Here is a 71,293-nt window from a genome sequence, read left to right as displayed (position 1 = left end):
TTGACGCTCCGGCTCCTGGGTCCAACGATGATGCCACTCAGCCTTCCCCTTCAAGAAAGTCCCGGAAGTCCAAGAGGGTCGATCCTGCCCCTGATGGGAAGTCTAGAGCCGAGGCTTCCTCGCCTCAAAAGTTGAAGAAGAAAAAGAAGAAAACCAAAGGGTCCAAGGCTGGTGAGGCCTCTGCCTCTCGCCAAGATCTGGGGGGTGAGAAAGAGACAGCTTCTGCAGGCGATGCGGAGCCCTCGCCCAGTCCTGGAGGAATTTCCGCTGGTCAACAAACTCCTGGAGGAATTCCCCTAGTGATTCTCTCTCCTGACCACTCAAGTCCTCAAGTCGAGGTGAACCCACCTGAGGTCCCCTTCGTTCATCCGGTGAGCCCTCACGGTGGAAGTTCACCTCCCAGCGCCTCACCTATTCCTCGCCATTCTTCCCCTGATGCTGGCCATCCCATTGCTGATGGTCAAATGGGTCGCACTCCAAGCCCGAAACTTTCTCTTATCGACTTCCTGCTGACTGATTCTTTTTTCGGAAGTATTAGGGGGTTTGAGAACCCCGACCTCGACGGCGTTGCGCAGGAAGCCGTCCTCAACCTTTTGCGCGCGGGGTGTCTCTTTGCCCAGCTATCCCAGGATTCCGCCTCTTCTGCGGAAGTGGAAAAGCTTCGCCATGAAGCCGAGGGCTACCGCGTGGCTACGCAAAAAGCGCACGACGAACGTGACAAGTTGCTGACCCAAGTGGTGACTCAAACGGCGAGGTTGAATAACTTGGGTGTTGATATGAGCCAGCATGAGGAAGACCTCTCTGCGTGCAAAGGAAGAATGGAAGAACTGGAGATAGAGCGTGTCGAGCTGCAACAGGAGGTGGAGGCGAAGACAGAGGCGATTAACGCGTACAGGGCTGCTTGCATTGTTAAGGACAGAGAAATCGCGTCCCTTCGCAGCGAGCTGGGGGCGAAGAACGAGTCTCTCGCCGACGTGAGGTCCCAACTTGCGTCAAAAGACCAGGCCCTAGCGGATATGGACTCTAGAATCAAGACCTCTCAGGCTAGGTTGGTGGCTGGAGTTGCGGCCGAGGTTGTGGAAGAACGTGGCCGCGGTTTCTTCCTCGCCAAGGCTCAGGTCCAACATCTCTATAAGGGTATTACCTTGACGGAATGGGAGCTTTCAAGAAAGTTACTTCGCAGGGGCTTGTTGGTCTTGATGATCCCCCAGGCTTTACTGCTGAGCGTTTTGCTGCTGCTGAAATTGAAAGAGAGAAAATGGCAATGTAACATAATTATCTTGTACTGATTTTCCTTCCCGTTTTGTAATTGAATATTGTTCCTATTTTGCTTAGTTTAATTTATGCATGGTTTCGTCGTGAATTTTCGCCTCGTGGTCGCTGTAAGATCAAGTTTTGATCTAGTAGTACAACTCTATGTTTTGATGATTACAAGTTAACCTTTTGATATGAACAATTGTGGTACTCTAACGTGTTTTTCTGAGTGTGCTATTTACAAGCTCTGACCTCAACTCAATCTCACACAAATCAGAAGCACTGTGTATAAAGAGTGACCCAAGCAACGCTTTCGCATTCACCATGTTCAGTATGAATAGTGGAAAAGCTTCAGAAGTTCTGAAGCTATACAAACTCTGATGTGGACTTAGTCGCTAGAAGCTCTGAAGATCCAGAAGTTCTGATAACCAAGAAACACTGAAGGTTCAGATGTTCTAATGGTGTAGAAGACTCTGAAGATCCAGAAGCTGAATAGTGGAAACTCTGAAGTCCAGAAGCAAGAAACTCTGAAGGCCATGTTCTTCCCTCTGAGTTCAGAATCAGAAGATACAATGGTCAGAGGATCTGTGCTTTCCCTCTGACTCTGATCAACCGGCTTCACAAGTTCCAATATGAAGTATTCCCCTGATCAGAAGTCTCCTAGGTTAAAAGGTCAAGTCGCTATCCAAGTACAAAAGCAAGTGTACCTTCCTGACGACCTACCTAACGTTCTCAGCCACAGCAGAAGCTGGATTTTCCAGAACTGCCCTCCAACGGTAGCATTTCCCATGCAACGCTCAACCCTAATCCTTGGAGTATATATAAAGGCTGAAGATTGAAAGAAGCGGCTAAGAAACTAAGAAGAAGCAATACACACGCGCAAGACATATTCAAAATATTCTAAGCTTTCTTTCATCTTGAAATTCATTGTGTTTACTATAAGCTTTTTAGAAGCACTTTCTTTGTAAACAAGAACTTCATATACAGTTGTATAGTTTGCCTTTAGGAGATCAAGGTTGATCGGATCCTAGAGAAGACTAAGAGAGTGAATCTTAGTGTGAGCTAAGTCAGTGTAATTGTTAGTCACTTGTAGGTTTCAAGTGCAGTTGTAACTCTTACCTGATTAGTGGATTGCCTTCATTCTAAGAAGGAAGAAATCACCTTAACGGGTGGACTGGAGTAGCTTGAGTGATTTATCAAGTGAACCAGGATAAAATCCTTGTGTGCTTTTCTATCTCTTATCTTTAGCACTTAAGTTCTCAAAAGATTTGTCAAAAATCTTTAAGGTGGAAGTTTTGTTCTGAAAACGTTATTCAAACCCCCCCCTTTCTACCGTTTTTCATACCTTCAATTGGTATCAGAGCGCAAGTTCTGATTACCACACCTAACAGTGTTCAGTGATCCGGGCCGGTGTGAAAAACAATGGCTGCCACCACCAGTGAAACTCAAAGAGATGGTTACAACGCAAAGCCTCCTATGTTCGATGGTCAAAGGTTCGAATATTGGAAAGATAGACTGGAAAGTTTCTTTCTGGGTTTCGATGCAGATCTCTGGGATATTATTGTGGATGGCTATGAGCGTCCAGTTGATGCAGATGGCAAGAAGATCCCAAGGTCAGAGATGACTGCAGATCAAAAGAAGCTGTACTCACAACATCACAAAGCAAGAGCAATTCTTCTAAGTGCTATTTCCTATGAGGAGTACCAGAAGATTACAGATCGTGAGTTTGCTAAAGGCATTTTTGATTCTCTGAAGATGTCTCATGAAGGAAACAAGAAAGTCAAAGAATCAAAGGCATTGTCTTTGATCCAAAAGTATGAATCCTTCATCATGGAGCCAAATGAGTCCATTGAAGAAATGTTCTCCAGATTTCAATTGCTTGTAGCTGGCATACGACCTCTCAACAAGAGCTACACAACAAAAGATCATGTCATAAGGGTCATCAGGTGTCTTCCTGAAAGTTGGATGCCTTTGGTGACTTCAATAGAGCTCACGAGAGACGTTGAGAATATGAGTTTAGAAGAACTCATCAGCATTTTGAAATGCCATGAGCTGAAACGCTCAGAGATGCAAGATCTAAGGAAAAAGTCCATAGCCTTGAAATCCAAATCTGAAAAGGCTAAGGTTGAGAAGTCAAAGGCTCTTCAAGCTGAAGAAGAAGAATCTGAAGAAGCATCAGAAGATTCTGATGAAGATGAGCTGACTCTGATCTCCAAGAGACTCAACCGCATCTGGAAGCACAGGCAGAGCAAGTTCAAAGGCTCTGGAAAGGCAAAAGGAAAGTATGAGTCCTCAGGCCAGAAGAAGTCTTCAATCAAGGAAGTCACATGTTTTGAGTGCAAAGAATCTGGGCACTACAAAAGTGATTGTCCAAAGTTGAAGAAAGACAAGAAGCCAAAGAAGCACTTCAAGACGAAGAAGAGTCTGATGGTGACATTTGATGAATCAGAGTCAGAGGATGTTGACTCTGATGGTGAAGTCCAAGGACTCATGGCCATTGTCAAAGACAAAGGATCAGAGTCAAAGGAAGCTGTTGACTCTGACTCAGAATCAGAAGGAGATCCTAACTCAGACGATGAAAATGAGGTATTTGCTTCTTTCTCTACCTCTGAACTGAAACATGCTTTGTCTGATATCATGGATAAGTATAACTCTTTATTGTCTAAGCATAAAAAGTTGAAAAAGAACTTATCTGCTGTCTCCAAGACTCCTTCTGAACATGAGAAAATTATTTCTGATTTGAAAAATGAAAATCATGCTTTGGTAAATTCTAACTCTGTGCTTAAGAACCAGATTGCTAAGTTAGAAGAAATTGTTGCCTGTGATGCCTCTGATTGTAGGAATGAATCTAAGTATGAAAAGTCTTTTCAAAGATTCCTAGCTAAAAGCGTGGATAGAAGCTTAATGGCTTCAATGATCTATGGCGTAAGCAGAAATGGAATGCATGGCATTGGCTATTCTAAACCAATTAGAAATGAGCCTTCTGTGTCTAAAGCTAAATCCTTGTATGAATGCTTTGTTCCCTCTGGTACCATATTGCCTGATCCTGTACCTGCTAAAATTGCTAAAAACCCTCTTAAAAAGGGATCTTTCTCTATGACTAAATATCATGCAAATATTCCTTTAAAATATTATGTTGAGACACCCAAGGTGATCAGAACCTCTGGGGTAACTAACAAAAGAGGACCCAGAAAGTGGGTACCTAAGGACAAGATTATCTATGTTGCAGATATCCTTGATAGCTCCACTGAAACACCAATCATGGTATCTGGACAGTGGATGCTCGCGTCACATGACGGGAGAAAAGCGTATGTTCCGAGAGCTGAAACTTAAGCCTGGAGGCGAAGTTGGCTTCGGAGGAAATGAAAAGGGTAAAATTGTTGGTACTGGTACTATTTGTGTAGATAGTAGTCCATGCATTGATAATGTTTTATTGGTAGACGGCTTAACACATAACTTATTGTCTATAAGTCAATTAGCTGACAAGGGTTATGATGTTATATTCAATCAAAAGTCCTGCCGGGCTGTAAGTCAGATCGATGGCTCTGTTCTGTTTAACAGCAAGAGGAAGAATAACATTTATAAGATCAGATTATCTGAGTTGGAGGCTCAGAATGTGAAGTGCCTTCTGTCTGTTAATGAAGAGCAGTGGGTATGGCATAGACGGTTAGGGCATGCCAGTATGAGAAAGATTTCTCAGCTGAGCAAGCTAAACCTTGTCAGGGGCTTACCCAATCTGAAGTTCGCTTCAGACGCTCTTTGTGAAGCATGTCAGAAAGGCAAATTCACAAAAGTCCCTTTCAAGGCAAAGAATGTTGTCTCAACCTCAAGGCCGTTAGAACTTCTGCATATCGACCTGTTTGGACCAGTGAAAACTGAGTCTATAGGTGGCAAGAGATATGGGATGGTTATCGTTGATGACTATAGCCGCTGGACATGGGTAAAGTTTCTAACCCGCAAGGATGAGTCTCATGCTGTGTTCTCTACCTTCATTGCTCAAGTGCAAAACGAGAAGGCTTGTAGGATTGTGCGTGTCAGAAGTGACCATGGTGGAGAGTTTGAGAATGACAAGTTTGAGAGTCTGTTTGATTCCTATGGAATTGCACATGATTTCTCTTGTCCCAGAACTCCTCAACAAAATGGTGTTGTTGAGAGGAAGAACAGAACTCTTCAGGAGATGGCTAGAACCATGCTCCAAGAAACTGGCATGGCTAAGCACTTTTGGGCAGAGGCAGTAAATATAGCATGTTACATTCAGAACAGAATCTCTGTGAGACCAATTCTGAATAAGACTCCTTATGAATTGTGGAAGAACATAAAACCCAACATTTCTTATTTTCATCCTTTTGGCTGTGTTTGTTATGTTCTCAATACTAAGGATAGATTGCATAAATTTGATGCTAAGTCTTCTAAGTGTCTATTACTTGGTTATTCTGATAGATCTAAAGGTTTTAGATTTTATAATACTGATGCTAAGACTATTGAAGAATCTATTCATGTTAGATTTGATGATAAGCTTGACTCTGACCAGTCAAAGCTAGTTGAAAAGTTTGCAGATTTAAGCATTAATGTTTCTGACAAAGGCAAAGCTCCAGAGGAAGTTGAGCCAGAGGAAGATGAACCAGAGGAAGAAGCTGGTCCCTCTAACTCACAAACTCTGAAGAAGAGCAGAATCACTGCAGCTCACCCTAAGGAATTGATTCTGGGTAACAAAGACGAACCAGTCAGAACCAGATCTGCCTTCAGACCCTCTGAAGAGACCTTGCTGAGTCTGAAAGGATTGGTGTCCTTAATTGAACCCAAGTCCATAGATGAAGCTCTTCAGGACAAGGATTGGATTCTGGCCATGGAAGAAGAATTGAATCAATTTTCCAAGAACGATGTTTGGAGCTTAGTGAAGAAGCCTGAGAATATTCATGTTATTGGAACGAAATGGGTATTCAGAAACAAGCTAAATGAGAAAGGAGAAGTAGTCAGAAACAAGGCAAGGCTAGTTGCTCAAGGCTACAGCCAGCAGGAAGGAATAGACTACACTGAAACATTTGCTCCGGTAGCAAGACTGGAGGCAATTAGACTGTTGATCTCCTTCTCAGTAAATCACAACATAGTTCTACATCAGATGGACGTAAAGAGTGCCTTCCTAAATGGTTATATCTCAGAGGAAGTCTATGTTCATCAACCCCCAGGTTTTGAAGATGAAAAGAAACCAGACCATGTGTTCAAATTGAAGAAAACACTCTACGGTCTGAAGCAAGCTCCCAGAGCATGGTATGAGAGACTTAGCTCATTCCTTCTGGAGAATGAGTTTGTAAGGGGTAAAGTAGATACAACTCTTTTTTGCAAGACTTATAAAGATGATATCTTAATTGTGCAAATTTATGTTGATGATATTATATTTGGTTCTGCTAATCAATCTCTATGCAAAGAATTTTCTGAGATGATGCAGGCTGAATTTGAGATGAGTATGATGGGAGAATTAAAGTACTTTCTGGGAATACAAGTTGATCAAACACCAGAAGGAACATATATCCATCAGAGCAAGTACACTAAAGAACTTCTGAAGAAGTTCAATATGCTGGAATCTACAGTGGCCAAGACTCCAATGCATCCTACATGCATTTTGGAGAAAGAAGATAAAAGTGGTAAAGTATGTCAGAAGCTCTATCGTGGAATGATAGGTTCACTTCTATACTTAACTGCATCTAGGCCAGACATATTATTTAGTGTTCACTTATGTGCTCGTTTCCAATCAGATCCAAGGGAAACCCACTTAACTGCTGTTAAGAGGATCCTAAGGTATCTGAAAGGCACCACTAACCTTGGCTTGATGTATAAGAAAACATCAGAGTATAAGCTTTCAGGTTATTGTGATGCTGATTATGCTGGAGATAGAACAGAGAGAAAAAGTACTTCTGGAAATTGTCAATTTCTGGGAAGCAATCTAGTCTCATGGGCAAGCAAGAGGCAATCAACCATTGCACTATCAACTGCAGAGGCAGAATATATCTCAGCAGCAATATGCAGCACTCAGATGCTCTGGATGAAACATCAGCTGGAGGATTATCAGATCCTTGAGAGCAATATCCCAATTTATTGTGATAACACTGCTGCAATCTCGTTGAGCAAGAATCCTATCTTGCATTCAAGGGCAAAGCACATTGAGGTAAAGTATCACTTCATTAGAGATTATGTGCAGAAGGGCGTACTTCTTCTGAAGTTTGTTGATACTGACCATCAATGGGCAGATATCTTTACAAAGCCCTTAGCAGAGGATAGATTTAATTTTATTCTGAAAAATCTAAACATGGACTTTTGTCCAGAGTGAAGATGGATCAGAACCTCTGACTATGATACTTCTTGATCAGAAGATGTCTAGTCCAGAAGGTAACTCAATCAGAGTGTGTGTGCCCACTGGTACTGACTCTGAAGCTGAGACAACAACACGTGTGTCAGAATTTCTGATGCATAATTCCTTGTGCCCGTGTGACAGTCTGTTATGATTGCGTGTAGATATGCTTATCTCCTGTGTGTGATTGTGTATTTTACTGTTACTATCTATCTTTAATTTTCAACCGTTGATCTTAAAGTGCTTTTTGAATCAACAACGGTTATTTGATAAAACCCACTATACACACACGTTCTCGTTCACTTCCGGTTTTCACTCTCGCACTCTCTGCTTTTCAAAACCGCTCTTCTCGATTTCTCTCTCGATCTCTCTTCATCTTTCAAACTTCATCTTCTACCTCAAACCTTCAACCTCTTCAAAATGGTGAGACAAACCAGAAGATCTACTGCAGATGCACCTCAGTTCCCTCACATGGAAGTTGGTTTGGCAACGGGTCAAAGGGGCTCTGAGAACCCGGCACAAGAACAAGTTCAAGTTCAAGAGCAGATTGTTCCAATTGCAGAACGGGGCTGTGCCGTTCACTGCGTATTTGCTCCTGAGGAACTCCAAGTCCTGGCAGAATGGAGATTCAACCTCGATAACTTGGCTGCAAATGGGTATGATCTTCGTCCTGAAGTCCAAGCTCAAGGTTGGGGAAACTATTTCAATCGACTTCGAGGACCGGTGTATGAGAAACTGGTAAAGGAATTCTGGAAGCACGCAGACTGCGATGATACTCAGGTGGTCTCTCACATTCTTGGCAGGAAGATCATCATCACTGAGAAGTCATTCGTGAATCTGCTAGGAGCAGAAACTGCTTATGGGTATCGGTTCCAACTGACGGAATCGAAGCTGAAACCCAGCACCAAAGACAAAGTCAACCAGGCCCTGTACACCACTTTCAAACCGGGCAAGACGAGTTACAAAGTGATGGATCTTCACCCCAAACTCAGAATCTGGCACAAGATCCTGCTCAACTGCATCAATCAGAGACCGAAGGGCAGTTCCCCAGATTACATCAACTTCAACCAGAAGGCGATGCTGTTCTTCATTCAAGACAAGGAGAAGATCTGCCTTCCCTACTTCCTGTTCTCCTACTTAAAGGAATGCATCCGGAAGTCTCGCACCACCGCCTCCATCAAGTCTGCAATCAAATATATCCCTTTTGGGAGGCTGCTCTCAGACTTTCTCATTGAAAGCAACTTGGTGCAAGATTTGATCAATGCTGGTTGCACAGAGGATTTGAGCACAATTGTCAGTGATGTCTTCACTGCAAACTCCTTGAAGAAGATGGGCTTAATCCAGAAGAAGATTGCTCCTGCTCATGAAGACACATCTTCTGAGATCAGAGGAAAAAGAATGCCTCTGAATGACTACCCTCTGTGGACTCAAGCAGACAATCCTGACGCCATCAGATGCTATGTTGAAGATCTAAGGGCTCAAGGATTCGAAATTGACCTTGATGATTTCGTCAGCAGACTACCACCAGCTCCAGAGTTTCCTTCTCCTCCCAAGAAGAAAGCTCAGAGGAAGATGGTTCTGGACGAATCTTCTGAGGAATCTGATGTCCCTCTGGTCAAGAAGACAAAGAGAAAGCCTGATGATGGTGATGATAGTGATAGTGAGGATGGTCCTCCAAAGAAGAAGCAGAAGAAGGTCAGAATCATGGTGAAGCCTACTCGGGTGGAACCAGCTGTTGCAGTGGTCAGAAGGACTGAACCTCCTGCCAGAGTGACTCGATCATCAGCACATTCAAGTAAGCCCGCACTTGCTTCTGATGATGATTTGAATTTATTTGATGCACTTCCTATTTCTGCCTTGCTTCAACACTCCTCAAATCCCCTCACTCCTATTCCTGAATCCCAGCCAGCCGAACAAACCACCTCTCCACCACATTCCCCAAGATCTTCCTTCTTTCAACCTTCTCCTACTGAAGCACCACTCTGGAATTTGCTTCAGAACCCAACCTCTAGGTCAGAAGATCCAACCTCTCTCCTTACCATTCCATACGACCCATTATCCTCTGAACCAATCATCTAAGAACAACCCGAGCCCAACCAAACAGAACCACAACCCAGAACGTCTGATCACTCTGCTCCCAGAGCATCAGCACGTCCTGCTGCCAGAACCACGGATACAGACTCTTCAACAGCCTTCACACCTGTATCCTTCCCAATCAATGTTATTGACTCTCCTCCCTCCAATACCTCTGAATCAATTAGAAAATTCATGGAGGTTAGAAAAGAAAAGGTATCTGCCTTGGAAGAGTATTACCTTACCTGTCCAAGCCCTAGGAGATATCCTGGCCCTAGACCTGAACGTCTAGTTGACCCAGATGAACCTATCTTGGCCAATCCTATCCAAGAGGCAGACCCCTTAGTTCAACAAGCTCACCCTGTCCCTGACCAACAACAGCTCATTCAACCAGACCCTGAACCTGAACAATCAGTGTCTAACCAATCCTCGGTTAGATCACCTCACCCTCTGGTTGACACTTCAGACCCTCACCTTGGAACCTCTGAACCCAATGCTCCCATGATTAACATTGGTTCTCCACAAGGTGCCTCTGAAGCTCATAGCAGCAATCACCCAGCCTCTCCTGAACCCAACCTCTCCATAATTCCCTATACTCACCTTCAACCCACATCTCTCTCTGAGTGCATCAATATCTTCTATCATGAAGCCTCTTTGAGGCTCCGCAATGTGCACGGTCAGACTGATCTCAGTGAGAATGCTGAAAATGTGGCTGATGAGTGGAACAATCTGAGCACTTGGCTAGTGGCTCAAGTTCCAATTATGATACAGCTCCTGCATGCAGAGGGCAGTCAGAGCATTGAGGCTGCAAAGCAAAGGCTTGCTAGGAGGGTGGCTCTTCATGAACTAGAACAGAGAAATAAGCTTCTTGAAGCTATTGAAGAAGCCAAGAGAGAGAAAGAACAAGCAGAAGAAGCTGCACGTCAAGCAGCAGCTCAGGCTGAACAAGCCAGACTTGAGGCAGAGCGTCTTGAAGCTGAGGCTGAGGCAGAGCGACTTGCACCAGTTGTGTTTACTCCTGCTGCTTCTGCTTCCATTCCAGAACCTCAAGCTGCTCAGAATGTTCCTTCCAGTTCTACTCAGACAAGCTCATCCAGACTCGACATCATGGAACAACGTCTTGACACTCATGAATCCATGCTGATTGAGATGAAGCAAATGATGATGGAACTTTTGAGACGCACTGACAAACCTTAGTTTTTAGGATCTCTTCTTCTTCTTCTTTTTCGTTAACTTTGTTTTCCTTTTGTTAAACTCTGTTTCTTTATTTATTCTCTTTTGTTCGTTTGTGATTATATATGCATATATATCTATATACTTATGTCACATATGTTTGCAAAAGTCTTTTTTATTCATAATTCTATGTTTACATCATATTTCTTTACATCATATAATCTAGAATGGAGGATCCCTCCTCATTCTTCTGCACTCCTGGCGCTGCTCTGACCTATCCTTTTCCAGACGATCCAGTACATGCTGGATGTTGTTGAGTCTGACCTTTAGCTCATCTTTCTCCAGAATCTCTTCTGAAGTCCTGAGCTTCTCTTCCAAGATTTCTTTTTCTTCCAGCAGCTTGAGTTCAAGCCGGCTGAGTTCTTGCATCTCCTCCACGAAGGCAAGAAATTCCTTTAGGTCTCTCTCCAACTCTGGACGCAGGTCCTCTTCCAGCAGTGTCCGTGTCAGCTCCGCGATGGTAGTTTCACCCTCTGGATGCCTGATGTTCAGGAACAAGTCCTCTTCAAAGGCCTTCTTCCTCAGCTCTTCTAGTGCTACGTTGTATGATGCCATTTTTTCTTACTGAAAATTATTCGAGGTGTGAAGCTTACCTTTCTCTCCAACGCTTTATATAGGCTTCACTTTCTCTCTGAAAGTTAATGCTCTTACGGTTTCTCGAGGTTAAGTTCTTGGTAACTGACCCTTCTATTTACTCACTTGACCGGTGGTAAACGTTCATCCCTTGCATTAACTCTTCTATTTATTTTCGCCTAACTCTGATTCTTACATCATTTTCATTTTCTTTAAACTTAGACCTTCTCTAAGGGGGAGTACCTTGTACTTCAAGCTAAGTTTTTCACACCCCAAGCTTTTTGCTTATGACAAAAAGGGGGAGTAAACCCAGTTTTTGATGTGTAAGATGTGTTAGTGTGATTTATTTTTCTTTTGGAGAATTTAAGAGTTCCACCTTCATGACCATAGATGTGTCACTGGGCAAATACAAGGAATACATTTCACTTCTTCTGAAGTGATTCTAAGTTGACTCTGATACCCAAGACTCTGATACCTTGTCCCTGACTCTGATCACTTATGCGCTCTGATTATTCGTTTTTCATCTATGTCATAAGCTTTTCACTCTGAACTCTTATATTTTTTAGCTCAGAATCTAGACTTTACTAACGTTTTCATCAAGTATTAGATTCAGGGGGAGCTAAGCTCAGAATCAAGCAGTGACTTGAATTCAGAATGAGCAAGATAAACTATTCACATCAGGATAAGTCTTAATCTATATCTCTAAACTCTGAGTGAATTCAGTTTAATGTTTAAGAATTGTTCATCAAAAATCTTAGTTTTGTCATCATCAAAAAGGGGGAGATTGTAAGATCAAGTTTTGATCTAGTAGTACAACTCTATGTTTTGATGATTACAAGTTAACCTTTTGATATGAACAATTGTGGTACTCTAACGTGTTTTTCTGAGTGTGCTATTTACAAGCTCTGACCTCAACTCAATCTCACACAAATCAGAAGCACTGTGTATAAAGAGTGACCCAAGCAACGCTTTCGCATTCACCATGTTCAGTATGAACAGTGGAAAAGCTTCAGAAGTTCTGAAGCTATACAAACTCTGATGTGGACTTAGTCGCTAGAAGCTCTGAAGATCCAGAAGTTCTGATAACCAAGAAACACTGAAGGTTCAGATGTTCTGATGGTGTAGAAGACTCTGAAGATCCAGAAGCTGAATAGTGGAAACTCTGAAGTCCAGAAGCAAGAAACTCTGAAGGCCATGTTCTTCCCTCTGAGTTCAGAATCAGAAGATACAATGGTCAGAGGATCTGTGCTTTCCCTCTGACTCTGATCAACCGGCTTCACAAGTTCCAATATGAAGTATTCCCCTGATCAGAAGTCTCCTAGGTTAAAAGGTCAAGTCGCTATCCAAGTACAAAAGCAAGTGTACCTTCCTGACGACCTACCTAACGTTCTCAGCCACAGCAGAAGCTGGATTTTCCAGAACTGCCCTCCAACGGTAGCATTTCCCATGCAACGCTCAACCCTAATCCTTGGAGTATATATAAAGGCTGAAGATTGAAAGAAGCGGCTAAGAAACTAAGAAGAAGCAATACACACGCGCAAGACATATTCAAAATATTCTAAGCTTTCTTTCATCTTGAAATTCATTGTGTTTACTATAAGCTTTTTAGAAGCACTTTCTTTGTAAACAAGAACTTCATATACAGTTGTATAGTTTGCCTTTAGGAGATCAAGGTTGATCGGATCCTAGAGAAGACTAAGAGAGTGAATCTTAGTGTGAGCTAAGTCAGTGTAATTGTTAGTCACTTGTAGGTTTCAAGTGCAGTTGTAACTCTTACCTGATTAGTGGATTGCCTTCATTCTAAGAAGGAAGAAATCACCTTAACGGGTGGACTGGAGTAGCTTGAGTGATTTATCAAGTGAACCAGGATAAAATCCTTGTGTGCTTTTCTATCTCTTATCTTTAGCACTTAAGTTCTCAAAAGATTTGTCAAAAATCTTTAAGGTGGAAGTTTTGTTCTGAAAACGTTATTCAAACCCCCCCCTTTCTACCGTTTTTCATACCTTCAGTCGCCTCGTCACCTTTTAGGCCTCGTTTAAATTTTCCTCCGCCGTTTAGGCTTTGTTTTCTCCTTTAGCGCTCGTGTAGCGATTTTGAAGGTGTGCCAAAGAAACTAGGACTAGTGCTCAGTTTCGAACTGAGGCTTTCCTTCACACCAATATTTCCCGTAAGAGCAGGTGTGGCCTTGGCGGTTTTATCCCGCCAAGAACTTACATTGCTGGGGGCCCAATGGTCACATGGGTTTACCCAGACTTACGCCTAGTTTGTATTCTAGCCCAAATTTCGGGGAGGCCTCGTATTCCCAGATTTCGGGGAGACTAAGGGAATAAGGGACCCACCCCATTTTGGGGATAAGTCGCTTTCCCGCACACATCGCCAACGAGAGGTCAGCGCTTCGCGCCGGACTTTCCCGGAGCATTTCGCAGACATCAAGGTCGTGTTGGGATTGCCACCTTCGGGGAATTTTTCCCACCGGGCGAACGTGACATGTTAGTTGAGTTGTTATTTGGATAGCACCGGTTCGCGCCGGACTTTCCCGGAGCAATCCCCAGACATCAAGGTCGTGTTGGGATTGCCACCTTCGGGGAATTTTTCCCACCGGGCGACCGCATCTTTTGAGTTAGGAGTATTGCTGGTGAATATCCTCTTTGTATTTCATTTGTAAAAGATTTTTGTACATTGAGGGATGCCTCATTAAAAAACTCCCGAGATGGAGAAAAAGAGTGCATCTTTATTTTTGTCCTATTCCTCCCAATGTTGTTCCTTAGCTGTATCCTCGCCCCGGTTGCCAGACTGCATCCTCGCCCCGGTTGCCAAACTCCCGAATCAAAATATTATGCCTAGCACCTAGCCCTTAGTGCCTGACGTACTTGCCACCCACTCCTTGTTTCCGCGGAGTTGCCTTTCCTGCCAGCTTGCTTCCAGCTCACTTTCTCGTTCATTCCACTTTACTTTTTTGTCCTCGAAGGTCATTGTCCTGGCCGACTTCCCTTGCTTCGCTTTGGCCTTTCCCTTGTTCTTGTTGCGGTATGACGGGCCTCTCTTCACCGCCTTTTGCTTTCCCTGAGTCCACCCGAACACTTCCTTTCCCTCTTGCTCGTAAACTTGGCGCTGAAAAACTTCTGAGTCCATTTTCTGGCTTATCGCCGCTTTCCCTTCCTGCTCGTTCGGTCCCTTGATCAAAAGAGCTGGTGTCCTGAACTGCGGAAGTTCCCATAGTGTCGCATCTTTCGGACTCCAGCTGAAGAGGTCGAAATTATCCTCTACCAATTTCTCCAATCGCCGCTACTGACCTGGCGTAAGCCTAGGCTCGATTGCCAGCACCCCCTACTAAACCTATATCTTTCCAAGCCATCAATAATCCCGGCCCAGCGTTCCTCTGCCCGAATATCTGTGAATTGCTCATTTTGCCCCGCCTTACCTTCTTTCTTATCACGGCTCTGATTGTCTCGCTGCCTCTTTACCTTCCTGTCAAAAGTCTGTTCTGTCTCCTGCTTCCGCCCGCTCAACTTGTCTTGTTTGCCTTCTAGAATCTCAATCTCGTGGCACCGGTGTCCCTCGCCAGCTCCTTTCTTTCCGTACATGCTGAGGCAGTTGTTGTAGCACTCTCTTGCCCTTCTTTGGTCTACTACAATCTTTCCCACTCTGCCGCACATCAAGGGGTATTTCACCGCCAAGTGTGCTGTTGAAATTACTGCGCAAAGGCAATTGAGTGTGTTTCTTCCAATGATAACGTTATATGAAGCCACAACCTGCAACACCAAGTATCTCACACGAAGAAGTTTGGCATTCTCATCGATACCAAAGATTGTGTCCAAATCAATATATCCTCGCACCCATACTTGCTCACCCGAGAAGCCTACCAATGTCCCTGTGTAAGGCAGAGATCACGATCGGGTCATCTAAATGTGGCTTTATTCCAAAGAAATCAGCAGATGAAAACGTAATGTTCGGGTGCGAGAAAACGAAAGGAACTTCCGTGACTGCGTTCACCGCCCTAGCGTAGCGCTTCCGTGCCGCACTAGTGACTCCTCCTCCACCGAACCCTCCGGTGATCGTACCTACTTCCTTAGGCGCTGAAGACACATTATCCCATGCTTTGGCAATTTTTCCTGTTGTTATCAACTTCCCCACCGCGCGTTGTAAAGCTTGGCATTGTTTGGTGGTGTGGCCGGAGGTCCGGTGATAAGCACACCATTCCGCCCTCAATCTTCTTTTTAATAAGGAAACTTTCGTTGTCGCAAAGATGCTCGGTAGCCCTTTCCATATGAATCATTAGGCATTGGTGTTGCATCTGCTGCTCGGTTCTCCATATCTTGTCGCTCCAAACAGTTAATGACATCGGAAATCAGCCCTTGCCAACCGTTACCAACATTTGGTGCCTGAGGCGGAGGTTGCGTGCCTCTTGAAACGCTTGCAAAGAAAACTGAAGACCTCACCTTCTTCTCATGCTTCCTCATGTTCGCGCGGTGCCGCAGCGGAGTTCCTGTACTCTTCACACTTCCTTCTTGTTATCGTCATGTTCCTCCATCGAGCTTTGCCAACGTATTGAAGAAACGCAATCGGAAAACCTTGAAAATTGAAGAAAAATCGCACAGAAAATTGAGTCTCATGTAACTGAATCACGATCCACGTAGTCCGGGAATCGAAATCTACCGTTCCCCACAGACGGCGCCAAATGTTCTATCTTGTGAACATTGAATGGGGTAGAGTACCCAAAGTGTGAGGAAAACGGTATGAATGCCTTAGAGAGAGAAACTCTAACCGCTTAGAGAGAGAGAGATAGACCCTTACAATTTGAATTTCAATCTTAATATTTCTCAAATGAGCTAAGAGTCCCTTACCATTGGTATTCCCCTCCTATTTATAGGGATAGAGTTGGGCTTTCGCGCCTTTAACCTGTATAAATGGGCCAGTTGGGCCTCGGGGAGAGAGGCCCAAAGTCCTGATACGCCCTGCGCCTAAGGCTGGGTCTCCTGGGCGAAGGACCCTGGGGTCTCGCCCAGTCTAGTTTTAGCTTGTGGTTTTTCTTTTAAACAACTTTAATTTCCTTCTTCAGAGGACTGGTATGTCGAAAATAGCTGTGCCTAGAGCCACCATGAAACGCTTTACATCTCCACCTGTTATAGTGTTGAGTTCTTCCAGTAGCTTGGATTCTGCGAATAGTCTGGACTCTAGCGAGATAGACTTCGAGTGGGACAAGTTAATGTCCCATTTGGATTCAAAACCAATTTCATGGCAACACCCTGGCCGAGAGCCTTATTTTACTAAGGAGGCTCGAGCTAATTTTACTGATTTCCTTCCACACGGTTCTCCAGATGCCACTTCGACTAATCCTGAAGGAGACTCACCTCGTGTCGAAGTCCATCCTGGTGGGGAGGAGGTGCCTCATGTGGTTCAACCTGACCAAGTTGTTATTCCCATGCCCCCTCCAAAGACAACAATTGCTGATGCAGATGCCCAAACTCCGACTCGAGCTAGCCCTCTTCCCAAAGACAAAATAGACTTTGTTGTTTCTGGGCCTTCATCTCATGTGTCCAGCGAGAAACTCGACCTCATTTTCGACGCAGACCCTCTCGCCATTCTTCAAGGCTTCCTCGATGATACCTTGGAAATAGACTCTCCTCCTCGTCAAACTGATGCTTCTGCTGAGTCTACTGGGGTAGCTAATGCTTAACATATCGAGGAAAGCCTAGGCCAGCTTAAGGCTTTGGTCTTTGATGATGGCTTCTTTTAGTCGGGTTCAGGCTGATCCTCAAGCTAGTCATGCTGTCAAGGAATTACTTACTTCCCTGCTTAACCAGCAACTTGCTCCTGCCCAGGCTGTTGCTCTTGCTGAATTGCAAGCACTTTTAGTGGATGCCTTGGCTGCATTTGATCAAGTTAAGAGCATTGGCCAAGTCATCAGGACTAAAGAGGCTCAGATCTCTTCTGGTAAGGCTCAGATTGCGATGGTGAAGGATGAGCTCACCAAGTTGAGTGCCAGGAAAACGTTTATAGCTGCTGATCTCGCTAGTGTTGATGCCAGGCTTGATGAGCTAAAAAGAGAGATGGTCAAGCTGGAGAAACAGAGGACTGCTCTGATCGAGGAGAGGCCTTCTGTGGACAATCGCTTGGCTGAGCTTAGTGGCCATTCCACCAAAGAATTTATTGTCTCGACAAAGAAGCTTGCCAGGGAAGTTGAGGCTGACAAATTGACTAAGAGTGGCATTGAAGCCATGATTGCCACTTTCGACAGTAAACTTGATTCCTTTAAGTCTAGAATCTAGGGTTTTTATCTTCTTTTTGGCCATGTGTTGGCTTTGTTTAATTGTAATGACTTTTGATGGCTTCATGTTGCCATTTTTGTATCTAACACTTTTTATGTTGGCAACGTCAATGTGGACATTATGGCTCATGGATTTCCATTTTCGACTTATTCTATCTCAACATGCATTGTCAAATAATTTATGTTGCCACATGCTTTTTACAATGCCTTTTGATTTCGACAATATTGGAACTTGCATCGTCCAAAGCGTTCCAACGTTTCTTCTTCTGAGTCGTTGCTTGACTCCTTGGAAATAGGGTAATTTATGGCACTCTTTTACACGTTCTTGTTAATGACGGAACAACTCCCTATCCTTGCGGCGGTGGCCTACGTGGCTCTTGGCAATAGGGCAGAATCTAATAACTGCTTGCCATGCATTTATTCCATCCTCTGTTACAGTTGCTATAAATGAAGTCATTTTTACTCTTCTTTATTAGTAACTTCTTCAAAGCTTTCTTCTTCCTTTGCACAGCAAATCCCTGTGTCTTCCATCCTGCGGCAATGGCCTCTACTCGCTTTCTTCTCAACAGAATTCGCTCCCTGGCTTTTGACCAGAACCTCTTCTTCTCTATGTCTTCTTCCCGAGTGGAAGAGAATAGAGAAGTAAACAGTAATTGGAAAACTTGATAATTGTTATTTGTTGTTGTCAGTTTAAATATACAAGATAGCAGACAAGATTGGGAGTGAATCAAGCTATCAAATTCCTATTGATTCTCCTCTAATCATGCGCTTGTCTTTTGCCTAAGAATAAGTCAATAGACTTTTGACTAAAGAATAGGTAAACAACAGATATACATAATCTGATTAATTAAAATAATTAAAACCTAATTATTATTATTGATATCCTCTCGCAAGTTGTATAATCTGGAAGAGAGATGCAACTTGGACAGTAAGGACTCGAACCGAGGGCGAAGCAGAGGCTTGGTTAGAATATCACCGGATTGGTGGTTGGTGTGTGACCAAGTTCTATGAACAAGGAAAGGACCCATAGGAGCTCACTAGCGGTGCCAGCCAAGGCTTTATACTCTGCCTCTGTTGATGATCGAGCAACTGAACGTTGTTTTCGAGAGCTCCAAGAGATGGGAGTGCTGCCAAGGGACAACAAGTAACCAGTGGTTAAAACATAATCATCCTTGTCACCCACCCAATCCGCATCCGAGTAGGCATGAAAGGTCAGCGAGGCAGTCGCTGAGATGAAGACTCCTTTTTCACAAGATCCGGCCAAATATCTGAGAACTCTTTTGAGGGCAGACCAATGCGCCGTTCTTGGGTTCTGCATGAACTGTGCAAGTTTGTTGGTGCTGAAGGCGATGTCTGGGCGTGTAAGGCTCAAGTATTGAAGACTTCCAACTAGTGCTCGGTACTCAGTTGGGGAAGGCAGAAGATCACCTGAATCCTTGAGTAATGGAACACTCGCAGACAAGGGAGTGGATGCTGGTTTCGTATCTGCCATGCCTGATTTATGTAGCAGATCAGTGATATATTTCCTTTGTGAAAGAAACATACCTGCAGCGGAAGGAATTACTTCGACAATTAAGAAAATGCTGAGACATCCAAGGTCTTTCAATGAAAAACGAGCAGCAAGTGTGGCAATGATTTTAGACAACTCTGCATAAGAACTCCTAGTGACAATTATATCATCTACATATACTAATAAGTACAGTGTAACGCCCGGTTTTTGGTATATGAATAGAGATGCATCTGCAGTGGAATTGACAAAGCCAAGGGAGAGTAAGAATACTCGAAGCTCCGTATACCAGGCGCGGGGTGCCTGTTTTAGTCCATAGAATGCCTTTTTGAGGCGACAGACATGATCGGGGAAGTTTTTGTTGACAAAACCAGGTGGTTGTATCATGAAGACTTCTTCCTTGAGTGTCCCTTGAAGGAACGCATTGTTGACATCAAGCTGACGTATGGACCATCCTCGGCGTACTGCAAGTGTTAGTACAATACGAATGGTCACCGGTTTAACAACTCGGTTGAATGTTTCCGTATAGTCCCAACCAGAGCGCTGGTGAAAACCTTTGGCGACTAACCGAGCCTTGTAGCGATCAATCGATCCATCCGGATTCCGTTTGATTCGGAAAACCCATTTACAGCCAACCAAATTTTGAGCAGAGGTCCGACTAACAAGATCCCAAGTGTTGTTGCGATCTAAGGCATCAAATTCGGCTTGCATGGCTGAGCGCCAATCAGGGTCACGAAGAGCCTGGGTGATGGTGCTGGGTTCAATGGGAGAGGAGGATTGGACATGAAGATTGAGCTTTTTGAGGGGTTTGACTATGTTGTTTTTAGATCGGGTGATGATCCCGCCGCCATTGGTGTTCTGTCTCGTGCTTGGGTTGACAGCGGGTGATGATGGTGGGGCAGGAAGTTGCGGGGATGGGTGTAAGGCTGGAGGGGGAGATTGATGGTGTTGGTAGATGGAGAGGAAGAGGCAGCGGAGAAATCTTCCAGTGGGTTTAGAGTGGTACTCACCGTGGGTTGGGTTATAGGCTGTAAAATGGAGAGTTGGAGTGGTCCTGTTTGTTGCTCTGCACCTGGACAAGATTTAGCCACTAGGGAGCTGAATGGAAATTCAGATTCGACGAACTTCACATGGCGAGAGGTGTAAATCCTTCCTGTTGTGGGATCAAGACACAAATACGCATGTTGATCGGCCGAGTAACCTACAAAAACACACATAGCAGACTTTGGCGCAAGTTTATCGTTAGCATATGGTTTAATCCAGGGAAAACATAAACATCCAAAACATTTTAACTTATGATAATCTGGGCTAATGTTGAGCAACTTGGAATAGGGTGATTTGTACTCAAGAATAGGAGTTGGGAGACGATTTATGAGGTAGGCTGCAGTGGTCATGGCGTGAGGCCAGTAGGTGAGGGGCAAGCCCGAGTGGTGGAGAAGAGAGAGACCGGTTTCAGCGATATGACGATTCCGGCGTTCTGAGATTCCGTTGTGTTCAGGTGTATGAGGTGGGGTGGTGTGATGACTTATACCATGAGTGGTTAAAAAAGGACGGAGGCCAATATATTCGCCACCATTATCTGTGTATAAGATTTTTATTTTGTGGTGGTAAAAATTTTCAATCAGCGATTTAAATTTGGGAAATATAGTTTGCACATCAGATTTGCGTTTCATTGGATAAAGCCAGATATAGCGAGTAAAATGATCAACAAACATGCAATAGTAACGAAGACCATCAATTGATAAAATAGGAGAAGTCCATACATCTGAAAAAATTATTTCCAATGGATAAGAAGATTTAAGAGTGGACTCATGAAAAGGAAGCTTGTGACTTTTGCTAATCTGGCAAGAATTACAATCTGATTGCTGGAATTTATTTGAACCCAAAGAAAAATGTTGTTGTAGAAATTTGAAAATAGAAGATGAAGGGTGGCCAAGCCTATGGTGCCATGATGCAGAGGATTCCGTGCGGACGGTGTGGGCAGATGGTAAGGTTGAGGGCCAGAGATAAAGTCCATCGCCACATGGTCCTTTATGGGTTGTTTGGTCCGTCTGCAGATCCTTCACATAAAAAGAGTTTGGAAGGAAAACCACAGCAGGGTTAGTTTGTTTGGTAAGTTTAGAGACAGAGATGATTTTTTGTTTCATGGAAGGAACGCACAAAACATTAGACATGGATAAATCATTAAGTAAAAGTGTTCCAGAATGAGAGATGTTTAAACCTGAACCGTTACCCATAAACAGCGAGTTAAGACCGGTGTACGGATGATGGAGTGCCAGATTTGCAAGATCATTGGTTACATGATGCGTTGCTCCACTGTCTACCAAAAAATCAGTCTGAGGTGGGCCAGCAACTGCAGCATTGACCTGAGCTTGTCCAAGGTACGTCAGAGAGTTCCGAGGAGGTGGCGGGACACCGGGATGTTGATGTTTGAAGGTATGGCACTGAGACAGAACATGGCCTTTGACATTGCACCACTGACAGCGGCCTAGAAACGGTTTGCGATTGCCAGTGCGTTGATTGGACGTGGCAGAGGATTGACCAGATCGATACTGGTTGTTGGAGTTGGGCCGGGCCTGAGCATTCAAGGCCGTAAGTGGAGCAGGAGTTTGTCTCTGAGCAGCAACAATGGAGAGTTCCTGGATAAGCAGCTTCTCGAGGAGGTCATCAAAGGTAATTGGGGTATCCCTTGCATTCACGCCATCAATGACTGCTCTGTAGCCGTCGTCGAGTCCGCGTAAGACATGATCAGTCATGTCTTCAACAGAGACATGAGATCCAAGTGATGCAAGAAGATCTGTTGTTTGCTTCAGAGAATGCATATAGGTTGTGATGGATTGGGTACCTTTGGAAGCCGTACGGAGACGCTCTTTTAGTTGCTTGAGATGACTGCGGGATGCTTTGGCGTAGGTGTTCTTGAGGAGGGTCCAAAGATCATGGGAGGGCTTTGTCTGAGACACCAAGGAGGCTACTTCATTGGAGAGAGTAGTGAGGAGAGCGCCATAGATGAGGCGGTCCTGTCGACGCCATGTCTGGTAAGCAGGATTTGGGGTTGTCACTGGAGGCGTTCCAGTAGTGGAGATCGATTCCAGCGGTGCGGTGAAGGATCCATCTAGATATTTGAGAAGATCATAGCCATCAAGGAGAGCTTCAACTTGGAGTTTCCAATTAATATAATTCGTGGGAAGAAGCTTGGTGACACTGATAAGAGTGATACAGGCAAAGGGTTTGGATGGCTCATAGGGGTTGGAGATGAAAGAGGTGTTGTTGCTGGCCATTGGAGACAAGGGTGAGGAGCAGCGTTCTGAATTAGAGAGAAGGGGCTGGATCGTTTCTGACTGATACCATATAGAGAAGTAAACAGTAATTGGAAAACTTGATAATTGTTATTTGTTGCTGTCAGTTTAAATATACAAGATAGCAGACAAGATTGGGAGTGAATCAAGCTATCAAATTCCTATTGATTCTCCTCTAATCATGCGCTTGTCTTTTTCCTAAGAATAAGTCAATAGACTTTTGACTAAAGAATAGGTCAACAACAGATATACATAATCTGATTAATTAAAATAATTAAAACCTAATTATTATTATTGATAGAGATCATGGAGCTTGTTCAGCAACTGCTACGAAGGGCGATCATTGCCCCTTTGAGGACACCGCTCCAACAATTCTTGGAGTTCTTGGCTGAGGTGAATACCTTGTTCCTACGCCGCCTGGAATGCGATTTTCAGGCCTATTTCGTTGAGTACCAGATTGAGGAGAAGTTGGAGGAACTTAACGAGCTGGAGGCTGCTTTGGACCAGCTGGGTCTAGAGGTGGAGGAAGAACGGAGAAGTCTGGGCCGGAAAATTGTAGCCATTTCCTCCGCCATACGCAACCTTCGACTTGAGAAATCTTCTTTCGAAGAGCAACGGGAAGGCGTCGAAAATCTCTTGGCGCCTTTAAGGATGCGTTATGATGCGATTCGGAGGGCACCCTCTTTTCAAATTTTGCCATGTTTGTAATGTCTCCCTCTATTAATAAAACATTCCAATTTGGCAATATTTGTTCTATTATTTGCTTATCCGATTTTAACTTCATGCAACATTGGCCTATACGCTTTTAAGTACTTTCTCGACTAAGCATTATGCTTGTCGATTTTAACTTCATGCAACATTGTTCTATTATTTGCTTATCTGATTTTAACTTCATGCAACATTGGCCTATCGTGGGTGAAGGCACACGCTCTCAACCGTTTCTGTTGCAACGTTGCAACGTGGGTACATGCACGTGCTAGTAACTGCCCGCTCTTCCCGTAACTTGCATTCTGCCATCAACTAAACTTGCATTTTTCTGGTTCCTCCTGAACCAAATTTCGACAAGCTTGTGTCGACAAACCTTAAGCCAAATTTTGGGTTACATATTGTAATAGGTATGTAATACGAGACGTGTTTTGCTTTTGGGGGGGGGGGGAGGGTGTTCGTGTCTGAATTGGTATAGGGATTTTGTGAACCTTCTTGAGGGAGTTATTCTCAATACTTCCACCTATTAATGTAATAGAGGGGTGTCAACAATATATTTTTGAATATGATGAAATAAGTTGGAAGATAATAAGAGTGGTTTACAAATAAAACTAAAGTGAAAGAGAAGTGATGGATGATACTTTGGTGTTTAAATTAAACCTGATGATTGATTTTTAATAACTTTTGATATTTAGTTATTTATACGAGCTTTCACTTTTATTCTATCTCCACCAATTTTTGTACCTACTTTTTTTTTCGTATGTCTTTCTTCTTTTATTAATTATCAGTATCACATTATATCTCTTAATATTTTCTCACTTATATTTACATCTCTCTTGTATATGAAAGGGATTAAGAATAGTGAATTAGATCCGCACCTGTTGGACTTTTGATGAGCCGCCCGAACCGGCCGGCACAGTGAAGCACATCACAGACTACCTCGTATGCATAGGGGCGGAGGCAAAGGGACTAGCCGGTGCCATGGTCACCCCTTTGTTTCTCAATTCCTTTCAAAACTGAAATATAAATGTTAAATGGCCATTGTAGCGAGTGATATTTAATTTCATGGCCTCCTACCCCTGATTTTACTGTGCAGCACCCTTTCCGCATTTGTCTTTCTTATGTGACCATATAATTTTTCAATCTTATGTCTTGACTTGTTTCTTCCTTATAGATTTATATTCTAGATGCTTTGCGTTCTCTCGTAATCATAGAGTGAACCATGCCATGATATTAAGTAAAATATATTACACACAGTTTGAACTCAATTATTAACGATAAAATATTTTCTCTCAAAAACTTGTGTTTAATTTTCGTTGTTGATGTGAGTATTGTGTTAAGTGATATGTAAGTACCTCAGTAAGTAACTTGTAATACCGAAAGCATGTTCTGTTCCGTGGTGGTGACAAAAAATCTTTGTAACAAAACAAGATATAAATTTAAAATACTATAACTTTCATAGATCTGTTTTATGTTGTGATTTTTTTTTCCAAAGAAGCTGCAAACCACTTTGAAGAGCCAACAACTCAGCTTTAAGAGGATCTCCACCTGCACATCCTGCATAAAACCCTCCAACCCAACCTCCTACAACATCACGAATGACACCCCCATGCCCATTCGTACGTAACCTCATCGGACTAAAAGCTCCATCCCTGTTGAGTTTAACGGTCCCTGAAGGCGGAGCTTTCCACCAGTTAGGATTAGGGCCACTGTCACCACCATCAAGCTGAGCACCCAGGAAAGTATCATACTCCCTCTGCTCACGAAGAATCCACCTGAAAGTCACCTCCACGTTCCAATCCTTGTCCCCTAGTACAGTGATATTCCTCCATCGCCACAAACCCCAAACTGCAGCACAAAACAACGTGGCGTGTGTTCCCTTCACCTGGCTCTTAACCCATTCCCAAGTTGCTGGAGCACAAAACCGGGGCCAAGACAAAGCACCAAGCCTCAGCCACACTTCACGCGAGTCTGGGCACTCCTGGAGACAATGAAGGCTATCTTCGACCGCATGGGAGCACCGGGGGCACGCCGGGGAAGATGCAAGATGACAACGAAACCGACGGTCATTGACTTGAATAACATTATGAACCAGAAGCCACAGGAACACCTTAACCTTCTCTGGAACTCGTGACCTCCAAATCCACGTCCAATTCTCATCAGAGAAGGGAGTTGAATTCAAAGCACACAACCACGCATAGCCCTCCGACGCTGAATATATACCCCTCTGATTACTCTACCAGACCCACTTATCATCTCCAGTCGCAGATAGAGTAGGGGAAATCTTACTGAGATGCTGATTAATAAATTCTGGGAGCATTGTAGCCAACCTCGACGCATCCCATTGGCCATTACAGATAACATCTACTAGCTGCAAATAAGTATCAGACATGTGGACAAAAGGGACTTGCAAAGCTAGTTTACCAAGCCCACTCCGGTCCTCAAACCAAGAAGATGTATTACCACTCCCCAGTCTATAGACGAAGCCATCTCGAAGCTGGTCCCTGGCACTGAGCAACCTCTTCCAAACAGACGACGAACTAGGAGCAGCCTTTATTTCCAAGATCGACTTCTCCCCCAAGTATTCATGAGCTAACACCTTAACCCACAACTTGTCTGTTTGATGCAAGAAGAACCAAACCATCTTTCTGAGCAGAGAAGTGTTCTGAAAGCTTACATCGCGAGTCCCAACTCCTCCATTCGTCTTAGGTAAAATCATCTTTTCCCATTTAAGCAAGTGCCACCCTCTGTTGCTGGAGGAACCAGACCAAATAAAAGATCGAGTTTGACGATTCAAACAAGCCACCGTATTCCTCGGAAGCCACACGACTTGCGATGCATAGGTAAGAATCGCTGCCAGCACAAAATTGGCAAGACAAATTCGACCAGCAGTGTTCAAGAGTCTACCATTCCAAGAGGCTAGGCGACGCAATACCTGATCAAGAAGGTAACAAAACCTCGCATGAGTTGGTCTTCCATGGGCCAACGGAAAACCCAGATACCTTCCTAAATCACGAACAAAACCAAAAGGGAAGATATCAGCAAAGCCACACCTGTCCTCTGAAGTCACCCCCTTTGAACAAAGGGCCTTGGACTTAGCCACATTAACACGCAACCATGAAGCATTTCCAAAATCCTCAAGCATATCAACCACCAACTGCATTTGGGGTCTCGTATCCTTACAAAATAACATGACATCGTCAACAAAGAAGATATGAGACAGGGGAGGCCACCTCGAGAAACTGAAATCGGAAGCCAAACCTGATCATGGACCGCATTCTGGATCCAAACTGACAACCTTTCCATGCACATCACAAACAAATAAGAGGACATTGGGTCACCCTGACGCAACCTTCGCCCAGGAGTGAACCAAGGTAACCGTGTGCCATTCCAGAGAAGCCCAAGTTTGGAAGAAGAAACACAGCTCATCACAAGGCGAACTATACAACTCGGAAAGCCAAAACCAATGAGAGTATCCTCCAAAAACCGCCAGGAGACCTTGTCATATGCCTTCTCAAGATCTATTTTGAAGGCTAAGTAGCCCTTCTTGGCAGACGAAGAATTAAGATGGTGAACCACCTCATGAGCTAAGATCGCATTGTCTGTTGTTCCTCTTCTGGACTGCAAGGGACTAATAATGTGATCCAAGTAGGGTCGCAGCCGAGCAACAAGAACCTTGGTAATAATTTTATAAACCACGTTGCAAAGGCTGATGGGCCTAAGATCCTTCATTTGAGTAGGAACATCTATTTTAGGTATCAGAACAATCAAAGTTTCAGCCAAAGCAGGATCAATACTACCAGAAGAGAAGGCATCCCTCACCACTCTCCAAATGTCCTCCCCCACAATGTCCCAATATTTTTTTGAAAAAGATTGGTTGAAACCCATCAGGGCCAGGGGCCTTAAAGGACTTCATAGACCAGAGGGCTCACCTTACCTCCTCAAAGGTAACTGGCTCCAAGAGATCCACCACACAATCATCAGGAAGATGAGGCAAATTATCTACGTGATAAGGAAATTGCACATCATCACGGCCTGGATAGAAAAGGTCTACAAAGTATGCCTGGGCCTCCGACTGGAGATCAACATCGTCTGTACTCCAAGAACCATCTTGCAACTTCAATTTATGGATTTTATTCCGTTTCCTCCAAAGCATGGTTTGAGTATGAAAAAAGGACATATTTCTATCTCCATGCGTTACCCATTGCTCACGGGATTTCTGAAACCAAAGCACCTCTTCCTGCCGGAGAATTTCTTTCGTCGGGGTTTGAACTCTGACTCTTCCCCCCTACATGTGATGAGCTTTTGATATTTCTCAACGCCAGCTATCACATGCAGACAATACATTAATTGATATTGATTAGTTGGCAAATTCATGGGTGTCGCCATTGAAGAGAAACTTAATTAAACCCTTATAGTTTTAAAAAAAAATTAAACCCTTATGAAAATAAGATTTTATTTTATAAGTCAATTTGAGAAACCTTTAAAAAAAAGATAAAAATAAGTTAGAAGTAAACCATAAACTTGTATTCAAAAGCTAATATGAATAGCTTATGCTCAAAATCGCTAATAGATATAGATAGACCACAAAATAGAGTAAACAGCCATTCTGGTCCTTGAATGTGTTCACTTGTGATGAAGTGGTCCTCAGCTTTTGAAAATGGGCTTTTTTCATCCCTGAATGTGTTGTCGTCGGTCAAGTTGGTCCTTGGCTCAGTTTTCCGTTAGTCCCTCAGACGGAAAACACCACATGTCACGGTTTTTTACACGTTGGCATCCTAGTTGGCTCCTTATTCATATTCCCTCCAAAACTTCACTGTCAAATAAGTCCCTGGACAGGTGTTGACCCTCTAATGGATGCCAAAGTCGGGCAAATAAGTCCCTGCCAGCTTCTTATGGAAACCAAGCGTTTCTTCACCTATTACCCATGAGATAAGAAACCAAAAACACAGAGAGAGGAGAGTGAAGAACGACTGAAGAACCCTAGGTTTCTCATCCATTGCAACAGCTCTGTGAATGGAAGTTAACCGGAGCTGTGATCGACGTTGGAAAGCTTGTGGCAAAGAGGTTTTGTTCCCTTGCTTTCAGGTATGTATCTGCATGTTTTGAAATTTACGGTTAGGTTTCATGATTTGAGCTTGTTGTTGGTTGATTGACGTAGTTGTGCCTACAGGATGGGTCCCCCCACCACCTGAGGAAAATGAGGGAAATCAAACTGAGATTGATTTATCACAGAATGCACCACCTGAGGAAAATTTGTCTCAGCCTATCCCTCAACCTGTCAGTGAAAATGCTGCAAATCCTGCTCCATCATCTGAGGTAAAATCCTGCTCCATCATCAGTTTAGTTTTGGTTTCAACCCCTTGATTAACATCCAACATGGTTCTTTACAGGTTACAACCAGAAGGAGGGCATCAAGACAAAGAAAGAATGCAAATGCAGGCTCATCAAATGAGGTATGGTGTTGTTTTAATTCATTGATAGAAAACCACTATGGTTTAAAATTAATTTCAATTTTATGACTACTTTACAGGCCACAACAACTAGGAGGGCACCAAGAGCTAGGGCACCAACAGCTCCTACTCAGCCAATGGCACCAACAACTCCAACTCAGCCAATGGCACCAACAGCTCCAACTCAGGCTAGGGCACCAAGAGCTAGGGCACCAAGAGCTAGGGCACCAACAACTCCAACTCAGCCAATGGCACCAACTACTCCAACTCTGCCTATGCCACCAAGACCTCCAACTCTGCCTATGCCACCAAGAGCTCCAGCTGTTGGATTTAGGCCTCCTCCTATCAGAGCTAGAGGCACATGAATTGTTTTCAGCCCCCCCCCCCCCCCCGTAACATAAATATGTCTTCCACTCCAACAACATCAGCTGGCCTTATGCAATTTCAAGTCAGAAGCTCACCACCACTAGGTCATGTCCCTGCTGTCTTCAATGGAGCACAAATGACTTTCATGCCTACCCCCAATTTCCCAAGGAATGGGCAGAACAACAACAACTAATGAACCAAGTCTTTTTGTTTTTTGATATCCCTATCCATAGTATGATGGGATTGTAATTTGCCAAGGAACCCCTTTATTGTCTAGGTTGCATTTGGACACCTTTTATGGTCTTGGTTACATTTGGAAGCCTTTTATGGTCTTCATATATTTTGGGAACAATGTTGTTTGTTTAATGTGCCATAACTTTGTGGTAACTGACTTATTTAATGAATCTATTTATGTTGAATGTCAATTTGCTGATTTGGTATATGTTTGTCATTGTGTGATTATGTAATTATCTTCAATGACAAGATCCTGACTTATGTTATGCAGAATGAATTTATCCTGATTTGGTATATCTTTGACAGGGATTGTAGTAGTCAGGGATAACAAGGATTGAACACAGTCATTTTCATTTTGCATTAAAATGGTAGCATGATTCATAACAAGGAGGATTGCATAATTCATAAACATTACATACATTCTCATTCTCCATAACATTCCATAACATACTCAACCTCTAACTGCCTAGAAAGTGAACAGAACCTGAATAAAGCAACAAAAAGAACACTATCACCAACATCAACACTAAACCTAAGACAGAAACTCTCAACATCCTCAGTTCTTGTGTGACCCTCTCATTCTTCACCATCATGGCTTGATTCAGCACCATTATACCTTCAATGACAGCTTCATTCTTAACCCTCAATTCTTCAATCATGGCTTGATTTTTCAGTAAAATTGCTTTCAGTTGCATGATCTCTTCCTCCCTTGAGCTAGTTACTTCTGTAATTCCATCTTCTTCATCTCTAACCCAGAGGAAATAATTGCAATTTTGAGGATGATTCTGGGAAAAAAACAACAACATTCATCACGAGTTCATGGGTTACAAATATAACATGCATCAACATTCAAGAAGAAGAAAGAGAAGAAACTCACCTTTGGTAGATGACAACCATACCAAGGTTTACCTGGGTTCAAATTTGTTCTAGAGATCCTCACTTTTGCTTCGACGCCACATTTGCAGCGCACAACTCTGCCATTCACAGAAGCACTTCCACCTTCACGATATGTCGGCCCTGACCTCTGACCACCACGAGAATTAGAGCCCACTGTCATGTTAATGGATGAGAATCGACAACGAGAGGTAGTGATTTCACGATTGAGAGAATTGAAGAAGCCAATTGTAGGTTTGAAGAACTAGGGTTTCTGATTTGGGGCTCCAGGGTTAAGAATTGGGGGTGATTATGTAGATTCAATGATGAGGACTAAATTGACGGGTTAGAAACTTTCATTCTGACCGTTGGAGAGCCAACTAGGATGCCAACGTGTAAAAAAACGTGACATGTGGTGTTTTCCGTCTGAGGGACTAACGGAAAACTGAGCCAAGGACCAACTTGACCGATGGCAACACATTCAGGGATGAAAAAAGCCCATTTTCAAAAGCTGAGGACCACTTCATTACAAGTGAACACATTCAAGGACCAGAATGGCTATTTACTCCACAAAATACTTACACAAGTTCTTGCAAACATTTGTATAAGCGTTTGTTATAAGATAAACTGTTTTGAGCGGGGGCCTAAGTATAGTCCACAAATATGTTTGGCAAAATCACAATGATATGCATTTGAATATGATGTTAAGTCTTAAACCAAGGTTTGAGTAAAAGCAAGAAAAAGTTGCTTTTCTATTAGATCAAACTATGGTTGCCCCTATGATATTCACTTACTCATACCAAGTTGTGCCCATCTATTCCTATGTATGATTGTGATGGAGTTCATCTTTGTGGCTAGAAGGAGCTTTAAAAGAAAGGCATGCCATGTATTCTTAAAATGCACTGTATTGATAGAATAGAAAGAAACTGATCTTATTCGTGAATGAGAAAGGACACTTCTTAGCTTTGATTATTTCGTTTTTTCCCAGCTTTTGAAATGAAATCTATGGCCAATAAGTCCAAGAGAATGAACTACCCGTGAGTGATTCCACCACAAAGGTCATGATGAGGGTCCACCAGCAGTGTCAGCTTCTGGAGGGTAAAGACACAAGTTCCTCTAACTTGATCTCTTTTGGGGGTTCTAAAGTTGGGTAGCAATAAACGATACAAGTCAAAGTACAATTGAGGAAAGAAATGAGTTCAATGATATGTTATATAGAGTAAGAGATATAATTCATTCACACATCAATTTATCTTCCATCTCAATTCCACTCACTTTCTCTTCCTATCTATCTCTTCTTTTTTTTATCACACCATCTATGATATCTCTAATTTCTCTCTAATCTATCTCTATCTCTAATTTCTCTCTAATCTATCTCTATCTCTCTCATAAAGTATAGATGTAATAAGTGTGCAAGGGTTATTATTCATAAAGTAATTATGACACCTATAGAATCAGCTTCTCTTACCCTTCTGAATCTCAAAAACTTACTCGCATAAACTTCTAATTTTGACTGGAGAATCAATCATATAAGGGTTCCCACACGTACATCATAATATTTTAAAGAATCAGTAGGATAGCATAAAATACAGTGGCAAGACAACAAAATTCCTAGACACCTAAAGAGTACTAAGTACTAACACCAGATATATATACATCCCATTTTTCTTTCTGTATCTCTCTTAAGACTCTTCCCCTCATGTCATATCATATATCTCTTCTCTTCCTTTTGCAATCTACACCTAAAAGGGTGTCTACAAAATATTTTCCAAACAACTTTTGAGTGAAGGGAAAGCTATGAACCCTGCATCATGGTTTTCCTAACGGGGTTTTTGGCTAATTTCAAGATAAAAGTCCAACTCATTGATAAAATTAGATTTCGTAAATAATGTGACATCTTTCCCACACCCCACATAATCTCATATAAGTATAAATTACAAAGTAGATAGAGCCAACTCAAATAAAGACATCCATACTTCCAAAATCTGAAAAAGCACTCTAATTACTAGTTGCTTTCCTGACCTAGTTTGCTGTTAGCCTACTATTCCTTGCCAATTAAGACACCAGAATACAACACCAACTTACTCAAAACATCAATGGAACCTTTCACATGAATCCCATCAGATCCACTCCAAATTGACAAGAGTTCCAAACAATGACCTAGCATGTAATGTACCTAGAAACATGGTGAAACTTAAAGTAGTTAAAAGGATGGTACAGTAGTTAGGAGCTCGTGTGCTATAACTGCAAGCACATGATTGGTGTGACATTGTCATTAACCAATCTCCCAACTACACAACCTCATGCCATGCAGTCAGATAAGGTGAAGAATTCTTTGAAACAAAATCTCTTGAAACCAAAGAAAATGCCCCAGTCTCTCTGCAGTTTACCCATGAGAACAAAACCGCAAACAACCCTTCTCAAATCAGAAGAATTTGCTTTCTCCTCAACACCAGCCACAGAAAGCATGCATAAACCCACTACCCTTGACCCAAAGGAGATGGCTGGATTTCCTCCAGTAGAAATAGGCACCCGGGGCACAGTTGCATCACTCATAATGCAAGAGATTGAGTACTTCAGCCGGATTGAATTGAATTCCCAAGACAGGCCACAAAGGAACAAGTCCAAAATCACAGATGTCGGTTCCTCTATCAGCACAACTTCGAGATGCACCATTGCATCCACAGCAGAAAATACAAAGAAAAAGCGCGGAAGTGGCAAGCTCCTACCAAGCATGTGCTCTATGGTGGATGTATCAGACCAGGGTAGGCCAAATGGGACTTCATCTTTCAGTTACAGGAACCTGAGGTCTGATACAAAAAATCACATGTTTAGATAATGCTCTCAGAGAGCTTTGAGAAACCGAGCTTCTTAAGACGACTTGTTAAAGGGGTAGCCCAAGCCTTCTCTGCCTTCCCACATTTTATGTCCACAACTTCAACAATGTTAGGTATCTTTTTATGATTTTTCTCTATGACTGGACTTCTGTCAAAGTTATCAGAACCAAGCATGGGTGTTCTATGGGTTTTTCTGCCATTAGCTTTTGTTTTCTGGGACAACACATTCCCAGTGATTCTATGGTTTGTAGTACTTTTACTGCTTCTGCTGCTGCTACTGGCTTCATCTGATGATTTACTTGGTTGTAGTCTTTTTGGGATTGTACTTGTACTACTACAGGGAACTGAAACTGGAAGTGTTCTAGGTTTACTTCTTGAAGTTGAAGGTACCTGCTTATGTGGTATAGAAGAGATTTGATCCAACTCCCTTGTCATTAAGGAACTGATTGTTCCAGTGGTCCCAAGCTTGATGGATCCTCCTCCACCCTTAATACCTTCAAGTCTCGGAGCCATGGTGCTCCTATTACCTCAAATCAAAGATCCAAATATTCGAGTCTTCGAGATGGACCCAGCAGAGTTATTCAATTACCTGTACATTAGTGTCACCCAATGATTTGAGATGTAAAGCCATAAATTTCTTCGTGCATGTTTGGAAACACATCATATGATCACGTTTAAAACCAAAATCAATTCTAAAAATAGCTTCTGTGTCTGAGTAGCTTTTGTGTGTTAGAATTAATTCTGAGACTGAGATAAAAGAAGCTGACTATTACAAAACTAGTTGGCAATTTCGTGTTCTGTGTATCTAGTTAGGTTTGAACATAAAGAAAGAGCATGTGTCATATTGTGCAAGAGGCACTGAGCATGAGCACCAAATACTTAGTTAGAGGATCAAATTAACAAAACAGCAGAACAGCAGTTCTAAGCTAGTTCAAAATAGCAATCCACTAAGCTTCAAGAAATTTTATCCTACAAAACCAAAGGAAAACTAGTTGCAGGAGGATGGTAAAAAACCTTGATTCATGTTGGTTAAATCGAAAAATGCGGGTCACCGAGTTGAAACATTATAGACTATGGACCATGATCTCAAAATTTCTCTCCTTCTCTCTGTATGCCATAAGATAGCATAGCAACCACATATCATGAATTCAGGATGAGAATTTCAACTCAACTACAATCATCTCACATGATACTGTGTCTATAGAAAAACAAAAATTACAAACAAATCAAAATGGTTATGAACATGAAGCAGAACCAAATCTGAAACACTATCCACATTAGCAGAATCCATAGAAGGGTGAAACAAAACCAGCTTCCCCAAAAGACATCTAAATCAAAGTAAGAATCAAATTATTTGACAATTCAAAGAAGCATACACAGAATTATCAACAGAAAACCAATGATTTGGCTTGAACAAACAAAAAAAAAACATTGACTTTCAGTTCAATCAAAAATCAAATTGTCTCACATTCATAGATTAGTAACACTACAATGCAGAGTGCAGAATTAAAAAAGAACAGACTTTCGAGTTTAGATCCACGAGGGTAACACAGATAAGATCAAAATCGATTGGAAGCAGAGATGGGTATCATACCTCTGCGCGTTTGGAAATTGTAGATTTGAAACAGACCCAGTACACAGTTATGCAGAGAGCTGGATTTGCCACCTAAACCATTATTCCGAATTATTAGATTCCGAAATTAATTCGTGATTTGTAGTGCAAAATACATGTAACACCTCACTTTTGAGTGAAAAAATGCTTCGGAAACCTTATTTTCGAAATATTTTGGAAACTTAGTTTCCGTAAGTGGGGTGACATTTCTAATGAGTGGGGTGTTAAATCTAATGCTCAGTTATGCACCATTTATTTAATTATTTAAAATTTTATTTATTTATTATTTGTAAGATTAAAATAATAAATAAATATATACATCATTGCCGATAAAAATAAAAAAAAAATTGTAAGATTAAAATGTTAAATTCTTGGAAAATGAAACTTTGTTTTGGAATGCAGGCAACTTGTTTGACAAAATGATATTCTATTCTAGAAAAACATGACACATTTTAGGGTACACTTTCTGTCTGCGTGTCTTGTTGTGGAGCGTGCGATTCCACTGATGTGGAAAAGTTAATTTTCTCACCAAATATTCACACACAATTGAAGAAAGAAATCAATTCATAATCATGAACACTAATAAAGACGGGTAGGAAATTGGAATGCAGTTACTCATTACTAGTATTGTCATTGGCTTTGTGATTATTAATCACTTTTATAGAAATTGGTGGGAGTAGATCTCAATGGGGACACTCAATTTTAAATAAAAATAAAAGCAGTGTTTTAAAACTCGGCTCGATCATCGACTCGGTCAAGGTACTGAGTCAATGAGTCACTGGTCGGACCAATGGGTCACTGGACGGACTGCTTAACTCAGTGTATATTTAAAAATTTTAATATTAATAATACAGCTCATACAACTTCACATTTTTCATATTTTTCAGTGATGTAATTATATTTAGAATTAGTAATGTGCGTTTATTGTAAATGAACATGTGGCATAGTGGGAAGGTAATATTTTTATATTCTCCATGTTCTGTGTTCGATTCCACGCTTCTCTGAGTTGAATTCAGTCTCTAAACTCACCGATCTTAAAGCAAGTTGAATCGATCCCGCTCTGATTCGATTGGATATGAGAGATGGTGGTCGGTTATGCGTTGTGGGTCGCGTGAAGAGGTTGGTGATGGTGGTGGGTGGGTTCTGCGTTTCTGGGTGATGGGTGGGTTGGGGGTTGCGTGGTGGGTTTTGAGGTCTGATTCGATGGGATTTGAGGGGTGGTGCTAGGCTCTGGGTTCGGGTTAGCGTGAAGAGATTAGTGATGGTGGTGGGTGGGTTCTGGGTTTTTGGGTGGTGGTGGTGGGTAGCTTGGGGGTGGCGTGAAGTGGTTGGTAGAGCTGGGCGAATTGGCCCGCGCCCGCGGGCCAGCCCGCTGAATCCGCAGTCCACGCGGGCTGTGGCCCGGTGATTGTTTGTCTGTTTAAAAGCGGGCCTACGCGGTCTGGCCCGCGCAACCCGCGAGTTCAAGCGGGTTAAACCGCGGTTTTGCGGGCTGGACCGCATTACAAAAGAAAAAAAATTAAGTCATTTATTTAACAACTTTTGGGAAAAAAAATTGACAACTTTGAAAAAAAAATCCATTTATTTTTTAATTTAGTCATCTATAAGTTTTTTAATGAAAAAAAAATATTTTTAATTTAGTTTTAAATTGCATTTTTATTATTTTTTAATTTGGCTTGTGGCCCGCGGGTCAGCCCACTTATCCGCGGGGCGGGGGCAGACCAGCGTAATAGAGGCCGTTTAAATGCGGGCCTACGCGGTGCGGGCTTACGCGGGGCGAGCCTATGCGGGGCGGTCTAACCGCATACCCAGCTCTAGTGGTTGGTGATAGTGGTGAGGTTTGAGAAATGGGGTTTTTGTGTTCTTCTTATTTCTCTAATTGAGTGTGTTTTTCACGTTATCATTTTTTGTTGATTGAATCATGTGAAAGGAAAGAAGCAATTTTGATGTTATCTTCTCACTCCAATACTTGAACTGAACTTTGAAAGCTTCGTATCACATGCCCTGGATGGAACAATTTATGTGTCTGAGAATGTTTTCATTTTTGTTTGTGCTGCTGTTGGTCTTGATAGTTGCGTTTTTGTGTCGAAGAAGAAGAGGAAGGGCATGCAGAGATCTAGGAGTTATCTGGTTTCAGATCCGAAATGAAAGGTTTTGGGATTTTCTGAGGTTTCATTACTTCATGATAAAAGGAGATGAAGATTCATCATTATTGCTAGGTTTCTGGTTTTTATTTTTTTATTAATTAAATTTGGGGGAAAATCAGATCAAGGACTAAATTGAAGCATTTCAAACTTTCCCAACGTTCCACTCAACCTTCCGTTAACGTCTGTTTGTGTTTTTTAACGTCAAGGACTAAAGTGGCGGTCGTGTGACACTTTGAAGGACCACGAGGTGAATAAAATTCATTCAGGGACGAATGTGAAATCGGTTGACACTTTTGAGGACCAAAGTGACTATTTACCCATTAAATTTTCATTATTAGTAAGTGGAGGAATCAACTTGCACTTGTGTAAGACTCTAGTAATCTTACATCATCAATAGCTTTATATAGGAAAAAAATTGTGAATCCAACTTTTGAATTATAGTTTTTTCATCATCCTCCTCATTTGTTTTATTTTTTGTAAATTTAAGTCACTATAATCAGTATGCCCTTATTGTTAATTTTGAAACTTGCTTATATGTAAATTAAATATTTTATTATGAAAGTAGTTAGTGATATTGTTTTTATTTCGGTAGAGTTCACGATGAATCAACGATAAAGTCTCTAATAGTGAAAACGTTTTGCACCAACAATAGATTAAGTTTAAACACAATATAAATTTAAGAATTTTCACTTCATCATATTCTTTATATACATTCCAGATCAAGTTTGCATCAAGCTAAAAGATGCAAGGCATGAAAACCAGGTATATATTCAAAATAAGACTGAAAAAAACCTGCCAAGTAACAAAGTAAACAACCAAGGCCAGTGGTTTTGTTTTGGCCTTTTGCTGCATCCTGATTCAATATATTTGGATTTCCATTGAACCACAAAATCTTAATTCTCTGATTATGCCTGGGATATATGAAACCACGACAAACTCCCTTACTTCTTTGGTATTACGAAAGCATTCCAAACCTCTATAGAATCAAGCACATAATACTTAAGGCATTGATGTTGCCTTGACAAAACAAGCACCAAAGTTGCACCCTCTTTTAATTGCAATCAGATAGCATCTCCCAAATACAGCCATGACTTTTCATGCTCTTAGTGTATGTTAGTATCCGCGTCCATAGTTTACATATGTACATTTTTTCAAAACTTTTATATCATTGTTTTGGCAATTACGCACGTCAGAAGCAACGGTAACACGGTTCCAAACCCACCCTTAAGTACCTACTACTTTCCAGAGTACCAGTTTTGAGCACACTTGGCATCAACAGAGAGATCAACATTAAGAATATTCTTGCCATAAAAGGGTTTGGACATGCACTCAACAACTATAGACTTTGCAACCTCAGCTGATTCAGTTGGTCCTTCCAATATGACTTCATCATGAACCTGCTTTGTCATATCAAAAAATCTTAACAAGATTATCACGGAAGCATGTCAAAGATATCCAAAAACATTCAGATTTCAAATATCCTGAATATCAGAAAATAGCAACTAAACTTGAGAGCAAATTCAGTCTCCTCAAAGCAGTAAAGAGTCAGCTCATCCACTCTCACAATGTGACAATTATTCTCTTTTTTCGATTTTTTTTAAAACTAAAATTAGAAATAACTTACTAGCTAGTCAGCTACCATACAGGTCAGGTATATTGCTTAAAGATGGAAGAGTATGTACTACAAGGGTACATAGATGGGTGTGCGTGACAAACACAGTATCACAAGAGCGTGAGCACATGAGAAAAGCTAATATTGACCATTCAATTTTATATGGATGCTTAAATTGAATGGTCAAGATTAAATTTCGATGAAACCAATCCTGACCATCTATGTATGGTTGTATAGTCAATTCTCACTCCATCTTACCTCTCAGTTGATACACCCCTTATATTTACACCAACAAAAGTGAGCAAGGAAATTGAAAAGAGCAGAAACTGAGGCATAAAATTACCTGTAGAAGTAATTTCCACCCAAGCTCCTTTAACCGTTTATTATTAGAAATTTGTAACATGGCACACATGGCAACATCAGCAGCACTACCCTGTTGCATTCTACAAATCAGAAACCCATAAAAAAAAGGACTTAAGTTGAACTAATGGCATCTCAACTGAAAGGACCAGGTTATTATAAGATAAACGAAGTGAATCCTAAACTTTGGATCATATAGGAATTGTCAAGTTTTAGTGCGTGTTTGGAAATTCTTCTACAAGTAGCTTCTTGGTGCCAGAACTGATTCTAAAAAAAGAGGCTGATCCAAACACACTTAATTGACAAGGTCTCACTATTCACCTACTCTATTATGAGTTTTTCATCTTTATTGTGGGTGAATAAACAATTGTGTGCACTTCACTGTAAGTGTAAGGTGATCCTATAGACTGTGTAGTGATAGTTTAATGAACACCCGGGGGGGGGGGGGGGGGCATGTTATAGTATTAGTCTATTTGAAAGATTAATGACCTGCACTGGAGTATTAATAGCAGCTCGCTCAATGTGACCTTGCTGGTAGGTGTTAGCTTGGGCCATCAAAGGGAACCGCCGGGCTCGCCCTAGCAATGTGTGAACACAATGAAACTCGCGAGCTTCTTTTTTACGCTCCTCTTGCCATTGCAAAACTTCTTTTCTGTCGTTGTACCAAAGGTCAACTGTTTTCTTAGCTTCTTTCACAGAAACCTGAGAGAAAAACATATGTGACCCTTTTTGGACAAGCAAATAATAAACCATGCGCCTTACAACCTCTATAAATCCCTCATCACAAGAAATTGAATTACCTTCCAATCCCTGGAAAGCCCCACTGGAGTCTTCCCATATGCAATTGAGAAGTTAAGCATTTTAGCTTTTCTTCTTTCAGAACCAAAGGCATCCTGTAATTCAGGGGAAAAAAGTACAAAATAGAATCATGACCAAGTTATTGAACAGATGGTTATAATGGTAAAAACTGCTAATGCAAGCTTTCCATATTTTGTGGGAAGGGCATCACCTTAACAAGCTTACCTAGGCCTATAGTATTTGATTTACTTTTATTAATATGCATAAACATTATTAAATACATTATACATTTACAAACTCAATTAACTTCCATACATATTTGGAAGCCCATCATAAATTAAATACATTATAGATTTACAAACTCAATTAGCTTTCATACATATTTCGAAGCCCATCATAAATAAAATGCAATCCCCCTATGAGTGCAACATTCAATGTTTCCCGCTTAACAGAGTATTCCAATGTGCAGTAGCTCTACTGTAATTCTATTGAAGAATTCATAAGCCTCAGGGTCTTTGTTCTAATTTTTAATAAAGTATCTTTATTGTATTTGCATTTGATGGAAGCAATGCAAGCACTCTGGAGCTCACTATATCTGATGCTATCAGTTACAACTTACAAGGCATACCAAACTAAAGAGAGAGCCAATACTTGCACAATTTAAAGCAAAGATTATTTACTATCATCAGCAGACAATTTACCTTCAATAGAGGAACTGGAGGTTTATCTTCACCAGGCTGAGGATGCCATTCAAGAAGCACATGTTTCTTCTCAACTGCTTCACGAATATATGGGTACATATTCATTGCAGTTCTTGAATGGAAATCTCCCCCAGCTTTAAAGGCATCCAACATGCTCTTACAGCTGGCAAGATGTGCAAGAATCCTAAGTTCCAGCTGTGGCAATACATAACATTGTTATTAACAGAATGAAATTTGTAGGAAATAGCTCAAATAGACAACCATATAAACTACTAACCTGCCCATAATCAGCAACTATAAGAGAATTCCCAGGAGCAGCTATGAATGCTTGACGGATTTTGTATCGGTCTTTTTCTAAAGCAGGTTGATTCTATTTCATGAAATGTTATGTATTAGATTAAGTCTCTACCTTTTATAAGTCAATGATTAATCTAGAACATGTAATACCCATATGAGAATGTCAGCATACAGAAATGCATAGCGCAGTCCAACTTGTGAAATCAGATGAAAAGGTATAAAGACCAAGTAGAGATCAAATATTCATGTAGTACTTAAAAAGGAGCAGGACTTAAAAAAACTTCATTTTCACAACTAACATTAAAATGAAATATCCTAATCAAAATATTAAGAGAATTCTAGCATATCTTGCAAATTAGAATAACCTGTAGATTGGGCCTTCTTGCCGACAAGCGTCCTGTCTCAGTGTTGATATTTAAGGAACAATGAACACGGTGATCCTTTCCTGATATATTATATTCCTGACATAGAGAAACTATGAAGCTAACATAAACCAGGTATAACAAATTCAGTGTTAAAATAGATATACTTGATCAAAATACTAATAAATAAGTAGTGGCATACGAAGCAGTTAGCAAAGAAAAACTAGCTCAGTCAGGTAAGGACTAAGGAAATAGTAATTACCCTAGGAAAGCGGTGAGAGAACTAAGAGTCTAATACTGACTCTATGCTATAAGAATTTTAAAATTTTGGGGGAGGTGCTATTCTATGGTACACCATTATGAGCTTGGTACAGAGGTCAATTGTCAAGCATTTCATTGGCTGATGATTTTATATAAATGTCTAGAGCTTTACCTAACCGCTGTAAGACTTGTTATCCTCTATGGTAGCGAATGTTGGGCTTTAACAGGACAACATGAGAAAAAAGTTGGTGAAGCAGAAATGAGAATGTTGAGATGGATGAGTGGTCACACTAGAAAGGATAAGATATGCAATGATCGTATAAGAGGAGATATTAGGGTGGAGCCTATCGAAGAGAAGCAGACGGAAAATCAATACTATTGACATGTACAAAGATCTTGGGATGAACCAGTGAGAAGGGTTGATAACATGATGGTCTTTAGTCCTGTGAAAAGGGTAGAAGGAGGAACATGGGAAGATATCGTTAAAAATTACTCCCTCCGTTCCTAAATATAAGACCTATTTCAAAAAATTGCGCTTATTAAGGAAGCACTTAATGTGACTAGTTATTGTATTGATTTTTTAAAAAAGCATACATTCTTCCTTATTTAACCTTTGTTATGCACTCACCATTGATATCCCAAAAGTCATATTTAGTTGGATTAGTAGTAATTAATGGTAGGTGGTAACTTTGGAATTGAAAACATATAATTAATGTGAAGGGTAAAATTGGAAGAGTACAAAACCTTTTGTTAGATTATTGTAACTAGGTCTTATATTTAGGAACTTCAAAATTTTGAAACTAGGTCTTATATTTAGGAACGGAGGGAGTACTTCATTATCAATAATATCCCTCAAGATCTGGTTTTTTGTTGAGCTCAATGGCTTAGTGTGATCCATATAGCCAACCTCACTTAGTGGGATAAGCATTTTGTTGTTGTTGTTGTTGTTGTTGTTGTTGTTGTTAAGTATTTAAATATAAGTAGCTGCCAATGAAAAATTCACCCTGGCCTAGGAAATAAAGGTGGGTGCTGGAGTGTTAGGATTTAAAAGAATGGAAAATTAGTTAGGGGTATGCAAGGTTGAGTATACTCTTCAGTAAAAACAATGTAACCAAGAAAATATCATTAATTTCTTTTGGAGATAATATATTACATGGAACTTTGTTGCACTGGTTTCATAATGAAAGCTGACACCTTGAAAGCTTTAAAACAAGCACAACAAGATTCAAATTGAAAACACATTTACGTATTATAGATGCATGAGGTTATAGCTTAAATACTTTATCAACTCTATTTATTTTTACTACAAAGTTCTTGGACCAATTCAAGCTCTATCTATACAGTAATATCAATTCCATTAGAAATGATTGAAAATCTTTCAATTAAAAATTACCTGGAGGGGAAGAATGAAATTAGAAATCAAAGAGTCTATGGAACAGACTTCACATAAAGCAGCAATAGCATGGCAAGCCTCTCTCCCTTCTTCCTCTGTTGGAAAAGCTGCAAAAGCTGTTCCATATGAAGATTTATCAAACTTAGCAGCTGCAATATGACTTTGAGAAGGATTCCCATCTTTACCATCAAGATCCAAGTTACCAGCCTCATCAATAACGTCATATTCAGCAGAAATATTTCCAGCCAGTGCTTTTAACGCATCACCACTAACTGATGGCCAACCACTTGCTGTGTACATCTCTGTCTCAAGGTTACAACCTATGCTACTCAACATTATATCACGAAATTTTTTGGGAGCCTTCTTTCCTTCTTCAACCACTTCTTCAACATTCGGAATTTTGAAAGTTCGCTCAGTTGGAAGTGCCAGATTGGAGTCTTTTCTGCAATGATGAACATGGTGGGTTATTTTCACTTCATTCAAAATTTTTCAGCTACTTTGTCAAAAACAGCAGAGTTCATAAAAATTTGTAACTTTTTCCCTTCATGAGCTCAATCAACATGCAAATAAAAACACCAAACTAGGTCTTAACATTCATGAATACATTAAACCTATGATTATCATATAGTTTGCATGATAACTATTTCAAACTTTGAGTAACATCAAATCAAATTATTAAGATTAAAATTTTAAACAAATGGTCCATGATGAATTTAAAAAATGTGCACCTGTTCACAGTACCACCAAAAAGCAGCTGGCGCAACTGTGAATCACTTCCCACATTCATATACTTGGCATCGGGACAATACTTACATGCCCACTTCCGGAATCTATCAACCGCTACCTCTTGCTCTGCTTTGGCCACTTTTTCAATGTCTTGAAGATATGACCGATCAACTAGCATTCCCTCAGATTCCATTATGACTAGAAGTTCTCCAAATGGCCGCCAATATTCATTGTAGAAATCATACATGGTTTTCCCATTAACTGGCAGGCCATCAAATTTCCAGGGCATGTCTGAAAGATGGCTCTTCAGGCTCTCATACAGCTTCAAAGTGCTTCTAGCATCTAAGGCAGAATAACATATCCAAGGTATACGCTCACCTCTCTGTAACTCTTCAACAGGCGCAATGGTAGTTGCTTTACCCTCAGATCCATCTTTTTTCACCTTGTTCTTACTAAATATAGTTTTCATTGACACCTTTCCAATCAAATCCTTTTCATGGTTAAGCTGAGCCCTAGACATCACCCTTCTGTTACTAGTAAGTCCTTCAAGAGAATAACCCCCATCCAAACGTCTTGATGAATCCCATAATCGTGCCATGTGCATTGTATCAGCGTGAAAACCAGAAACTTTGAATCCATAATTCTCTATAACATGACAGTCGAAGCTATAATTATGCCAGACCTACAGAAGGCACAAGTGACTCAGTTATTTCAATTATTATTTCATTTATTGGTAATCCCAAGTCATGCTCATAGACAAAACCAGGAATTTAAAGCCAATATGACTTTCTGAAAGATAACCTTAATGTATCCATTTCTTACAACACAACTGATAAATACTTCATTAATATACAAGCCTACTTCTGTATGAAAAATAAAAAAAGAATTTTTTTCACCAGCGTGTTTGTAGGTTGCAGAAGAGGAAGGGATGAGTATTTTAGAACAAAACAACTTTAGACAAGTATTTTAAGTTTTAACTGCCATAGTGTCTTACAAGCACTTTCATTCTCGTCTCTTAATGTTAGACCATTTGAATGTAAGTCTCTCTTAATGTTTGGCCTATAGTTTTCCCTGGTCTCCCTCTATCTCTACCTATTGCACTCTCCTCCATCTAGCTTGCCCTCCTTACTATGCTCCTAGATAGATCAACCATTCAGATTATCAAAGGATAATTAGAGCAGCAAGTAGCCGATTGGCATATAGCATAACTAGCATGGTATAATTCATACAGAAACAATCATAGAATTAAGACTTAATAGATGTTGCACATTGAGGCGAGAGATAGGATTACGAACATAAAAAGAAGGAAAGAAGATAGAAAAAGTCACCTTCTTGATGGAAGAATCACTAAAAAATTCAGCAAACTTTTCTAAAATTTCTTTGCCGCCACCATCAAGAACATCTACCCAGATACAAGACTTTCCACCTCCAAAATCAGCTTCTGGACCAGAATAAATGCTGAAGCATGTTATCTCCCCATGATCTACAGGCGTCTCTTGTTTGACATCTATTTTGGCTACCTTTGAAGACAATAAAATCAGAAGATGATATGTTCACAATTTGCATAAATCAGTTGAACTCATGTCCAAGTACACGAGAGAGAGAGAGAGAGAGAGAGAGAGAGAGAGAGAGAGAGAGGGAGGGAGGGAGGAGAAAATCTAGCAATATACAATGCAGTCAAAAGAATCATACCTCAGTATCACATGCATAAATAAGATGCCGGTACTTTCCTGTGAGCATCTTAGAAACTTCCAAAGCAAGAGGAATATTATCAACCACCAGAATATCTTCATAGATACTGCAGAGTCTGTCCCGAAGTCTTGATTTGTCAGTACCGTGTGCTTCTCTAGGAATTGTTGCATTACTTGACTCCTCTGTAGTTACATCAAAACTGCAATCACCATTAACTCTGGTAATTTTCTCTTCACTGATCTCTAATGAAGATTCATTAAATTGGCGGACCACTGTTTCTGAATCTGTAATCACCTTTGAATGGTTTAATACAGAAGATTTAACAGAAGATGAGACATGTTCACTATGGTCCTGGAGTACAAGGTTGCTAATCGCATTCTTGGAAACAGCTTGTTTCTGACCAACGGAAGTAAATCGATTAGACGCGTAAGAACTACCAATTTTCCTCTCAAATTTGCTTGGGTCATTCATTTCCTTTTTACCTTCAGCTAACTTATTTTTTTCTCTAGTCCAGCCTCGATTGTCACCACCAGACAATGCTCTTTTAGCAGCAGTGGTGGAAAATTCATGATTGTAAGGAGCCACAGGCACTGCCCTAGCTTGTGTTTCATGAGAAAGAAAAGAATTCAGCTCTTCTTCCTCGGTCATTTCCTCCACCATGCTAGTTGATGCATTTGAAAATGTCTTGAATGAAACACGACCCGGAGTCTCATATGGAAAACTGCATTTATACCTCATGTCATTGTATCTATTCAACCCCCAAGATGTCCTCTTCAGACAGCATGAATCTGCTCTAAACTGTATATAATTACTAGGCACGGTGAAATTTCGAATGCCATTGTATTTGTTGACAATCTGGATTAACTTCATTTTTCTTCTGCAGTTCAAATCATGCAACAAAATAAAGGTGCCAATCAATCAAATGCAGCAGCGTATCATGCAGACATGCAGCACCAACTAAGAAAAAAAAACCCATGAGCAGGTGATTGGGTGTATTTAAACTTCCGTTGAACTCAACGTGTTAAAATCTTGTTTTTCTGATTCACATTAAACTCAAAGTGGCAAATTCTAGCTTCTCCAGTGATACCTTGAGATACGTACAATCGCATTCACGTTTGCACCAATGCCAAAACAAACATACACGTGTGTTTGGTAAAACATTACACATTTGGACATGTCCTGAATAACAACAAAATCGAGGTAACAGTTTATCTAGCTATTACTACATTTACAGAAGTTTTTTTATAGGCAAATGTTAGTTGTTAGTAAATTAGTCCCTCCTCAGGGTTCGAACCCTGGACCCTTCACCCTTCATCCCACCCAATCCTTATGTCCCCTAGCTCTTACCACTTGAACTAACCCTCGGGGACACATTTACAGAAGTTAACCCCATGATAGCATCCCTAAAAACTGGTTTTAAATTAATTTTTTTCAATGAGCAAACTATCACAGAAATTACATGAGCTGAAAAACATGAAGCAAACAAGTGTCAACCTTCTAAACCCAGTAAGACAAGAACAAGACACTGTAGTCAATTAAAGTCACCATTATCTTCGAGACAAAAAGAAAAACAACCCCACAGAACTAAATGAAAACACTAACTTCCTAAGAAAAAAAATACAAACAGTGACACCCAATGAGGAAAAGATTCAAACTTCATAGCTATCAGAATTTGAAGACATGGGCAAGCTAAATTGAAAAGCACGAGCATAGAAAAACGTGAACTTTAAAAGGAAGGAGCGAGAGCAAACCGGTGGGGAGTAAGGGAAGCTAGAGTACTGGAGCATGAAGAGAGCGATAGAGAGAAGGAGCATGAGGGGCAAAATGGTCTTAACATAGTGGCCGGGGTTGAGACCTCCATTGCTGGCTGCAACCTGCAACAATGGCTATCAGATTATAGCCAAAGGTTTTGGGCTCAAAACCGAGTGCATGATATTGTGGTCCGATTCCGCCCAAACACAGGTTCGGTTTCGGGTTAAGCCGGTAAATGGGTCAGTCGGGTGGGTTCAACCGGATCTGGAGGAGATGAGTTTCTCAAACCTTTACCCAGAAAAATTTAAGAAAAAAGAAGGAGATGATGGCAGATTGGACGACACTATGGTGCTAACTAAGATGTGAGGTTCATGGAGTTTCAATCCTCTCTAGCGCAGCTCAAAATTTCGAGAGCCTTTGGTTGGGAGTCGTTGAAGAGAGCCTTGAAGTGGCTGCTGTACGTGCCCGCAGCGGATTTCAGATGATTGCCTCTTCCCTGAGTTGGTCTCCGCTGGCTTGGAGGGAGATGTAGGGTCACGTTTGGAGATAGTCGAAGCGGCGCGTCTCGATGGGATTGGGAGGGAAGGGAATCCGTTTTCTCCACGTCTGCTTTCTTATGATTCTTTATTAGATTTTAATGTTTTGATATCTTCAAGGCGTGAAGTAAGGGACACTTGGATTTCTTTTGAATTCATGGGCAAGCTAAATTGAAAAGCACTAGCATCGAAAAAACGTGAACTTTAAAAGGAAGAAGGAGCGAGAGCAAACCGGTGGGAAGTAAGGGAAGCTAGAGTACTGGAGCATGAAGAGAGCGATAGAGAGAAGGAGCATGAGGGGCAAAATGGTCTTAACATAGTGGCCTGGGTTGAGACTTCCATTGCTGGCTGCAACCTGCAACAATGGCTATCAGATTATAGCCAAATGCTCCAAAGTGTGCTACTTAAATATAAAGCGAATAATTCATCAAAATAAAAATAAAATATTAAAGTGAATATAAAAAAGTGAAAAATCCTAGCCATTAATTTGAAATCATAGGCAAGGTAATTTTCAACATGTCTTATGAGATTTCTCTAATGTATGGAAACTAGGATCAGAATGACATTCATATTTGTCTTTTTTTGTGAATAAAGTGGGTTTAAGCCCAACATTCATATTCGTATCTAAAAAAATATATTGATATCAATAAAATTTTATTAGAAAAGAGATAGTAATAAGATTTTTGACCAAAAAACAAGATGGTAATGAAGATTATATTTTGAATTTTTTGTAAGATTTATATATTTAAATTTTTCAATAACTATTAGTGATTTTGTTGGGAGAACCCTACCAACTTAATGTGATATCCGAGTTTTGAGGAGATTAATCTCACGACTGTCGTCTGTAGAGAGACCTTGGGAAACAAAAAAGAAAAAGAAATAATTTTATCCTAAAAATAATAAGATAAAGAGTTATTTTGGAGTCAAGTTTTAGATTTCGTCAAACAATATTAAAAAGTAAAATGTATTATTTTTTTGTTTTTATCTATATAGTTATGGTTCCAAAATGTAAATGTAATTAATTATGTTATGAGTATGAAAACGTAATTAATGAAAAGTATGAATGTGATATTTTTTTTTTGTTTAACTTTACCATTTGCATACACCAATTGCAAAATTATTCACATTTATCTTCATTACATTCTGTAACCAAAAAAAAAAAACTTCATTACATTCACATTTATCTCTCATTTCAAATTTTTTTTTAGTAATTTTATATCTAAAAGTACTCTTACTTTATTATATCCAAGTAACACTTACATGATTATGTCGATATTTGAAAACACTTCTACAATAATTGACTTGTTTGGATTGATGTGCAAATACAGAATAATTGATTTCAATAGCAAGAAATTACTTTGTGTTGCTCCTAGTTTAAACTTGATTTTACATTTCAAGTTGATGCTCCAACTAGCAACGAAGCTGACTAAGATTCGAAAGTCAGAATTAATTATGAGAAAGAGCTTATGAGTACCTGTAGATCTTCAGAATTGATAGATAAAAAATGATGTTATATTGGATTGAGAGCATCGTTGCTTTTGAGGTGTAATAGTTCGAAATTGATCCATGTAGCCGGAAGCCAAAATTGAGCATCTTTGCTTTTAATTTCAATGTGATGCTCCCGCTAGTACTCAAACAAGACTTAGAATCAATTATGAGGCGACGCTTCTGAGTAACTTTTGAGGTCCAATTTGATTAGGAAGAAAGATAAGATGATCCAAACATGTTATATTTACTTGATTATGAGCATCTTTACATGAAGAAAGACAAGACAAACATGCTTTAATTTCATGATGAAATTCTAATACGAAAAGAAATAGAAAGTCAAATTCATATTGTATTTAGCTGAAGGAACAGGAAACCTGCATATTGGGCATTGTAACAAATTGTCATTGATAGAATAGGAAATATTCTTCCTGTAATTATGTTTGATTCCTTGTAATTGTATTTATTCCTAGGTTGACTTTACCTGTATATATACTCTTGCTATTGATCAATGAAAGGCACCAAAATTATTTCCATATTCTCCCTCTTACCTTGGCTTCCGCAACCTCCCTTTTCCCCTTTTATATTTTCTTTTCTTCCACTCAGCAGCCTTCTCATTTCTTCCTTTACATCGGACGCCGTCGCCCCTGCCACTCCAGGCCGCCGCCGCCGCTCCCGCGTGTGTCTCCGTGACGCCCCTCCGCTGCCTCTGCAAAGTTCCAGCGCCATCATCCTCTTCGCGAGTAGTGTCTCTCTCGCCGGATCTCAGCACCGCCGCCTCTTACAGCCGCGCCGCCACTGCCCCTCGCACCGACGACCGCCCACCTTGCCCGCAGCCGCCGCTCGCGCCGCCAGCACCGCCCAAATCTGCGTTTCACTTGAACGCAGACTCGGGTCCCAAACACCCTGCTCGAACCGACCCGGATCCGTTTCTAGCAACCAGACCGAACCGGTTCTCTCAGCCCGGTTTGGTCAGACCGTCCGGTTCAACCAGCAGCAGCCTTAAAAAAAAAAAAAAAAAAACAGTATTTTTTTTTATTTTGCCAAACTCCTTTTCATGTCTACTCAAGCCTCATCGGACAGCACCCCTGAGAACGTCACCACTCCTATGGTGGTCCCCCCAGTGGCTCCTTTTCCACCGCCGGTCAAGTCTGATTTTCACCCGGCGCTTGCTGTTTCGAACATTAGGAATACCATTCCTATTATGCTTGACATGGACAATGACCGCTATGGCACTTGGGCGGAGCTTTTTCGCATTCATGCCTGTTCCCATCGGGTTCTGCATCACATTGTTCCTGCTGCGGACAAGCCTCCTCCGCTAGTCACTGACCCTACTTATGAGCAGTGGGCCACTTTGGATGCCACGGTCCTTCAGTGGATTTTTTCCACCATTTCTGTTGACCTGATGACCACCATCATGGAGCCTGACTCCACTGCTCTCAATGCTTGGACGCGTTTGGCGGATCTATTTCATGATAATCAGAACGCCCGTGCAGTTACCTTAGAGCAGGAGTTCTCTGCTGTTCGCATGGAGGTTTTTCCGACCGTCGCCGCCTACTGTCAGCGTCTGAAGACGCTTTCTGATCAGCTCCGTGATGTCGGGGCTCCTGTGAACAACCATCGTCTGGTATTGCAGCTCATCTCCGGCCTCACTGATGCTTACAAGGGTGTCGCCACTTTGATTCGCCAGAGCAATCCGCTCCCCTCGTTTCATCAGGCTCGCTCCATGCTCACCTTGGAGGAAGCCGGTATGGCTAAGATGAAACATGTTGAGCCTCCTACTGCCTATGTTGCTACTCAGCCGCGACCTTCTGATGTCTCTTCTCAGAGCTCTGATCGTCGGTCCTCCAACCGTTCTCGATCCCACAACTCTAAGGGTCGTGGTGGGAATCGTGGCAACGGTGGTGGATCCCGCAGTGGCACCTATCAGGGCTCCTCTCCTCCAATGCCACCTCACTCGCAGTACTTCCCGTACCAGCATTGGGGATGGGCTCCGCCTCCTTGGGCCTTGCCTCCGTGCCCATATCCTACCTCTCAGTGGACTCGTCCGTCTGCTCCACCTCGGCAGCCCGGCATTTTGGGACAGCGTCCTCAGGCTTATGCTGCTTCGGCATCACCTGTGCCCACTGACATTGCCACTACCATGCACACCATGACACTTGCCCCCCCCGGATGGCACCTGGTACATGGACACTGGAGCATCATCTCATGTAGCAGCATCACCAGGTAATCTCACGTCTTATTCTAATTTAAGTCATCTTAATCAGAAACTGTATGTTGGTAGCGGACAAGGCATTCCAATTCAGGGTTCTGGAGACACCACCCTCCCCACCTCCCACAAACACAAGCCTTTGACCCTTTCCCATGTCTTGCACACACCACAAATTGTTAAAAACTTGATTTCTGTGCGACAACTCACTACTGATAACAATGTTTCTGTTTGTTTTGACCCTTTTGGCTTCTCGGTTCATGATTTTCAGACGGGGATTCCACTCATGAGATGTAATAGTCCTGGCGACCTATATCCAGTCACTCCTTCCTTTCCATTTGCTGGTCTAGCTCAGAGTCTCTGGCACAACCGCCTTGGTCATCCCAGTCCTTCTGCTTTGCAGTCTCTTCGTAGTAATAAGTTCATTAATTATGAGCATTTGAATTCTAGCACCGTTTGTGAGTCTTGTGTGTTGGGCAAACATATTCGGTTGCCCTTTGTTTCTTCTAGTAATGTAACTGTGATGCCTTTTGACATTTTACACAGTGATCTATGGACTTCGCCTGTTTTATCGTCTGCTGGTCATCGTTATTATGTTTTATTCTTGGATGATTTAACAGATTTCTTGTGGACATTTCCTTTAAGTAATAAATCTCAAGTTTTTGAAATGTTCACTTCTCTTTCAAATCAAATCCGCACGCACTTTTCTCAAACTGTAAAATGTCTTCAATGTGATAATGGGCGAGAATTTGACAATAAATCTTTTCATGATTATTGTGCTGCTAATGGTCTTATTTTTCGCTTCTCCTGCCCACATACATCATCTCAAAATGGCAAGGCGGAGCGTAAAATACGCACCATTAACAACATGATTCGCACTCTTCTCGCTCATGCGTCTGTTCCTCCGTCCTTTTGGCATCATGCCCTTCAAATGGCTACATATCTGCTTAATATCATTCCTCGGAAGACTCTGTCTAATCTCTCTCCCACTCAACTTCTATATCGTCGTGACCCGTCTTACACACATCTTCGCGTCTTTGGTTGTCTTTGTTACCCTTTGGTCCCCTCCACTACCATTAACAAGTTACAACCACGCTCCTCCCCGTGTGTCTTCCTAGGGTACCCACTTCATCACCGAGGTTATAAGTGTTTTGATTTGTCACACAGAAAGATCCTTATCTCTCGACATGTCATTTTTTATGAGACTCAGTTTCCCTTTGCCACCATGACTACCCCTCCTCTCTCCACATATGACTGCTTCTCAGAACCTATACATCCCTCTATCATTCACCAGTGGACTAGTCCATCCACCGTACCTGACCCTACCCCTACACCTGTAGTGCCTCCTGTTGTGCCCACACCGCAACTCCCCACGACCTCTTCCTCCTCCTCTGACTCCCTACCCTCTTCCCCTTCCCCTCCTTCGCCCACTCCGCTTGTACCTCCTATCCGTACCATGGCCACTCGCAGCATGCGTGGTATCTACAAACCCAGAAAGCTCTTCAACTTTTCTGTCACCATTGATGATCCCACCATATCACCTCTTCCCAAAAACCCAAAGCTCGCTCTTTCAGACCCAAATTGGAAATCCGCAATGCAGTCTGAATTTGATGCTTTAATTAGAAATAACACTTGGGATTTGGTTCCTCGTCCTAGTGATGTTAATATCATTCGTTGCATGTGGATTTTTCGTCATAAGACGAAAGCTGATGGTTGTTTTGAGCGTTATAAAGCTCGTCTTGTAGGTGATGGCAGGTCACAGATTGCGGGTGTTGATTGTGATGAGACCTTTAGTCATGTGGTGAAACATGTGACCATTCGCACAGTTCTCACCATTGCCCTCTCCAGGTCTTGGCCCATTCACCAGTTAGATGTTCAGAATGCATTTCTCCATGGTGATCTGCATGAGACCGTCTACATGCATCAGCCCCTGGGTTTCCGTGACCGTACTCATCCTGATTATGTGTGTCGCTTGCGAAAATCTCTTTATGGCTTGAAGCAAGCGCCTCGTGCTTGGTACCAGCGTTTTGCAGACTATGTCTCCACCATTGGGTTTCAGCATAGCACCTCTGATCACTCTCTTTTCATCTACAGACGAGGCTCTGACATGGCTTACCTCCTGCTTTATGTTGATGACATCATCCTCATCAGCTCCTCTCATGACCTTCGTAACTCTATCATGGCCCTTCTTGCCTCTGAATTTGCTATGAAGGATTTGGGACCGTTGAGCTATTTTCTGGGCATTGCCGTCACCAGACATGCAGGTGGACTTTTTCTTAGTCAGAGTACATATGCACGTGACATTATTGCTCGCGCCGGTATGACATCGTGCAATCCTTCTGCCACTCCAGTTGACACCAAGCAGAAACTCAGTACTTCTGCTGGTACTCTGTGTGATGATCCTACTTTATATAGGAGTCTTGCTGGGGCTTTGCAGTATCTTACATTCACCCGTCCTGACATCTCTTATGCCGTTCAGCAGGTGTGTCTTCACATGCATGCCCCCCGCACAGAGCATTTGTTTGCACTGAAGCGCATCCTACGCTATGTTCAGGGCACCTTACAGTTTGGCTTGCATCTCTATCCTTCTCCTATCGAGAAGCTTATTTCCTACACTGATGCAGATTGGGGTGGTTGTCCCGACACTCGTCGGTCTACTTCTGGTTACTGTGTATTTCTCGGCGACAATCTCATTTCCTGGTCGTCCAAGAGACAACCTACGCTTTCCCGGTCCAGTGCTGAGGCTGAGTATCGAGGCGTGGCTAATGTGGTTTCCGAATCATGTTGGCTACGCAACCTGCTTTTAGAGCTTCACTTTCCTCTTTCTCAGGCTACCTTAGTCTACTGTGATAATGTTAGTGCCATCTACTTATCCGGCAATCCTGTCCAGCATCAGCGCACTAAACACATTGAGATGGACATTCACTTTGTTCGAGAGAAGGTCGCCCATGGTCAGGCACGCATCCTTCATGTTCCTTCTCGTCACCAGATTGCAGACATCTTCACTAAAGGCCTCCCTCGCGTTCTCTTTGATGATTTTCGGTCCAGTCTCAGCGTCAGTGAACCTCCCGCTTCGACTGCGAGGGTGTGATAGAATAGGAAATATTCTTCCTGTAATTATGCCTAATTCCTTGTAATTGTATTTATTCCTAGGTTGACTTTACCTGTATATATACTCTTGCTATTGATCAATGAAAGGCACCAAAATTATTTCCATATTCTTCCATTCTTACAGTCATTAATTCACTATTTTTCAAACCCAAACAAGTGTATAAAATTCAGTTTATAAACAAGTTGTTTTTGTCACCTCAATCTACTGTAACAAAATTTATGACAATCTCAATGAGTAGGCACTCATGAATCTGGTAGCAATCTTGTTTCTATCATCAATGACTACTATTACTACTCAATAAATTAATATGAAAAACATGTGGTAATGGTTTTGATTTTCATCATGATACCAAGTTGCAGCAAGATGAAATTTTATGGAATGAATCACAAACTTCATTAGCAATCCATTTACTATCTTTTTGTATGACCCTCTTCACTCAGATTCATTTTTCTTAGCAGCATTCTCTATCCTGAGATTAAGTATTTGTATACGTTGTTGCTTACCAACTTTACACGTGCTTCTTTGATAAATTGCCAAGAGCTGTAACTACATCACTTATCACAGGTCTAGCTTCAGCTTCCTCTCGAAGACACATTGCAACAACTGCTAGTGCTTGGGATAGACCCTTTTTTGGGTACTTCCCTTCTAGCAATGGATCAGCTATTGATGCATGTTTCCTTCTGTCTCTGAATAGTGGTTGTGCCTGAAAAGAAAAAAAGATTTGTGTATACTGGTCAAAACATAATTTTTTTGAGTTCTTATGTTGATTTGAGTGTAAATGGAAAACTACGAGGGGAAAAATATTGAGAAGTGTGATAGATGATGTGAATGTGATGTAGAAAAAAATAGTGATAGGAATAAAAATTGGGGTGAATAATAAATGAAAGTGAAATTGAGTATTTAAACTTTAGGGTTTTTTTAAACCACAATTATCCTACACTGACATAATCGTGTTCAAGCTAGGAAATACCGATATACCAAGTATTGAAAGCAATTGCCTTCACAGTTTTGAATTTGGGTTAAGTCTAACTCTACCCCTAAAAGCTAGCTTAGAGATAAGATTGACTGCAAATTATTCCATATATGGGCCACCAACACATGTTCATTCGTGTAAATTTCACAATCCACTGAGGGGTTGTGTTGAGAAGTCTCACATTGACTAGAGAAATGCCTAAATAAATGTGGGTGGAGCAGTGTTGTTAAATAGCGGTTATAGCGCCGCTATGCCGCTATAACGTAGCGGAAATTCGCCGTGCCGCGATCGCGATGCCGCGACGTAGCGGCAAACGCGATAAACGCAATAGCGCCGCAAAACTGAATAGCGCCGCGACGGGCAAAGCGAAAATAGCGGTGGAAGAGAAGATCACGTGTGATTTTAGGACTTTTTTTCAAAAAGGCACCGCTTGGGAGGTGGGAATCAGCCACCGACTGAATTAATTGTACCCAATTAATGGAAGAAAAGTTTTATAACTTAAAATCTTCACTCTATAAAAGCCTCAAAACCTTTCGAGTTTTCCCTTCTCTCTTCCTCCTTCTACATCAAGCTTTTGACCCTCATCTCCGGCAACCCCAATAGCTTTTCTGATGACTTTTCCGGCGAGTTTCTGGCTCCCATCTCTTCACTCTGCCATGCTCTGTTTTTTTGTTTTTTTTTTTATTTCTTTCTTTTTCTTTTACGTACTCTTCCGTTTTTTGTTTTTAGCCTCTGTTTACTTTTTTCATACCCTGTTTTCTTTACTTTTCTTTTTCCCTTCCTTCTTTCTGCACATTTTCAGACTCTCTTTTTCTTTTTTTTTCACACTCTGTTTTCTGTTTTTTTCCGTCCTGTTTTGTTTCTAATATCTGTTCTTCCTTTTTCTCCTCTCCCATCATGATCTGTTCTGTTTTTCTTCTTCCATTGTGAATGTGAACCTATGTTTCTAATATTTGTTCTTTCTTCACATCATCTTTTGTTTATTTTTGCCATTACATACAATGTTTTTTTATTTTCTGTTTTTTTTCCCCTGTTTTGTTTCTAAAATTTGTTCTATCATGATCATTTTATGCATTTCATTAGATGTCTTAATTTTATTTATTTTTTGCAACTGTTTTTTACTAGCACAAACAGCAAAACAAGCTGTTTTTCTATAATTTTTTTTACTTATTTTAACCGCTATGCGGATACCGCTATTTGCCCGCGACGCTATCCGCTAAATGAAATAGCGGATTTTGGCCTCGCCGCGATATTCCGCGATCGCGATTTGACAACACTGGGGTGGAGCAATCATCACTTCTAAGCTAGCTTTCAAGGTAGAGTTATGCCTAACCTAAATTTTAGGACACGGGACTCTAACCGGAGAACTCTGCTTAAGTTAGATTAACCTCACGCCAGTTGATGTACGTGCACTTTAAAATGCAGTACTGATTGTAAATACTGAAATTTTATGCTATAGAATTATCATGATTTTAGGCACATAAAGAAGGTTTCCTGACATACCCAAGCGACTAAGTTTTGCTCTTCACATGGTCTTGAATGATCAAACACTCTTCTTCCGGTGATCATCTCTAAAAGCACTACTCCAAAGCTGTATACATCAGATTTTGATGTCAATTGACCTGTTGAGGCATATTCAGGAGCACAGTAGCCATAAGTTCCCATCACCCTTGTGGATACATGTGTTTTATCACCTGTTGGACCAAACTTTGCAAGTCCAAAATCAGAGAGCTTTGGATTGAAATTTTCATCTAGCAGTATGTTTGATGACTTGAAATCGCGATATATCACTGGAGTATCAGCTTCTTCATGTAGATATTCAAGTCCTTCTGCTGCACCTTTTGCAATCTTCATTCTAGTTTGCCAATCCAAAGGCTTTCTTCCCTGAGTTAGTTCTGAAAATCATTTTTATTTTGTTGTTGGTCATAAAACATATATAGAGGGTGGTGCAAATATATGCTTGGATGCATCAAATTCCTCATGTAAAATTGCATAAAATTGGTTTGTCACACAAATGGAAAGGTACAAAAGAAATCTCAGAACAACTTGAAAACCATAATCTACTTATAGGCTATATCATGTTTGGTTTTACGGTTGTGAGCCTCGTAATCAATTATGGGGAGATGCTAGAAGTTATAAAGTGTAGCTTCGAGAGTTAGTGTAATTTGATTTTTGTGTTCACTACTAATCCAAACACACTATTAAAATCTTCAAGATTCAATAAATTTGCTTAATTGTCATTAATTGTGCCACGGTGTGTTTGGTAATTGACACACAATCGATTTTAGTCTTAAAAACAATTCTAGCTGAAGCTAGAGAGAATAACTTATGGAAAATTCTAGCTTCTCCAGTGATACCTTGAGATACGTACAATCACATTCATGTTTGCACCAACGCCGAAACAAACATACACGTGTGTTTGGTAAAACATTACACGTTTGGACATGTCCTGAATAACAACAAAATCGAGGAAACAGTTTATCTAGCTATTACTACATTTACAGAAGTTTTTTTTATAGGCAAATGTTAGTTGTTAGTAATTTTAGTAAATTAATCTCTCATCAGGGTTCAAACCCCGGACCCTTCACCCTTCATCCCACCTAACCCTTATGAACCATAGATCTTACCACTTGATAGCATCCCTAAAAACTGGTTTTTTTTTTTCAATGAGCAAACTATCACAGAAATTACATGAGCTGAAAAACATGAAGCAAACAAGTGTCAACCTTCTAAACCCAGTAAGACAACAACAAGACACTGTAGTCAATTAAAGTCACCATTATCTTCAAAACAAAAAGAAAAACAACCCCACAGAACTAAATGAAAACATTAACTTCCGAAGAGAAAAAACACAAACAGTAACACCCAATGAGGAAAAGATTCAAACTTTATAGTTATCAGGGAATTTGAAGACATGGGCAAGCTAAATTGAAAAGCACGAGCATCGAAAAACGTGAACTTTAAAAGGAAGAAGGAGCGAGAGCAAACCGGTGGGGAGTGAGGGAAGCTAGAGTGGAGCATGAAGAGAGCGATAGAGAGAAGGAGCATGAGGGGCAAAATGGTCTTAACATAGTGGTCTGGGTTGAGACCTTCATTGCTGGCTGCAACCTGCAACCTGCAACCTGCAACCTGCAACAATGGCTATCAGATTATAGCCAAAGGCTCCAAAGTGTGCTACTTAAATATAAAGCGCATAATTCATCAAAATAAAAATAAAATATTAAAGTGAATATAAAAAGGTGAAAAATCTTAGCCATTAATTTGAAATCATAGGCAAGGTAATTTTCAACATGTCTTATGAGATTTCTCTAATGTATGGAAACTAGGATGAGAATGACATTCATAGTTGTCTTTTTTGGTGAATAAAGTGGGCCTAAGCCCAACATTCATATTCGTATCTAAAAAAATATATTGATATCAATAAAATTTTATTAGAAATTGATAGTTATGAGGATTTTTGAAAAAAAAAATGGTAATGAAGATTATATTTTGAATTTTTTTTGTAAGATTTATATATTTAAATTTTTCAATAACTATTAGTGATTTTATTGGGACAAACCTACCAAGTTAATGTGACATCCGAGTTTCGAGGAGATTAGTCTTACGGCTGTCGTATGTAGAGAGACCTTAGGAAACAAAAAAGATAAAGAAATAATTTTATCCTAAAAATAATAAGATAAAGAGTTATTTTGGAGTCAAGTTTTAGATTTCGTCAAAGAATATTGAAAAGTAAAATGTATTCTTTTTTGGTGCTTGTTGTGGTACCTTAAGCCAGATTAAGGTCTGGTACCCAAAACGAGTCGGTTCAACAATAAAGACTCATGTACCGGTTTAAATTTTGATTGTGTTCTATCGTAGTAATGCAAGCATTCCATTCTTAGGGCGTACCTAGAGCTGTCAATATGGGTTCCAACCCGCGAGCCAGCTCGACGGGTTGGCTAAATGAGCCGGGTTGGGTTGGTTAAATTTCAGCTCGAAAAGAACTTGGGTTAGTGCAACCCGGCTCGTTTAACCCGCGGGTTAAACGGGCCAACCCGCGGGTCAAACGAGCCAACCCGTCGGGTTAGAGTTATTTTTTATTAAAAAAATTATTTTATTTGTCTTTAATTTAAGGTTAGTTTTATGGATTACTTTTAGATAGAAAAATGGAAATTTTCATTTCTTTAAATTTGAGACAATTTTTTTGTGTTTTATTTATTGTTATTCTATTATTTATCTTATTTTAAATGTGATAGTAAAATAATTGTGTTTTTAAATCTTGTCAACTAAATTATTTTACTATATTTTGTAACAAAAAAGTTACTTTACTATATTTCAAATGTGACATACAAATTAATGGGTTGATAAACCTCTTTCTTATGAGTTGTTACCAATTTCTTTAAGTATTTTTGTGAAATTATTTTTTTAAAACATTTTCTAATCCAATTTATCTATTTTTTATATTTTTTTTCACCCAACCCGAGAGCCAGCCAGCCAACCCGCGAGCCGGGTTGGGTTCATATTTTCCTGACTCGTTAAGGCCTCGGGTTGACACAACCCAACCCGTTTTCAACCCAACCCATACGGGCTGACCCATATGGGCCGGGCTGGCCCGTATTGACAGCTCTAGACGTACCATTCGTACATTTTTCATCAAAAAATGAATTTCATGAGATAAAGTTAATTGACAACTAAAGTAAAATCTAAAAAAGTAGTATTTACCTTAAATAACATGATCATAATCTATATAATTACTTAATGGGGTACCATACCCAAAAAAAATTGAGGGTACGAAAGAATTTACCTTTTTTTTTGTTTTTATCTATTTAGTTTTGGTTCCAAAATGTAAATGTAATTCATTATGTTATGATAATGAAAACGTAATTAATGAAAAATTATGAATGTGATATTTTTTTTTGTTTGTTTAACTTTACCATTTGCAGGTGGTCAGTCGCACGAGGGACCTGATTCCGTGGGAAGAAATGGTGCGAATGAGTCTGAAAGAGTGCAAAATATGTCATGGTTGTCAAATGTATCTCAGAACAATATATTGTTGCGGCGGAGAGACCATGCTCGTGAAAGGAAAAGAAAATTTGAGTTTGAATTTGCACAAGAAAGCCGTTTTCAGAAGTTAATTAAAATATGTGCATTGAAACTAGGAACAGAGGCTGCTATTGAGTTGTTTGGTAAAGTGGGACGAGTACCAGGCTTGAAAGGATACAATGCATTGGTAGAAATATGCATAGACAAGGCCAGGGGAGCTGCTGATGAAGACATTGCAATAGAAGAAATGGGAAAGGTTTTTCAACTTTTTAAATCAATGACGGAACAAGGTTTAAAGCTAGAGGAGCAAACATATCGCCCACTTCTTTTGTATGTAATTGACATGCATATGGTTGAAGAGTTTCAATTTTTCTGCCATATTATCAAAGAAGAGAATCCTAGTTCTGTTACAAGACTGGGTTACTACGAATTGATTCAGGGTATCTATAACTATATTGCAAAGAATGATGGTCAAGACCCTTCTAATTTACGAAGTGGGTGATTCTTTTCCTTTTTCTTTTCCCACATGCATTATTTTCTCATAATATGTTCCACTGAAACTATGTTCAAACTTCTAGATTCGGATTTTAACTGTAGCAAATGATAAGAATTTCATCTGAATTGTTGCATTACACGGCCAAATGATGTCTTTTATGACTTTTTTTTTGCATCATTGAGCTGTTTGGCCCGCAAAGTTTAAAAATTTATGATGAAGATTAATGCTATTATATTTGTATTGAAATTAACATGTTCAAATTGACATTTGAATTTATATCTGTGCTCTATTAGAAATGTGTTGAGAGATCAGAATTTATGCAAATTATATTCCAAGTACACATGCTATTCTTTATCTGAACTTCTGAAGTATTCATGCCAAGTATGCATGTTTCCTAATCAGTGCATCTGCTATCTAGTAAGGAAACAAATATGAACAGAATGATGCGTTTTCTGCACGATGATGTGCAGTAATAAGAAAAAGTTGTTCAATGATGCTTTTTCTGCACGACGATGTCCAATAATAAGAAAAATTGTTTCATGTAGCACTTTAGAAACTTACTTGATTCAACTTATGTTGCAGAAAGCTATTTGTTGGCCCTTTGTGAGAGTGACCGGAAGGAGAAGATTTTGGAACTGTTGGAAATCATAGACATAAAAAAGCTTTCATCTGCCGAATCTGTAGCAAAGATATTTCAGGCATTAGGGAGGCTACTATTGGAACCGGTTGCTGAGAAGCTCCTTTTGGACTTCAAAACTAGTAGTATGATTGTTTTTTCTTCTTCTTATCACCTGTGTGTGTGTGATGTTAGACATGGAACTAAGTTCTGTTTGGAAAAGAAACAAACATGTTGCATGTGATATGAGCTTTCATATCTCTCAATTTTTTTTACTGTTATGCTTTATATGTACTAATTAGTCGACATAAATTGGGAGTAGAAATTGTAAGTGTATTGACTGAAGGGGAGACTTGGTGCAACAATTTACGTTGCCTTCGTGTGACTAGGAGGTCTCAAGTTCGAGTTCTGGAATTAGCCTCTTGCTAGTGCAAGGTAAGGCAGCCTGTAGTAGATCCTCAGTGGGTCTGACTCCGACCATTTCTGGACCTGGAAATGTTGGGAGCTTTATACCACTCAAAAATGGATTGAATTAGGCTTTTTATTTTTTATTTTATGTGGTACTTATGTGTATCTAAAGTAGTTTGATGTTTGTACACAGGGATTAAGAGTTGGTTTTCTCGATAAATTTGTTCTCATATATTTCACGGAGATTTTTACATTTTGCAGATTATGAAGCCGATAATATTACAAACTTCATTGCTAGTTATGCTGTTAGCATTCCAAATTTATTGGTAAGAAAATTCTCACGCATGGAGCTCATAATTTCCCTGAGGACATGATACCATTAAGCAATTTGCACTATTCAGTTTGTTTCATCTATCATCAGTTTCACATTTTTATGCTACTTCAGACTTTAGTCTCTTGACTCTTGATTGATGTTGTAAGAAACGAAGTTTTCTAGTTTCTATCAGCATGCTTGAGTTATAGTTCCTAATAGTTTATTTTGAATTCTGAATAAAGGTTGAACAAAACAGAGGAACTTGTAGGTTATATCATCTATAGTGTACTAAGGTAGTTTTAAAGCTACAGCCATGTCTTAGAACTCCATGATCCAGTTCTATCTAAGTAATGTTTGAAACTCACACCTATGTTGTTGTTAGAACACAACTTTTATATTTATAATGAATCAGTTGTTGTTGCTCATCATCTACTTCAGTTCTTTATCTTTTCCCTTTTGTTCTTCTTATTCTTTCGATTTCATTCTATGTAAACCTAGAGCAGATTTGGTGGTTAGCATAAGGTTCTTCAAAATGACTGTTGTGTATAGATTTATGTTGGAAGCATTCAAAGCTGAATAACTTTTATTGGTATATTTTGAGCTGAAACTTCTTAATCCTTCTTAACTGAAGCAAGGTCTTACTGCATTGTGTTTGTGTGCTATGTGCATAGTTTCATCATTTCATGTGAACATTTGACTTCAATCAAGAGATGTCAATAGGTGTTTTAATTCGTAAATGTTCTTTGGCATACTAACGGACAAAAAATAATCTATGTCTGTGTGTTTCCTCTCATTCATTGCTTTCCTCTTGAAGATTGAGGATGTCATAACAAAATTCAAGGATTTACACCAAATGCTAGAAATTTCACCTTCTTCCTCGGCATATGAGAAGCTCATTTTACATAGCTGTGCATTGTTCAAGGTACATTATTCTCTTTCTGCATTTTCATAATCACCAAGGGACTTCCAGAACCTTGTCTATAAGAAGAAACAGAAATGCCGAAGGATAATGAAAAATAAGAAAACTGTCCCCTCCAGAACATAATAGGGCAATGAAAGTTCATCCATCATACCATTTGCTAAAGAAAATAGTTTGAAGTTTGAATCATTTCTAAAAGTCGTGTACGTTTAATTTGTAGACATTAATTATAATATCTCATCCATACTCTTACTTTCTCTTCATTGTTAATTATATATTCTTATTTAATAGAATAAACTCATGTTTCCAGATGCATTTAATTTCTTAAGTTCCTTTTTCTTTTTTTGCCACCATAATGACATTGCTGGTTCTTTCCCCTGCTGTAACTGGCATTATTCCTTTTCTCATTGATGAAAGGAATTCATGATCTTATCGAATGCCCCATCCTCTGATATCTGAAACTTATCCCCAGGATTGCTATTTCATAAAAAAAATCTAAAATAAAAAAGAGATGTTTTCTAACATGTACACTCTGCTCATTGATACTTGGCCTCCTTAGTCCTTAGAAACATGGCAACTGTGGTGTGTTGGTAGCCGTGGTTTGGATCAAGAAGCTCTTGATACCATATTAGAAATGTAAAGGGGGGGGGGGCGGGGGGGGGGGGATTTAGAGCAAAATGAAATCTGATTGCTCTGTTATTTCATCTTAGTTACTGTTACAATTGACCAATTGGCAATTACAACTCTAGAAGGGATAGCTTCTAACTGACTGTGCCGAGTGGCCAAGCATAACTCAGTATTAACTCAGGGGGGAAGGTAAGTGCAGGCACTACAATAACAACAATACAATAATACTTCTAACAAGGCTTTTTTAATATGTTTTTGTCAAATTGTTTGTTATAATTGACATTTTTCCCTTCAAGCCTGCCATGTACATGGGATCTTTATCCTTGATGTTGATACCTTTATTTTATTTCTTGAGAGGCTGATCATTTTAGATTTACTATCTAGAGAATGATGTTTTAACATTCCTACAGCCACTAAGAAGGTTTCTGTAACTCCTTATATTTTATGAATTCACTATCTGTAAAGACTAAAGACATAAAATAAAAAGAATATTAACAGCACATGGCACTTGCACCACCCCTGCTTGTCATTAGTAAAACTCAAATTGTCCTTATATTTGCATCTCCATTGAGTAAGCAATCCTGTTTTCCCAAAAATGTTACCCAGAATACTCTGTTTCAATGGGGTGTCTGCTTTTTTCAAAACCTTTTGCGCAGCTTAGCTTAGTGAGTACCACCTGGGTTAATATTTTTACTCAATTTAACTTTCATCTGGATTTCTCTTCATTTTGAAACATCATCCCACGAGCTATGTAAAAAACTGAAACCATTCCTGTTTGCAGAAATTACTTCTTGGTTTGCATTGAAGTTTTCATTGCTCTGCTTCCACCAACTGCTATGTTTGTTTTTATGTTCTTCTGTTCTGAAAGGATGTTGAATGCACATGGAACAAAATTGTTCCTTTCACATTGGACGTCCTTCAAAGTGTGTGCAATATAAAAACAAACACACACTGTGTATCTGTCAACCCTTACGCATTCATACCATTCTCACAAATAGTGTTTGCTTTAGAGACACACCTGCAAAATGTTAATTCCTTCTCTATGGATCATTTACTAGTCTTAAGCATCCAACACTCAGAAGCCACTAACACTTAGAAGAGAAAGATGGCTAAAGTGGATGGATGACAGGAGAAGAGAAAAATTTGTTGCTAAGAGATAGCAATGGGCTTCAATGTTCAATAGACATACTTGTAATGTTAATGTTATTTTTATTTCTTAGAGATCATTTAAAAAATAATTAGGGGATCTTCCGGTTACTCCAAGAAATGCTTGGAGATTGCATTTAAGATGATTTCATTTTTGTTTGGAGAAATTCTATTTAGCATTAGACAAATGGTATGAATGAGTTTGAGAAGGGATTAAAACAAAAACACAAGGTGGGAGATAAAAGGATGAAGAGTGAGTAAAAGGTAAAAAAAAAATGATGAATTTCTTGGGTAACTAAAAATTCATACTAGATTTTTGAATCACTATTCGTACCAATAAGCATATTCCTTTTTGTTTATAATGCAGGTGCATGTCGCTCTCGATATAGTTGATGAAATGTGTGAAGCTGGCTTGACATTATCAACTGAGGTGTTACACTCCATATTACAAATTTGTGATGAAATGTCAGAATATAATTTGGTATGACCAATCTTCCAGACAATTACTCCCTTGTATTTTCACTGGTCATAACTTGTCACCACAAATATATCATTAACTTTTGGCCTTTAATATGATCTTGAAGTAGGTTGTGTTTGTTTTGTGCCAACAGTCTGTTTGACTTGAAAGCTTATGGCCTTACTGAAATTTAATTTGACATTTTTAAATCCTAACCTCATGGTGACTAAGGGTTGACAGTTGACACCATGTGAAAGGATCAAATATTCTTAAAGCTTAAAATATTAGATGAAGGTCCAAGAATAGTTTTTCCTTTAACTAGCTAAAAGCTCAGTTGCAAGGAAAGGAATATACGGTTCCTTTTACAGCATTATTTAGTGCCCCATTGCATAACTTTATTTTTCTGGCTGTATTTTTCTAACGCAATCAGGTTGCTTAGAATTGACCTCTCATCTTTTGGATGACTTTTGTCTAAGATTCAAGCCTTGCCACATATGAACCTGCCTATACCTTCGTAATAAAAGTGACATAATTTTTGTAGGGGCCTAGGGGGCAATAGAGACCTGTTATTCAGCAAGGAACTAAGGATTTATTTTCCTGATTGCATTTGTATGATTTCAATTTTTTGTGATATTTTAAACATAAAAGACAAGTAGACAGGCTTAAGTCAACATTTTATGAGAGTTTATACTGAAATGGGCACTCTGTTAATTGTTCGAAACCTTCTGTATCATCTAGCGAAGTTTATTGTTCTGATATTTCATGTTTATTTTCCTCTTTGGGATATTCTTTAAAAAGGTCCATCGGGTGTTCTCTACCATACATCACTACAATCTGGAATCAAATGATGAAACGTTCAGACGTATGATAGATTTGTTCATGAAGATGAAAGATGTGAGTCTCTACTAATTTCATCTACAAGCTTTTATTCAGTCTACTAATTTTTTTTAGTATCTTGCTAGATATCTATAGTGGTATTAATTTGGTGAGTTGTTGTTAATGTTAACCCTTCATCAAATTTATTCTTTTTATGTGGTCTCATAATGCAGTTTGAAGGTGCATACAGGATGCTTGATGATTTGAAGGGAATGAATATGGTGCCGACAACAGGCATGTACAATGCCATAATGGCAGAATGTTTTCGAGAGGTGATGTCTCTATTATCGAGAATGCCTCTGCATTCTCTTGTATAGGTTTTTTACTATTTCTCCTAGGAGATTGGAATGGTTTGCTTATACTTAAAATGTGATTTCTGCTGATTTTTCACTGGTTCTGACTAAACAGTCAGAACATAAAGGCCTAGATGGTTCAAGAAGAGTAGTGCTTAGAATTTTCTCATATCCGCACTAGTTAAACATGTAGATGGATGGAGTTTTGGAGCAATTTTCAGTGGTGATATTTATGGTTCATGGCTCTTTTTATTTTGATGTAGATTATAGATGTGATGCAAATCCCTGGACGAGGTTATTCCTATCTCCTAGACTTTTTTGGGCTAAGGGAGTTTCATCAATCTTGCCCTGTCTAGAAATTTATAGCCAACTGTGGACTTTTATTTTTCAGATTAGGCAAGGTTATCTGGGTAATCCATCGCCCTCAATATAATTTTGCAATGCAAAAGCATTCTGATGGTTTCTGTTAATAATTTGTTACTGATAATAGTTATATCTCAAGTCTCAAATATTTTGACCATTTAAAGATGTATTTAAATCAACATTTCATCGGCATCAAATAAAGCATTCCTTTGCTGAAATTTTGCAGAGAAACATTAGTGATGGGGGAGGGTCTTTGAACAAATGCAATGTGCTGATATAAAACCTGATTCACAGACTTACAGCCACCTGATTTCCAACTCTGAAACTGAAGAAGATATAGTAAAGGTATGTTGTCTGGATAATAGTTTCTCACATATAATCTGAATTGAATAAACTCATCTATTTCATCTTGGCTATTTTTTTCATCATTATTTACATGTTTGTGTCCAGGTTTTTGTTATTTGTTATATTCTTTCCAATGTTTACATAGACTTTTAAGATTACATTGCAAAAATTAAGTTCTATTGATCACATTCAAGAGAAATTGCATTGTTTGTTGATATTTTTTCTACTTTGGTTCTAGTTCATTTAAAGAGCTCCCTGGTGAATTTTTTCAACGTTATCATGCTTTCTGGCAATCAGCATATGGCTGTCCCCCTTTTGTTTATTTATGCTAACATTGATAAACTGAAGTATGTAAGAAAGATTTGCTGTCTACGGATGTGTTGAAAGATTAAAATTTTGTTTCAATATCAATTATATCATTCTTATAGTATTATGAAGAACTGAAGCATTATGGAATTCGAGCTACAAAGCAAATTTTCACAGCACTCATAAATGCTTACGCTGCGTGCGGACAGTTGGAGAAAGCTAAACAGGTATGGATGCCGTAAATAATGCTGCCTTGAACTAGATCTTGGTCCAAAAAATATGGATTGATTAACAAGCGTCTTTCTTTTTTTAGAGTAACTATTTGAACGATAAAATTGATGTAAAACTGCATGTGGATCTATCTCATGTTTAAACAATTACTTGGGTTGTAAGTTTTTGCTGACCAGATTGATTTTACAAATCTATTAGCATATGTACGTTCTGAACTATAGGGATTGTTTTAAAATATTCTTCAAGAACTGAAGTATGGAGATCAGTGTTGTGGACTTTACCTTTTCTGATTTAGCCAACAACAATACCTACTCTTTTATCTTTTCAAGCTGCAAAATATACTTTTCAATTAAATTTTCAAGGTGCCAAATGCAGTTTCAAGAAAGCGTCTGCCCTCCTACTTCCTATATATCATCATTATCTATTTTTGAAGGATTTGGATCCCCTCATGTTAAATGGCCACTCGTACTATTCATGGTTATTCTTAAATGGCCAGTCTTCATGGAGAGAGAATTTTTTACTTTTTTACCCGAGGTTCTATATGTTTCTCCTGTCTTTCTGTATTAAATATGCGACCTAAATATACTCATTCTTGAGTCATAACAATCTACTCTTATGAAGCTAAATTGGCTTCAATAGTATGAATAGTGAATACGATTATGGATATGTTATCTACATCCTAATTGAATATTCACTGTAAATGCTTTCAGCCTATATAACTTCTGTTTGCTTTACCTAGTGCAATTTCCTCTTTTTCTTGAGCTCCTTGATACTGTAATTTCAGTGACTTCTGGACTCACTAAAATAATAGGTTTCATATACCAATCTTCTGGACTATATAACATGCATACCATCTATTATTTGCTTACAGCACTGAGTAACCTTTTATGGGGATCTCATTAACCCTTCACGTTGCAGGTAATCTTAGACCCATTGATACCAATGAGAAGCTTGAACCAAATCAAGAGTGTTCTTGTCTCAGTTCTTGCATCACATGGGCAATTGTTTGAGGCTTTTCTTATTTACAATGAAATCAAGCAAGTTGGACACACTCTAGAGCCAAAAGATGTTATGAGTCTCATTGTAAGGTTTTCAATACATCAGAAATTTTTATAATTTTTAACTCACAAGCATTCACAATCAACCCATCGGCCATTCATAGGAGCACATTCGTTCCGACGGAGAGTTGGATAGGTTGCTTCTGCTACTTGAGGAATCGAAAGGTACAGACCATTGGAATGATGCTTGCTGCAGAATCATCTTGTATTGTATTTGGAATAAACAGTTAAGGTTTGTTTTTCTCCCCCTTCTTTTATTGAATTTCTTTGCACTTAAAATGTATTCGCCATTTTCCTTATGATCATTTTGTTCTGGGTCAGTTCTGCTATTGACTTGTGTAAGCTCCTCAAGGAAAAGCTCGAAAGTGATGAAAAATTTATGGAAGTTCTCTTTGATAAGGTTGGCTCTGGGCTCCTTTTTATGTACTTCGTATATTCAAACTGCTTCCACCTTCATGATGTTTGTTCAATTAGCCTACTTGACATGTTGACAACAATTTTCACTGAATTTATACAGGTATTTTCGCTAATCGAACGGTCAGAGTCGAATCATCTGAACACTTGTCTCAATTTGCTTTCAGAAATCAGGGATAAAATTGGCACTTTGCCTTCACAGAAATGTTATGATTCTCTATTTTGTGCTCGTGCCGACGCCACTGATTCTGAATGAGGCTCCTTAATGTATATGTAGTGCTCCTCATCAAATTTCTTACTAATAGGTGCAGATGTACATACAAATTGACCCCTCTAACAAATTTTATAACCAATTTTCCCTGAGTGCAATTTTAGAATTGCCCTCACAATGTTTTGCTCGCAAGGAAAAAGTATGATATTTGTACTAAATGATTATATTTAATATAAACTCCTGACAATATAAATGCAATATTGATTCTGATGAAAAGAAAAGTGCAAGAACTAAGTGATGCAATATCAAGTTTGAAAATCTTTCTAATTAAAATCAATTTTAGATAAAAGCGCATGTCATAGGATCATAGCTTTTTAGAATTGATTCTGATGCAAAGAAGCTGAGCCAAACATGTTATAAGTATCTTTGAGAGGGATCCCTACATAAACGCCCAATAAAGAGAAGCAGGCAAACATACTAAAAGTATCAATCAGCAAAAGTACTCTCTAATCAGCAAAAGCACGTAAAAACTCAGAGAGTACTTTTGCTATCTCAAACTCCATCTATTTATCATTTTGTGGCTGTACTTGGAGCTGGGGTTGGTCTTATTTTACCACTATCTTCACAGTTTCAAAATGGCACCATCCATTATTAGTAAAAGGGAGGAACACCATAGGGTTCCTAGAGATATCCTCAAGAAATGGAATGCCATGCAAATTACAAAATAGACAACTGAGGTCTGAAGTTCTATTCAATTATGAGTAATGCTTTAATGGTCTCTTTTAGTTTATTATAATCAACAAAGCAAGAATCTCATAAGATGCTATACAAAAGCCTGAAAATAAATCACTTGTGTGTGGATATTATACTGTTTCTCATAGGTAAAAGAAAAACCTGATGATTATTGAAATATCAATCAAGCACTTCAAAATATTCAGCAACAATTTCAACTTCTAATTACATTGTAACCATGTCACATTCCCATGAAGAGTTCAAAAGGAGTAAGCAACAAGTATGGCTTGCCTGCACCTTGCCTTGGCCTGCTGAAGCCTCTCACCCAATGTTTCATCCTTCACAGCAGCCTTCACCATGGCCAAGTCCATTTCCATCAACTTCAACACTCTAAACAGCTCTGTCACCATTCTCTCCTCCACTTTCCCTTCATCTCTCAAAACCTCTGCCTCCTCTCTTGCCCTTTCAGCAACAACTTCCCCCACCTTTGCCAACAGTTCTGCTGACCCAAATTCCTTCCCCATCAGAGTCTCCCGCTTCTCCAAGAAATCAGCTATGACATACCCAATTGGCTTCTCATGACTAATCTCTTTGGTCCTCTTCCAACCAATTTCAAAGTTTGGTGGCTCAGATTGAACAAGGCCAGTTCTTGAACCTCTTTCTCTAATTATGTCTGATCTCCTTCTCTTCTCAAGTGGAAATGTCTCTGGACTGTTAACTGTGCTTGTGGTAGGATCTGGGGTTTGAAGTTCTGGCTCACGGGGCGTGGAATTTGAAGCAGTCCATCTTATGGAGAAGTTCTTTCTGGGCTGAGTGTTAATGCTGAAAAGCTCAGATGGGCTTGGTGTTACGACCCGAAAATCCTAACGCGGAGAAACGGTGGAGAAAATTGGACAAAAGGGAATATTTTAGGTATTTTATTATAAAAGACTGGAAAATAAGATAGATAAGAACTAAGAGGCTGGTTCCTCTTAGAACCAAGAGACTGGTTCCTCTTCAATAGGGTTGGTTCCCTTTACAAACTCAATAATCTAATCCATAACCCTAACCTAAGGAGGGCACTCCTATTTATAATAACTAATCCTAATATCAATAACTTAATCCCTAAGAAATACAGAAGATATACTACTAGAATAATAGATAACATCCTAATATAAAAGATACAATAAATCCTAATATAATTAATCCTAACAATACTCCCCCCTAAAATCAACCTTGTCCTCAAGGTTGGAAGTAGCATAGTAGATCCAATCTTCCCCTCCCGGGTCCCATTGTAGGCGGCAATCCAAGCGAGGCGCCAGAACAGCAAGTGTCCAAGTGTCCAGATTTGGCGGCATTGGAGGAGGTCGCTTGGACAACACATTGAGTACCCATAGTGGCATCGGTATTGAGGGTGCACCCCTCCGCGTTGAAT

General features: G+C 40.1%; 4 protein-coding genes and 1 pseudogene across 8 annotated transcripts; 1 reads left to right on the top strand and 4 right to left on the bottom strand.

Annotated features, from left to right (window-relative positions):
* Window positions 1–29,657: 29,657 nt before the first annotated feature.
* LOC130714057 (uncharacterized) lies at window positions 29,658–31,927 on the bottom strand. The gene is made up of 2 exons (XM_057563914.1): window positions 30,186–31,927; window positions 29,658–30,093 (listed from the first exon to the last, which is right to left on the bottom strand). Exons 1-2 carry the CDS (start codon window positions 30,363–30,365, stop codon window positions 29,767–29,769), a joined length of 507 nt encoding a protein of 168 aa, XP_057419897.1. The 5' UTR covers window positions 30,366–31,927; the 3' UTR covers window positions 29,658–29,766.
* Window positions 31,928–32,058: 131 nt separating this feature from the next.
* On the bottom strand, window positions 32,059–34,746 carry LOC130714056 (uncharacterized). Of its 3 annotated transcripts, none has more exons than XM_057563912.1 (2): window positions 34,613–34,746; window positions 32,059–33,607 (listed from the first exon to the last, which is right to left on the bottom strand). In XM_057563912.1, the coding sequence occupies exon 2, from the start codon at window positions 33,529–33,531 to the stop codon at window positions 33,013–33,015; it is 519 nt and encodes a 172-aa protein (XP_057419895.1). In that variant the 5' UTR covers window positions 33,532–33,607; window positions 34,613–34,746; the 3' UTR covers window positions 32,059–33,012. The 3 variants fall into 3 exon arrangements, with proteins under 3 accessions (XP_057419895.1, XP_057419893.1, XP_057419896.1); XM_057563910.1 differs by having other exon boundaries at window positions 32,059–34,346; window positions 34,613–34,663; XM_057563913.1 differs by lacking the exon at window positions 34,613–34,746 and adding an exon at window positions 34,033–34,606.
* Window positions 34,747–37,435: 2,689 nt separating this feature from the next.
* On the bottom strand, window positions 37,436–47,616 carry LOC130712035 (DNA polymerase I A, chloroplastic/mitochondrial-like). 2 transcript variants are annotated; one of them, XM_057561859.1, is made up of 12 exons: window positions 47,500–47,616; window positions 44,980–45,856; window positions 44,616–44,807; window positions 43,290–43,969; window positions 42,562–43,003; window positions 40,911–41,006; window positions 40,526–40,618; window positions 40,249–40,443; window positions 39,550–39,642; window positions 39,239–39,451; window positions 38,733–38,822; window positions 37,436–38,174 (listed from the first exon to the last, which is right to left on the bottom strand). In XM_057561859.1, the coding sequence occupies exons 1-12, from the start codon at window positions 47,607–47,609 to the stop codon at window positions 38,013–38,015; spliced, it is 3,243 nt and encodes a 1,080-aa protein (XP_057417842.1). In that variant the 5' UTR covers window positions 47,610–47,616; the 3' UTR covers window positions 37,436–38,012. The 2 variants fall into 2 exon arrangements, with proteins under 2 accessions (XP_057417842.1, XP_057417841.1); XM_057561858.1 differs by lacking the exon at window positions 47,500–47,616 and adding an exon at window positions 46,731–47,487.
* Window positions 47,500–58,330, bottom strand: LOC130712036 (probable serine/threonine-protein kinase PBL23). 2 transcript variants are annotated; one of them, XM_057561860.1, is made up of 4 exons: window positions 58,035–58,288; window positions 56,550–56,930; window positions 48,742–54,776; window positions 47,500–47,622 (listed from the first exon to the last, which is right to left on the bottom strand). In XM_057561860.1, the coding sequence occupies exons 1-3, from the start codon at window positions 58,092–58,094 to the stop codon at window positions 54,582–54,584; spliced, it is 636 nt and encodes a 211-aa protein (XP_057417843.1). In that variant the 5' UTR covers window positions 58,095–58,288; the 3' UTR covers window positions 47,500–47,622; window positions 48,742–54,581. The 2 variants fall into 2 exon arrangements, 1 of the variants encoding a protein (XP_057417843.1); XR_009010847.1 differs by lacking the exons at window positions 47,500–47,622; window positions 48,742–54,776 and having other exon boundaries at window positions 56,789–56,941; window positions 58,035–58,330.
* A 1,664-nt stretch (window positions 58,331–59,994) lies between these two features.
* Window positions 59,995–69,410, top strand: LOC130710118 (pentatricopeptide repeat-containing protein At4g21880, mitochondrial-like; annotated as a pseudogene).
* Window positions 69,411–71,293: the final 1,883 nt, after the last annotated feature.

Source organism: Lotus japonicus, chromosome 4 (assembly GCF_012489685.1).
Source record: "Lotus japonicus ecotype B-129 chromosome 4, LjGifu_v1.2".
In the NCBI taxonomy this organism is placed as follows: Eukaryota; Viridiplantae; Streptophyta; class Magnoliopsida; order Fabales; family Fabaceae; genus Lotus; species Lotus japonicus.
The sequence above is the reverse complement of the archived record's forward strand: the minus strand, read 5'-3'. Positions and strand labels throughout refer to the sequence as shown.

Coding starts and splice junctions, on each gene's coding strand:
- LOC130714057 (XM_057563914.1), bottom strand. CDS start 30,365: ATGACAGTGGGCTCTAATTCTCGTGGTGGTCAGAGGTCAGGGCCGACA. Junction 30,094..30,185: donor ATGGTTGTCATCTACCAAAG/GTGAGTTTCTTC, acceptor TTTTTTTCCCAG/AATCATCCTCAAAATTGCAA.
- LOC130714056 (XM_057563912.1), bottom strand. CDS start 33,531: ATGGCTCCGAGACTTGAAGGTATTAAGGGTGGAGGAGGATCCATCAAG.
- LOC130712035 (XM_057561859.1), bottom strand. CDS start 47,609: ATGGAAGTCTCAACCCAGGCCACTATGTTAAGACCATTTTGCCCCTCA. Junction 44,808..44,979: donor TTTATGCATGTGATACTGAG/GTATGATTCTTT, acceptor TTGTCTTCAAAG/GTAGCCAAAATAGATGTCAA. Junction 40,619..40,910: donor CAAGAAGGCCCAATCTACAG/GTTATTCTAATT, acceptor TTCATGAAATAG/AATCAACCTGCTTTAGAAAA.
- LOC130712036 (XM_057561860.1), bottom strand. CDS start 58,094: ATGCTCCTTCTCTCTATCGCTCTCTTCATGCTCCACTCTAGCTTCCCT. Junction 56,931..58,034: donor GCTTCCCTCACTCCCCACCG/GTTTGCTCTCGC, acceptor GAACTAACTCAG/GGAAGAAAGCCTTTGGATTG. Junction 54,777..56,549: donor AGCAAAACTTAGTCGCTTGG/GTATGTCAGGAA, acceptor TTTTCTTTTCAG/GCACAACCACTATTCAGAGA.